At 32.0% G+C, this 72,089-nt stretch overlaps 3 protein-coding genes across 3 annotated transcripts; 2 read left to right on the top strand and 1 right to left on the bottom strand.

Moving 5' to 3' along the window:
* The first annotated feature begins 6,739 nt into the window (after window positions 1-6,739).
* Window positions 6,740-9,419, top strand: LOC132716714 (probable T4-type lysozyme 1). The gene is made up of 2 exons (XM_060700037.1): window positions 6,740-6,852; window positions 8,614-9,419. The coding sequence occupies exon 2, from the start codon at window positions 8,619-8,621 to the stop codon at window positions 9,081-9,083; it is 465 nt and encodes a 154-aa protein (XP_060556020.1). The 5' UTR covers window positions 6,740-6,852; window positions 8,614-8,618; the 3' UTR covers window positions 9,084-9,419.
* A 2,202-nt stretch (window positions 9,420-11,621) lies between these two features.
* On the bottom strand, window positions 11,622-36,134 carry LOC132716710 (extracellular signal-regulated kinase 2-like). Its single transcript, XM_060700034.1, is given in 12 exon segments — window positions 11,622-15,262; window positions 25,955-26,113; window positions 28,281-28,378; window positions 28,817-29,066; window positions 29,610-29,659; window positions 29,662-29,849; window positions 30,341-30,398; window positions 30,991-31,130; window positions 31,655-31,824; window positions 32,857-32,987; window positions 33,497-33,716; window positions 35,984-36,134. Coding segments are annotated over 12 exon segments (1,716 nt in total). The 5' UTR covers window positions 36,053-36,134; the 3' UTR covers window positions 11,622-15,079.
* A 9,338-nt stretch (window positions 36,135-45,472) lies between these two features.
* Window positions 45,473-49,506, top strand: LOC132716711 (uncharacterized). The gene is made up of 2 exons (XM_060700035.1): window positions 45,473-45,633; window positions 48,540-49,506. Exons 1-2 carry the CDS (start codon window positions 45,603-45,605, stop codon window positions 49,025-49,027), a joined length of 519 nt encoding a protein of 172 aa, XP_060556018.1. The 5' UTR covers window positions 45,473-45,602; the 3' UTR covers window positions 49,028-49,506.
* Window positions 49,507-72,089: the final 22,583 nt, after the last annotated feature.

A 72,089-nucleotide genomic window follows, 5' to 3' on the forward strand; every position in this document is an offset into this window, starting at 1 on the left:
CATTTACATGTTTCTTGAAAAAATCAATTATTGTTGCTGTTGATGGCTGGTATTCAACAGAAATAATAATTATCAGTAAAAGTACTTTGTAATTTGTATCATTTTGACATTTGTATCAGTGACATTATGTTATTTATTACAAAGAAAAAAAGGAAAATATACAATTTTATGATCATTTACATAACTTTAAATATAATATGAAAGAAATAGACTTGCATGAATAAAAAGTAATGCAATTAAACTACGTGTATTTAAACTGTATGTCTTATATATATAACATAGATGTTTGTTCATCCATATAGCGATAAAAATTAATAACCCTCTAGCTGTAAATTACCCTTGCCTTTGTCGGTTTGACAATATGAGTGTCGTCTCTAATTTCATCAATAGAATGATAACAATAGTTTAAAAAAATGGCACCGTTATCATCTGTATATACATGTATCTTTCAACGTTGTTATATTTCGTCACAGGTAGAGATTCTGTTTCTTTTCCACCTAGGTTTACTGCAAATAGGCCGTTCTATTCTACTAAAACGCTGTCTTTTAACTTTATATTTATCCTTTCTATACAAACGACTAAACTTTGCGCTACTTTTATTAATACTTACATCTACGGTGTCCAACATGTCATTAATCAAATTTCCATTTTCAGCATCTACTGTCCATCTCATGGAATATTTACCACTGTGCATTTGTTTAAAACATTGTTCTAATTCAAAAACTTCTTCGTTCATGTAAGGTCTAAATGTTTTGTTCCAACAGAAGACATTTTTACAGTTTGTTAAAGATTTTATCGCTCTTTTTGTGTCTGTTTCATGGTAATTAACATCGTATGCGATGATTATCAACCGGTCATTTCTACTCGCAAATTTCTCGATAAGCTTGGCGCATTCATGCTTTGAAATGGTGCAAGGAATAATATGGCTATAAAGCACCAAAACTGAGCAAGCTGACACCCCAAACTCGTCATCAAATTTGTTCTGAAGCTCTGCCAACAAGTCTTTTTGCAATTTTCTACAGGATCTTTCCGTCTTATATTGATTAGGAACATCTTCTACAAAAGTATCCCACAATTCTCCAGTAGGATCAAGCAATCGAGCCTCACCGTGCCAAAATGGTGTGTTCATCAATATAGCGATACGACCCGCTGTAAAATACCTTTGTCTCAAGACCAAATTTTCTCTTTCCAAAACTCTGTTAAAACAGTTGACAATATAAGTGTGTTTTTCGTCTCTAATTTCATCAACCGAGACGACACATGCTATAACAAACTGTCTGTTTTCTTTCTTTTTTTTCGTTTCTTTCTTTTTTTTCGCACACTCTTTGTTTATTGCTAATTTTATTTCCAAACCAAAATCTCTTAAAGAGGCGAGAAACCCTGCCAGTTCCCTTTTCCTAACTTTCAAATTAAACAAGATGTCCTTTCCAGCTTGATTCATCTTTACTGATCATTTGTTTTACTAAGATTTAATCCTTTGACATGTTGCGACTATTATTCAGAAAATGAAGAGTTCAATTCTCCCATACTATCATGTCATATTCCTAGAAGAAATGTGATTTAACAAATGATTTAAACACTATAAATAAAATAAATGATATTATCACATCAAATTCATGGCTTATTGCACTTTTTGTTACACTGATAATATTTGACTATATTTTATGTTCACTGATATAAAATGGAAGATATGTCCAGATAACGATAAAACGCATACATTAAGTGAGATCAAATTGCTTTGTTGAATAAAAAGCCGTTATATTGAGACAACATGATTATTGACCACGCTGTTTAACAAAATGTTTACATATTGAGTACATTCGTATTATTAAAAAGAATATAATTATTATGAACTCGGCATATTCGAAAGTCAGAAAATGATTTCACTTCCTGCTATCGATTTTTTAAAAAAATGTACGTTTTCTTGTTTTTTGTTTTGTTTTGGGTTTTACGTCACATCGTCACAGTATAGGTCATATTGCGACGTTCCAGCTTTACTGGTGGAGGAAGACCTCATGTGCCCTTCTGTGCATTATTTCAGGCACGAACGGGCACCTGAGTAGAACCACCGACGTTCCGTAAGCTAGCTGGATAGAAAAAAAATTGTATGTGATATGCCATACTAAATTGGAAAACACGCCCATAGTTTTGTAGTAATATATTATTTATATGACAAAACCGATAAGAAGTTTAATCTCATCAAGAAAGTTAAATAAAGGAGCAAATTCGAAGAATATCTTGGTGTTATACTTTAGAGAAAATATGCAAATGCTCTTTGTAATAGAGAATTTATTACGTTAACAAGATTTTTAATGGTAATATGAAATTGAAAAATATCGAGGAAATCTGTTAACATTGAATATGTATTCATTATTCGGCTTAAAGAACACATTTTGCACACATTAAATTGTTAGAGGGGGTGTTCGAACGTCATATTATTACTTTATTTGAGTCTTTTTTATATGCATTACAAATAAACATACATACAACATTATAAAATTAATAAATAATACATATAGCCATTCTTCAATAGAATTATAACAGACTTAATTTTGCATAGTGTTAAGTTAACGCATACATATAACAAAAATAAATTACATCAGAAAAAAAAAACTTAAAATACAAAATAATAATTGAGCCGTGTCATGACAAAACCAACATAGTGGGTTTGCGACCAGCATGGATCCAGACCAGCCTGCGCATCCGCGCAGTCTGATCAGGTTCCATGCAGTTTGCTATCAGTTCCTCTACTTGATATAGGGTTTGTAAGCGAACAGCATGGATCCTGATCAGACTGCGCGGATGCGCAGGCTGGTCTGGATCCATGCTGGTCGCAAACGCATTATGTTGGTTTTGTCATGACACGGCTCATATGAGTACCTATACAAATGTACGTAATATATGAATGACTAAATTTATTGTGTTAAAAGTAAGTGTATATCCTGTCTAAAATTAGGTTAATCTGTGAATAACTACTGATCATTTTCTAGTAAGAAACTGACATATTGAGTGATAGTAAGCTCAAGTGTACGAGGGACATTTATAAAGTCTTAATCAGTGTGAATTTTTACCGTTAATTTGAGCGTTATTGGTACATTATACATGTATGGAAAGGTAAGACTACGCAGTGAGCGAAAAGTTCACTTGAATCGACTACGGTCAGGTACACTGCAGTTGAAAATGGCAGAAAAGGAGAACAATTTTCAAGACGAGCAAAGCGTATATTGTAAAATTCGCGCATTGCTTGGTGTTGCTGCACCTGATATTAAATCAGACTAAGACAAGGATGATGTGGATAGTGTCCTATCGTATTCCAAAGTTAGAAGATGGGTTCGACATTTTACCTCCGGTAGAGATACTACAAAAGATGAGGACCGTCCTGGTCGTCCAGTCACAACAATGACTGACGAAAATATTGCTGCTGTTAAAAAAGTTGTTGAAGTTGATGCCCGCTGTACAGTGGAGGAGATTTAAGTGGCATTAATTCGTCATCGGGTTTTCAAATATTGACTCGTGTGTTAAAGTTACGCAAGGTTTGCGCCCGGTGGTGACCACACCTTCTCACTGAGGACCAAAAACGGGAGCGCGTGCGAATTGCGTCACAGCTGCTCGATAGGTATAAAATGCTGACCAAAACCGCGTTTGAATGAAACTGTGACTGGTGATGAAACATTGATCTATTTTTATGAGCCTGATGGTAAATACAAAATAAGGTGTGGGTCGGTGAAAATGACAAACGGCCCTAAATTGCCCGTAAAGCTCGCACCTCAAAATGCATTATGTATGCATTATTTTTTGATTGCCAGAAATGGTGTCTCGAGTTCCTATACCAGAAGGCAGGAGTGTTACCGGGATCTTTTATCGAGATTCAGTTCTTTCTGCTGTTGTTAGTCACTATACTACAGCCCGTCCCCGTACCGGTGTACGCGGAATCAAACTCCTGCATGACAACGCACCTGCCCACAAGTCAGTGGTGGTAAAGTTGTATCTTAGCGACAATAGCATCGAGACTTTACCACACCCTGCATGTAGCACAGATCTTGCTCCATGCGATGTTTGGTTACATCAAGAACTACATGAGAGGTCGCCGTTTTGAATCTCGGCACGCCGTCGGCAGCGCCCTTTTCCAGTGTCTAAACACTATACCGAAAGAGGCCTACCGAAAAGCATTTTCCGATTGGATTTGGCCCTTGGAAAAGTGCATCCAAGTTGAAGGGGGATACTTTGAAGGGTTGGTCTAACAATTTCCGTAGAATATTACGTCTACGACTAAAGCGCCACACTGATAAATACTTTATTAATGCCCCTCGTATTGTAAGAATTACGTGCAGAATGTCATATCAGATTCAAACGTTATTTATGTAGGATGTAATATAGATATGAAATTAATATTCAAGTACTATGTTATAAAATCGTACTGCTAGCTTCCCTACTAAAGTAAATGAAATATGAAGACCATTTAAAGCCATTATTAATAAAAAAGCAAAAAACAAAAAAACTCAAATTTGTTTGAATGTAACAATTTTTAACTAAGATGTCTCGATTCTAAAACCGTCATTTTTCCGATGTTACTAGTTACTAGTACTACAAACCTCTCAAAAACAAATGCCTATGGGTGTAATAATATAAGTGTACGTACATAGCTCACGCCTACTATAACAAAATTAAAATCGTTATTATAATCATTATTACATTCTGTCTAATTTAGTCTTCAAATTTTGTAAGATTTTGACCATCTGTATTCGATTGTAAGGTCAGTGGATCAATCGACAGTCAGTTTGATCTTAACAAAACATCATCACCAAGAAATAACTAAAGAAATATTCTGCCTACCGCTACCGGGCACTTTTAGTACCATCAGTAACGCTACAACTTCTACAATTACAGTCACTTTCACTTTAATGTATCATTAGCTAACACTGCCACTGCTACTTACACTTCCCCGTACAGGCTTTCCTACGTCTGCATTCTTTATTCTGATGCATAATCAATCTCTAATTAAAATATCATGTATTACGGTTTCCTTTTAACATGTCTTACATTCATGTAAGAGAATTAAGAAATGATATATCAGAAGCTAAACATGTATGACATGGTCCATAAATGTCATTCATTGAAATAATATCAATTTATCTAATTCAAAATGAACAGTTCAGAAATTAAAAAAATCATCACTCGTTGGTGGAATATTGATTCTAACAATTAACTTTTTAAGATATCAAAACAATTCTAGATTATATGAACTACAGTGAAACCCAATAACAGCGAAAATACTGATTTTAAAATTATCATTTTTTAAAGTTCTGATTATGCTATATCATCCTTTCAGTTTACACAAGAATACTTTACTTAAAAAGTTTATACTTGCTGAAAAAAATCATTTATTCTGCGTTAAAAACAATACGAGCCTTTATAATTCATTAACTGTTTTTTTAACTAACTGCATATAAGTTTCTCAAAAAATAAATTGTCATGCTATGATACATTATATAGGATAAGTATAGATAAAATGGAAGTATCACACAACGTCATAGAATTGAAAATGCCACATGTCCTTTTCATGGGTAGCAGGAATAAATGACATTCAAACATGGTGTGTTGACACATTAGTATATGTTTTCAAACGATGTGATCATGGAACCTTTCATGATCATTTCATTCCATGAATAACGACATATGGTTTCCGAGTGAAATAACTTACAAGTGTGCCCTTATCGACAATGAACAGAACAACAACTTTAAATCTTTAGAGGTGATCAGTTATTACGAATCATACGTTTCATCCACAGTTTGCCTGAGACAAATATAAAACGCAGACAACATTTCCTGAAAGTGACCATAGATATATCAGAACCATCCAAAGATAAATAATGATTAGAGTGATAGAACTTGAATACCACAAACAACAAATATATCTGATTTAAACATAACTAAATATTATATTTCTTAATCATGGTTATTTAATAAATGTTGCTTTTATTTAGATTTTAATTAAATAAATATTAATACGTTCTCGAGTCACTTTATTTGCATTAGGCACTACGTATATTACACTCATTTTCATCTTCTTTTAATTCTGGCAAGAATTTTAAGAACCACATGCGAGCGTATAAACTTTGGATATTTTATTTATTTATTTACTTTCAAATATCTTTATAATTATGTTTTAAATATTTAAGTTCTCACTCTGCCATTAGCTACATAAGCTCAACGTTTGACCAATGCATGTCAAGATCGATTGTCCACTGTTCGCTATTAAATCAGAACATAATTTAAAATTTCCTCTAAAATATGAAGAATAGTATTGTCCAGACTAAAAGATGGACGAGTCAATTTCAGATGTTTATTGTGGTAATGGTAAAATACAATCTTCCAATAATTGTGTGATTGTTTCTTTTTTTTATATTTTCTTATCTTGAAATTTCTCTAGTTTTGTTTTCTGTTCCCGAAACAATGCAGTTGATATAACTGTATTGCAATTTTAAAGGTACTGAAGTAGTTGACTTGTATAATGAAACTAAATCTTCTGATGTAAGAAATAAACATTATTTGAACATTTTCATTGGATTTGCTTGTATTAAGCATTGAAGTATTTAAAGTGTGATTTTAATTAACCAATTAACTCTTGTTTATATCAGGTAAAAAGTATGGAATTCCAAGACCTCGGCCTTTATGATATATTGACAACTTGTTTTGTGAAATTTCTATTTATAGTTTACATGTAATACATATAATATGTGTTTTTCAACTGCTAGTCACATGATCAAATTGAACAGTCCTCCGGTGTTCAACTTCGTCAAGGAAGTTAAAATACCCTTCTTCCATATCAGACGAGATATACTCTATCAACAGGTATGACGCTTTTAGTTTAATTTACATGCATTTAATAAAATTTAATTTATCATACTGATATCTTTTATCTGAAACGTTTAAATGTTATCATGTTTTCACAAATTTAAAAATCGCTAGTTGATAGTTTCATCCTAACAATAAGAAGATAGCAAAATCATTAATATCAAAACAATGAGGATTACAGTTAAAATACGCATATTTTGATCTTCCTTTGGAGTCAGGGTTCACATAACTGCTGATGATAAAAATATTTTACTTCTCTCCATAAGGAAAATTTTGTTATGAATGTGGTCTATGATTTTATTATTAAGATTCTGTTTATTTGGTGAATTGATCTTAACAATCTTTTGTTCTCAATTACTTATCTAACTACCGGGTATTTGAAATGTATTATAAAAATGTATTTCCTTTATATGTTTATTCTTTTCACGCACTTTTGTTCTCAACGTAATCTATATATTAAAATAATGCTAAAGTTAAAATCATACGAGTTTACAATGTTAAACTTTGTCTAACTGGCAATGAATCATTCGTTGATTGATTATGACTTCCTGAAAACATGAACCAATATTTACTCTGTTGAGTGAATTTAATGTTGATGTGTATTATTGTATACATTAATTTCAGTACATTTCTTCTTAATATTCTTACAAAAAAGTATTTGATTATATTGATATTCATTTACTTTTTATTGTTTTTCTCAACTCAAAATATGTGAATTTTCAAGCTAAATTTAACCAACATTGACACTTAAACGCAACGCCCACGACAAGGGATGCTTGAATAAACTCGATCAGTTTCGATACGTGTAATTTGAAATAAATTTTGATTTAATAAACAAAATATCTTCCTGTTATATTCAAGATGTATAATTTTGAAAATATTATTACTAATAGACGATCTTTAACTTTAAAGAATAAATTCTGGTAATAGGTAATTTACAACTGTGAATATATGTTCTCGAGTATTTCGTATTTCATTATTTGTCTGTATTTTATATTCGTATTTTGTGCTAGTTTCTGTTCTGAATGAGCAAAGAATTCATAACATTTAAGGGGCCCTATTTTTAGACCATAGTGAGTCACAGAAATGCTTTAAATTTAATAAGCATTATTTAATCCTTAAATTTTCTTTTAAAAAAATGTTATTGGCGAAAGAAACATGCAACATTTCTACAATATCCTGCGATTTTTACATTACATTACATTTTTTGAAAAGATCTGTGTTTAACACTAGCATGTAATGGTATACTATTTTATACCTATTAATTCAATATTAACTTTAGTAATAGCACAATAAGGATTTTTGAAGCAGTTTATAACAGAAAAAGTCCCCTTTGCTCAATTATTAAAAGGTACCGAGCGGTTACTTCTAGCTGCATAGTGCTGTCTGTTATGTGCAATTTAAGCAATTGTTATTACGGTACATAATGATATAACTTATAGAACGTTATACAGTTACCCTTATAGAGAATGATACCAACAAAGGAACGAGGCTAAATATGTGTATTGCAAGGTCTATACCGGTGCTAGGACACGTCAGTGATTTTATTATCCCTCATGTACAGAGTCATTCAAACCGAGTCTGCAATTTTCATGTAATAGTGTTGCGATTAATGCTTCCTATGGATCATTCTTTTTCCAGATTTTTAGGATCATGGAAAATAAATTATTGAAAGGAACTGCGTCAATCCCTTGATGACTTAAGAAAGGAATGAAATTTCACTGTTTTAATAAAATCATTGATTTTTACGTCTTGTAGAAAACATGGCTTGGCTGACAGCATCTGAAGTTGATAGAATCAAAGCCCAGCTGAAGGTAGATGAGGGGTTTGATGATAAGGTATATCTAGACAGTGTTGGATTACGGACATTTGGTATTGGTCACTTGATAAAGAAAGGCGACCCTGAGTATAAGTTAGAAGTTGGTACATCCATTGGTCAAGACAGAATTGACAGTGCCTTTGTCCAGGACTTCAATGAAGCAGCAGCACTAACAAAAGAAATCTACCCTGAATGCGAGACTTGGCCCAGTGAAGTAAAAGAAATCATGGTAAATATGGCGTTCAATCTTGGAGGAAGACTTAAAGGTTTCAAGAATTTGGCCAAAGCTCTTGAAGAAAGAAACTGGACTACGGCCGCTGATGAAATGAAAAACAGCAAATGGTACGGTCAAGTTAAATCAAGGGGAGAAAGATTAGTTGGCAGAATGAGAGCTGTTAAAGACAAATAATCAACGGACTATACACTTCGACACAATATACGCTCTTTAAAAGAAAATGATACAACAAGAATATACAATGCAAGTGATTTCTTGTATTCTAGTAAAAGATCATGAATATTGAAGCTAAAAGACCTGCTATGCATTCGTAATTACTTTATTAAAAGTATATGTTTAAAATTGTTATTCCTTATATAAAGAAAGGCATTATTTTTAACATTATTTCTGGTATGATATTATGTATACATTTTGTATTAATATTATTATGATTATGACACACATATTGTATGAGTATAAGTTTTATTTATCTGAAATAAATAACTTCTTAAAAGTTACATTGCAGCTTAATATTCTTCGAGTTTTTTTCCATTTCTTTAAGTAATGCACTTGGTATGTAAAAGGCGAAATGGGCGTCCGTGGTCGAGTAGTTAAGGTCGTTGACGTCAAACCATTTGCTACTCATCGCTGTGGGTTCGAATCCCGACAATGAATTTGAATTCTTTCATGTGATGAAGCTATCCAGCTAGCTTACAGAACGTCGGTGGTTCTACACGGGTGCCCGTTCGTGCCTGAAATAATGCACGGAAGGGCACCTGAGGTCTTCCTCCACCAGTAAATCTGGAACGTCTCCATGACCTATACTGTGTCGATGTGAGGTAAACCCAATCAAACAAACAAATGTAAAAAGCCAATGTTAAATGCACTTTGCACATTTTATATACAGATGCAATAATGATTTGCTGGGTAACTGCCTATATGTATGAGCAAGTCGATGCATACCTCAAGGTTAACAAGTTGTTCGTGAGCTTTTGAAAATTTTCTAGAGATATGTTTTTCTACGGTGACTTATTGGGAAGGACAATGTTGTAAGAATGATTATCTTAGACTAGAAAAGCTTTTTACATTATGGATCATGAAACGTGGTGATAATATTTTGAGAAGGTTTAAATCGTACCTAATGACATACAACTTGTTGAAGCACCAGGTACCCATTGTACAATACAGTACATATATAACATCTGAAGTCCTATTTGAGTGAAAAATCGGTAATCTATATGTTCTACCTGATAAAAGAAGCTTCTCTTCATGACTGGTATTCTTATCTACTGACTCAGTGGCTGTTAAGACAAGCATCGCTTCAGTTAGGTAATTCAAAGACTAATTTTCCTGTGTCATTTTTTTTCAGTTTTACAGAAAGGCGATACTGGGTTAAAATTCTATGCACGTAAAACAAGCGCGCCAAGAAACTGATTGCCATGCCTTTGATTCAAACTAATTATAATTATTTATGTTGTATTTGGTACCATGGTCTGACAAAGTTGTTATTAAACAAGATCCAAACAAAACAAATCAAGCTAGTAATGTTTGTTTTAGGTCTTCATGCAAGGTCTCAAATTTTCGTTTGCTCAACTGGTTACCAGTCGATACTGCCTCGTTTCCTTAAGTGAAATATGACTCATGATTTTCACATAATACTGTTGTTAATACACAACTAGGTTAGGGTATAAGGAAGACTGTCTGCTGTCGTTAAGGTAAAAAGCTTTGGATCAAAGTCTCTATGCTACATAAAGATGACTCATTAATGAATAAATTACCATGATCTTTACCTCAGATCCATAATTTTCAGTTTTTAAACAAGCTTCATAGATTTTTTGCTAGAAAATCTATCATTATCTTTAAAAAAATCTCCTATTTTCACTTCAATAATCAAGTATATTTCATCTAAAATAGACTTATTTATATTCAGTTCGCTGTGATGCAATAAAAACTATTAAACTAATTTTAATTTAAATGTGATTGTGTTTAAATCTTTTTTTTTAAATAAATTTTATGCCATAATTTCTGTCTCAAGCCAGTTCAGTTTCTAATTTAAGTGTATAATGGTGCCGCTAACACAAATGACTACGAATGAAATGCAAGCTTGCTCATTTAATGTTATCCTTGGTGTGGTTCTTAGTGTAATTTACAGTATACTTATCAACTTATATAATTTAATATTTTCATATGCTGTACATGTTGTTGTTAATGCCCACGCCCCAAAAATGTAAATTGTCTCTTCCGAAAGAATTCGTAAACATGAGAATGCTACTCCTTACATGGTTAACACCTTTTGGTTACACCTTCACAGAGAACTGATAATTAAAACAGATCACGATGGTCAACATAAAATTCAATTGTGCACGATCTATCGAAGTTATATCCGGTGCAGACACCCTGTCATTAACAATAACAATCTGAATGCAGTTAACTTTTTTAAAGTTATTTTATGAGGTGAGTGGAACGCCAGGCTGTAATAATCTAAGGAACAAAGCCAAAGAATGTTCTCTTTTATTACAATACCAATCACCGGCAAACTCATGTTGTAGATGTGTGCTTTGAGTTTTTTGGCTTTCGATTGTTGCTTATAATAATGATGTATCAATCACTTTCCAAATACGATAAAAACAATATGAGGATAAAATAAAGGTAAAAAGCAAATATCGATAAACTATTACATGTTCTTTTATAACGTTGACTTTGCTGAGATAGAAAAGAAAAGAACAAACACCATTATGTGATCACAATTTTTATTTCTTTTCTCATAAACATGGCTATGAATACATACAAAATGTTAATGTTTCTAGCAGATAGACATAAAACATTCAATGTACAACATCAAATGAGCTGTCACATCTTTCTAACTACAGTATGTTGTCCACACCATGATATCAAAAGAAAACATATTTTTAAATTAGATTGATGTAAAAACATTGATAGAAAAATATAGCATGCATGCAATATTGATCATGTTTTCACTATATAATGGTAAATGGAATGTTGAGTGAATAAAAAAATGAAATTCAATTGTAAAAATATATGAAAACTGGCAACATTTTTGTGGATAAAAATATTTTAAAAATCAATTATTAAAATAAAACATAAAACTCATGGTTAAAATTTTAAAGTTTCAGCTTTCACACTTTAAACAAATTAGTTTTATGATATATCATATACATGTATATATAATTGATCTGTGATAGATATTTTTAAGTATATCATACACAAAAAGAAATATGTCGAGTGTTGGTAGTTTTACCTACAACCTTGCTGGGTCACTCACTACAGTAAGCTTGTGTGTAGTTATTTTTCAAAAGAATAACACAACAATTATGATCAAAATGAAATGTAATATGTAATGAGAGGTGGCAACTAAGAATAATGTCTAACCATAAATGATAATAATCTCTTTGAATATTATTTCTATATTACCTACTTATTGTAAAAAAAACTAAAATATTTTTTGTAACCCTAGACCAATAGTGTTCCTACGCTACAACATCTAATGACATTCTTTGGTAACCATGGTGATACAACATGCAAGGAAATTAAAATTTGTATAGGGATGAGTTAATATGACGTCATCTGTACGGAAATTGAGACATTCCTTTATAGTCATGTTAATCTCTTAGCTTCTAGTCAAATAACAAGCTTAAAATATCTACAACTTAAAATAAATAACTTTATCTTAGCTAAAATAGCACTTAAGTTTTGAAATATCCTTTTTGTTTCAGAATGGAGCTCTACTGAATATGATAAAAACATACTTGATCTACAGAATAGTAACCAAAAGAAAATGACTTTGATTTTTAATAATAAATAATAAATTTCTAGGGGAGCTCTGAGTATCACAATGTCTTATTAATAATTATACCATTTGGTTTATTTTGTAATAGTATAAATGTAGAAGCATAGCAAGAAAGTTTAACTTTACAACTGAATGTATGTAAATGTATGTAGTTTGACTACAAAATAAGACCACCTTCCTATTGACAAACATTTGTTAAATATCTAAGGGAGGTAAACTGTCATTATATACAGATTGTAGATTTGAATAACCTCAAGAGTTAGCTCCCTATAAAGAATTTGGTGTCATATAAATTAGTTTATCTGGAAACTTAACTTTCAAAAAGACCTTTGTACATTTATGTAGGTATAAAATAATAAAACAGATTCTATAATGTGATGAATAATAAGATATAAGACAAGGTCATTGTGGAGACATTAATGTAAATCAAGAAAATGGAGCCAACAAAATGGACACTTTTATTGTGATATTTTGCCTAATGTTTGAATACACAACCATAAATTGACACAAGAGCTGAAGGTTAACAACAAGTGGCAAATGAAAAAAAAATACACTGATCACAGATATGGTTTTAAAACTCTAATACAGTTTAACAATAATAATCATGGTGTATAATATAATATTGTTGTTTAAACACCTATACAATGTACAAGAATCACTGTTAATGGTAACATAACACATCTTGCAGGACAACAAAAACTTTAAATAATCTGTATATTTACATCAAGGTCAAAAAACTAAATATGTACAATTGCATAAAACTTCAAGTCTATCACACTCCCATAATCAATATTTAAATTATTTACAATATAAGAAACATACTTGTATAGTAAACTCCACAAATATTAATATCCAGGAGACAGGTGAAACATTATCCCAACTTTTCAATATCCTTATAACCAAAATGTCTGTACTTAATGTATTTAACCGATGCCTCACATTGTTTAATGTTTATCAGATACATTTAAAATGCAATTATTGGTATATAAAAGAAGTTAAGTTAATTACAGAAATTACTGGATGCATTTTGGTGCAAATCAAGCTTATCATTATAAATGCTTATCAATAATGAAATTATCACTTATCAATAATGAAATTATCACTTTATGCTATGAACAATATATGCAGAACAGCTTACACAAGATTATGGTAGAAGCTGGCAGGGACCAAGGTAAATGAATGAAAGAATCATGACATAAGTGATATCAATACAGGTAGAGTTTACTATATCTCTATTATTCATCATTATGGTAATTACTAAAATATGATAAAATTTTGGAAAACTACATTTGATATGTTCTTTTAATCAAATTTCATCCCATGATACCAAAATGAAATCTTTTTTTTTACAACAATCTTAATTTTGTATGTTCTATTTTTAGATATTTAATTCAACATTTACTTAATTACCCTTTCATTAGAACAAAAGTTTGATCAATTTTAGTACAGGATCTTTATGAATGAAAAGAAACTTGAGGATATTGTAACTTGGCATATATAGCACATTAATTAATTAACAAAATAATAAAAATAATGGATGGAACACAATAAGTTCATGGACGGAAGTATGAAAAATAACTATTATCTAATAATCATTAAATGTCATGTATACCTAAAGCCAACAGTAAAAAGTCAGTTAGTATGTCTTTGTTCCCTGACCAGACTTAATACTGCTGACTTCTAATATGACTATTTTGATCCTGAAATAAATAGCACAAAATATGAAATTCAGTTTAGACTAGTCAAAATTAAACCACGTTCATTTGTAAGTAGTCCAGAAAAATCTGTTATTTCACTTATTACCCATAAATTGTCCTTACTTGCTAGTTAATGATTTAGCTTTTTTTTAATCAATCAATCAAACAAATGTTTTATGTACAGACAGTGTAATACTGATTAAGTTTGGCTTTTTTTCCTGTCTTCTCCACACTGGCCGGTGCAACATGGTTAAGCTTCATTTCAGCACTTCTATCTTCTTTAACATTACAATGTATTTTATTACATAATATTCATCACACACAATGTAATCATTATTGTAAAAAGGACCTTTTCAAACTGAAGTGAAGCAAAACCCTCCATGTCTTGGTTTGGAACATTGTGGCAATCTTTTAACATAGTCAAGATTTTATTTACAATTATTTCATTTTGTTCATGTTTAACAAAATCAGTTGGATTAAAAATGACATATAAAATGTGCACTCTTGTCTTGTAGACATTATTGTGTACATAGTATAACAGTGAAGTGTATGACACAAAGTAAACACCCTGTCATGAATATCAGGGCATGCAATGAACACGTCAGTTGCTGATTTACAATAAAATCTCCTTCAACGTAATTCTTTTCTGTGACACTGACTATACTGAATCCTTACAATTTTCTTTTTCAAGATTTCTTGATAGCAGCAAGGCCACTTGATGTAATGGTACCAAAATTCTGTGTATAACTACCAAATACAGCCTTTGGAGCACCAGAGGAAGGGTTGTTGATTGCATTGCTAAACTGCTTACGGCCGTACACAGGTTTCTGTCTTGGCTGTGATGCAGAGTTTGGTCTTGAACCCGGAACCTACAATATCATTTCAGGATTTCATTCATAATTTTCAAATTACAAATATATATTTATATGTTAATAATTAATAGAATAAAACATTACAATATTTATTTTTCTATAAGTTATTGAGGGTGTAACAAAAGACAATTGTAACATTTTTCTTCTTTTGTAACTTTTATACAATAATCATGACTCCATATTTGGGTTAACTATATAAATCCTACACTAGTATCTACATGAATTTTATTTGATAAAACCAAAATAAAAAGTACTTCCATATCAAACTATAAATGGTTATTAAAAACCACAAAAATTGAAATTAAGAAGTGAAGTGAAAATATACAACAGACCACAGTGTGCTATAATTTCATATGAATGTTAAATACAAGTAGAGGAAACAAAATGTTCACAATATCAATGCTTGACAGTAATATTAATATTTGTGCTTTTTTTTTTGGTGCTATGTTTACACATCATACTTAGAAACAAATTATAGTTATCATGTAGCAAAATCAAAAAGACTATACATTTAATGTTGTCATTTTTCATTTTTTTCTTGCACTACTGCACTTAATTTTGCATAAAAGTGTAACAAAATGAACACAAAAAAATATCACATGGGTTTAACAACAGTCTTTCTACATTGCTGCATGAAAAAAAGCTCTTGCCCAGGAAATTTATCAACTTGTTACAACAACATACAGCCATGGTTAGTCCTTTTTTGATTTCTTCCTACTTTCGCCTTTTTTAGATTGTAATTCAGCCTTTTTATGCTGTAATAATAGCATGATTTTAAATGCAACAATTGAAGAATATTGAAATATCAGTAAAAATATGTAAACTTATCAGATATACCATAAGTAATAAATAAAACATAGATTTTATAATACATTATTAATTGAAACAGGCTTTTATATCATGTATGAAATATTACTGTTACTATCATCCATTAATTATATCTCTTCAAAAGTACATTTTTTTTCAAAGGAAATATTACTATATACATATAAATTTTTTTAAGTAAGATATGACAATGTTCTTGAATAGATCGAAATGGCTTGTCTGCAAAATTTATCATTTTTTATGTTCTTGGTATAAAAAAGAACTTGACCAAAACATTATGTAAGCCTAATAATGATATTCTGTGCTATTATTATTATTATGGTATAACCAAGCATTAACGATTCATGTGTACTGACAATTTTTCTTTAAAGTCACCATCGGAATATAATTTGAAAGTTAACTTGATCCAATCAAACCAAACTAAACCTAGTCTTTGACCTTCAACCTTCAGTTATTGCTATGTTAATTTAGGACCGATATAATTATGTACATGTATGTATATATGTCAAAATTATCGTGGTGACAATTCTAATGAATTGAGCAATCATGATGTATATATGAAAGCTTTTGCTCCAGACAGATTGGTACCATAAATGAAAGCTACAGCAACTCTTCATTCAAAAGTAATGAACAATTCTCTATTCAGCATGCAAATTGCAAAGCACCTTTCCAATCTAACTTCAATGTCTTATTAAGACACAATATGGACAATATACATGAAACCTGATGTATGATTGATTCATTATGAAGCCCTCCTAGACAGACAATGTAACCACTAGAAATGATGCCAATTTACAAGAAAAGGCTTGAAAAATTACTGTATGGCCCCACAAACACTTTATGTCAAATGACCACACCACAAGTTGGACTGACATTAAAGACTTTTTATACATATCATTAAATATTGATCTGGATAAATATGCTTACAAGACAAAAAAATAAACTATGCTTACGAGACTATCATGCAGCAAATTAGTGGTACATGTATTTACAACTAGAACTATCACTAAATGTGATTAATACCCCCACAAGACTGCTTCTGAAATGAGGATGTTACTTGTAACAGAATACCTTGTAAAAGAATTGAAATATAGAGTTATGGTTGTGGGCAATTAAAGATAATTGTGGTTCTTATATGTTGCATTTCCTTTCAATGTGGTTGGCCATTGATGAAGTTTAATTGAATTACTCTGTAATAAGTCCAGAAAGACAAAGAAAAGGAACAAAGGGCAATAACTCTATAAATACTGAAGATAGAGTTATAGTTCTTGTGCACTGCACTTCCTCTTATTGTGCTTGACCATTGTATGAAGTTGTTTTGAATTCCAACCAGTATGTTTTAAGTTATGCTCCTGACAAGGAAAAGCATCAAAGGGCAGTAACTCTGTATTTTGTCAAAATGGAGTTATGGCTCTTGTGCACTGCCACTTCCTTTTAATGTCCTTGACAACTGTATGAAGTTGTATTGAATTCCAAACAGTAGTTTTCAAGTTATGCTCTGGACAAGGAAAAGTAACAAAGGGCAATAACTCTGTAATTAGTCAAGATGGAGTTATGGTTCTTGTGCACTGCACTTTCTCTCAATGTGCTTGACCATTGTATGAAGTTATATTGAATTCCAACCATTAGTCTTCAAGTTATGGTCCGGACAAAAAAGGCAATGGAAAAGCAACAAAGGGCAATAACTCTGTAATTACTTAGATAGAGTTATGGTTCTTTGTGCACTGCACTTCCCCTTATTGTGTTTGACAATTGTTATTAAGTTGTTTTGAATTCCAACCAGTAGTTTTCAAGTTATGCCCCGGACAAGGAAAAGTAACAAAGGGCAATAACTCTGTAATTAGTCAAGATAGAGTTATGGTTCTTACGCACTGCACTTTCTCTCAATGTGCTTGACCATTATATATAGTTATATTGAATTCAAACTATTAGTCTTAAAGTTATGGTCCGGACAAAAAAAAAAAGCAATGGAAAAGCAACAAAGGGCAATAACTCTGTAATTACTTTAGATAGAGTTATGGTTCTTGTGCACTGCACTTTCCCTTATTGTGTTTGGCAATTGTATGAAGTTGTTTTGAATTCCAACCAGTAGTTTTCAAGTTATGCCCCGGACAAGGAAAAGTAACAAAGGGCAATAACTCTGTAATTAGTCAAGATAGAGTTATGGTTCTTGTGCACTGCACTTCCTCTCAATGTGCTTGACCATTGTATGTAGTTATATTGAATTCAAACATTTAGTCTTCAAGTTATGGTCCGGACAAAAAAAAGCAATGGAAAAGCAACAAAGGGCAATAACTCTGTAATTACTTTAGGTAGAGTTATGGTTCTTGTGCACTGCACTTCCCCTTATTGTGTTTGACAATTGTATGAAGTTGTTTTGAATTCCAACCAGTAGTTTTCAAGTTATGCCCCGGACAAGGAAAAGTAACAAAGGGCAATAACTCTGTAATTAGTCAAGATAGAGTTATGGTTCTTGTGCACTGCACTTCCTCTCAATGTGCTTGACCATTGTATGTAGTTATATTGAATTCCAACCATTAGTCTTCAAGTTATGCTCCGGACAAGGAAAATGCAACGGACGTCTGGACCGACCGACCGACCGCCCGACCGACCGACCACCGGGTGACTCCTATATACCCCCCCAAACTTCGTTTTTGGGGGTATAATAAGCAAACAACAAGAAATAATTGAAAGTATTACTTTTATTCTAAACACTAATTATTATCAAATAATAAATTATCTTCATGCAGATTAACAACACTAGGGAGGTGTTCTAACCTACTCAAAATATCTTTGAGATGAAACAACATACAGTTCCAAAAATAGATATGTATGACAGAAAAGCAACTGAAGCGGGTCTACATGTACACCTCTACCACAGGAAAATGTAATTTAGATTTAAAACATTCATTAACGCTCCATTTTGATACATAAAATGACAGTTTCATCATGTATGAGTTAGCTTTCTGAACTAACCAGTACTGGTACGATACCACAAGGATATATGTAAGCATTTAAAAAGTGGGATATGATTTCAGGATCCTTGAATTCAAAGGACTGTTACATAAAAGGTGCCATTTATTGCATTGAAGCATATGTCTTTAGGCCAGTAAATGTAAAGATTAACCTAGAACTAATTGCAACAGAATTTTTATCAACACCTCACGAAAGAACTTAATCTTAAGTGCTTACCATAAAAAGTCCCAAAATTTTGCGTTTGCAATTAAAAAGATAAGAACGATTTTATTTAGCGATTTTTTCCTTTTTAAAACATGATCCGACTACGCTACTAATACCACTAGATTTCACGCGCATTGCTTGTGACGTCAATGAAAATAAGTATGGCGGCGCCCATATTGAATCTATGACGGCTTTCCAACAACCTGCGTTTTGGAATTTTTCTAAACCGTTTGAGGTAAAATACAAGGTTTTTACTCTAAATCTAGATAGGTTTAGATTAATACAATTTTTTCAGAATGTTTTATCGGCAAATCTTTCGATGATAACGGTTAATAATAAAGAAATCGGCCAATAATTCATGCTTGCGCCATTGTGAAAAAAAAAAAAATACTTATTGGAAAAAAGCTTGAAAATACATGAAAAAAATACACCTAGACGTAAATTTTTGTGACTATTCTTTCATTTGCAATTTTGTCATTTTCTTTATAATTTATACGAAACAAAAAGAATGAATTTTGATAATTTTAACTTCGCTTGTTGAGTGATTTTTGTTCTACGAAGCAAATACGGAACATAAATCTAACATTTGATTATTATTTTGCTACTCTTATTTTTGATTTAAATTTTTCGCTTTAAATAAAGTTTTTACCATTGGTTGGGCGACAAGTAAAAAAATTCAAAGTTACTTTTTTTTGGAATTTCTATGCGTCATTATCAATTTTAATAATGGCAAGATTATACCGTTTAGTTTTGAAACTTGTTTAAATGCGAGATAATTAATGTAAACAAACACATAGTCATCAAACTGTGTCGTTATTCTGAACAAATTTTTGGTCGTTTTTTTTTTTTTTTTTTTTTTTAAATTTAGTTTTAACTCAACAACATGAAAACTTTGAAATAAATAGCAATGCAATAATATAATTGATATATTTTTACTAATAATGGAAATCTTACTGTTTTAAATCTTTAATTATATTTTGATCAATATTTGCAAAATGATATATCTGTAATCTATTTGATCTTTATTTAAAAAACCAGTGATCTTTTGTTCCAGATAAACCAAGTTCCTGGCCTAAACTTCGGCAAAGAGTCAATCAATGACAACAAAATCTTCTGTCCGTATTCGAGTTGGGGAAAAGGGGATACCAAGGATATGTGCTGCTTGGAAAAACAATCACTTTGAATTTGAAATAAATCCAAAAATCCATGTCCCCAAAAATCTTTTGGACAAAACATTATATAGCAGATACATCTGCTGAAAGAAAGTTCTGTAGCTCCCAAAATTTCAAGCCTGGATGGTGTATTTCGTGGAAACCTCTTGCTAGATAAAGTATCTTAAATAAGAAAAAATCTTTTAATACTATTTTGTTTTCTAGATTAAAATTATAAAAGCACTACCATGAAAATATATAGATAGTGGTGATCAGTGGGCATAGAAATTCGTCTGCCTGGGTTACAAATTATGAAAGCTTTCGTCTAAAGGGAGGGACCTCGTGTTCTAATACAATCATTGAAAAATTGTAACAGAGAAGCATTTAATTTAAAAGGACGGCCCAAAAATAAACAAAACAGGAAAAGGCCCAAAATTCCGGAAAACAGGGACATATCAGACAGAAATCCGGATCCCCGCTGATCTTTTTCCGGGGGACTTTTAAAGTACTTTACCATTACTATTGCCTTAAATTTTTTGAAATAAAACTGTCCCAAATGTGCCCCCAAAAGGGTACATTTGCGAAAAAATAGATAAATTTAATAAAAAGGTGCCCTCCCTCAGCCCTGGAATAAAACCCAGGTCCCCATTCACATTCCAAACCCCTCAAACCTACTGAGTTTCCATCAAATTGAGTTTCTTCTTATGTTGTATTTGTATAAAAAAAAAGATCTGACGATGATCGACAAAAGAAGGTCACGGTCATGTAACCTTTTAATCAGCCAATCTAGTGGCCGCTTTCGCGTTCACGAAAATGGAAGCACTTCTATTTTCAAGCCGTTGGAAACCAGACACGTGTAATATCAATTTAACATGATTTCAAGACATTACATTTTGACAAATATGACGATGCCTTGTGACAATTTTAAGATAAATGGGCAATAACTAGATTTAAAAACGTTTTTGATACCGAAATTGATAGTCTAGAATATAATTTTTCGCAGCAATTATATTTCTAAATAATCTACTTCAATTTTTTTTCTAAGTCAAAAATCCAAATTCACGGACCGACATAAAAAAATTGTCCTGTAAGATTTGCTAAAATAAGCCTTATTAATAAAATCCAAATAGGCTAAAAGTCGAAAAAGAGTGACTGGAATTAGATCTAACATGTTGTACAACATAAGAAGGTAAGGATTTTCCGAAACTTAAATTTTCAGTCAATTGGGCAGTTGGGGCTAATGAACCGGGCGATTCCAAACAATGATACAGGATTGAATCATGAAATCTAGCGGTCATTTGCTTTGGTGCCACTGCTCTGGCATATAAAGAGGAAAGTAAGGGCATTTAGTACTGGTCAACTGGTTTGCATCCTGCACAGGTAATGGCGGCGGTGACTCAGCGTGTTCTGGTGAATTCAACTTTGACTTACATTAATTTTTGAAAATAAAGTTAGAGTGTCTGTGCATTGCCATTTGTTACTCAAGTCAATAAAAGGGAATAATGACATGTGTAAAATTTAAACTGGTACTTTTATATGAAATCAAATGTACGTTACATGTATAATAATCTTTATTTGCATTTTTTAAATAATTGTAAATGGGGAAAAATAAAGTTATTTTTTCTTTTTGAATTGACCAATGAATATACTTGTTTTTATTATAAGTGTAAATTTTTTTGAGATTGTTGAGCAAAGTATTAATCAATTGTTATATGTATAGAACTTTGGCAAGTTTGTTAGTATAGCAAGGAACAAAATATGGTAAAAACAAGATCAACAGGAAAAGGCGGGGTTCAATGAACGGCCTAGCAGCTTTGGTTTTACAATGTATATGCAAACAACCGCTCAATTAAAGGGGTATTACCTTTCGAACATCTTAAATTAATAACATTAAACTGGTCTCTTTACTGATTTATCATTTATATTGCTGGGTGGGGCGATAAGGTCCGTTGGCTTTACACCACAAAACCCTCTTACCCAATATAGGTTTTGAAATTGAGCCATTATAAAGGGGCCATATTTCTTTTTATGTGAGTCGGCTATTCAGCTTAGATTGTTTTAAAGCTCAGCTGGCATGAAATAATGCAACACGAAAGTGTCTGTGGTCAAATCCATTCCACTAGGTAAGCTTCTACACAAACAAAATATAATTATTTTTCAATTAATTTATTAATAACTTCAAGAAATTCAGCCAATGTTTAATTATCACTTCGTGATTGTAAAAGAGGACTAAATTAGTTTGAATTTCTTGAGTCTAAGCACATCGCTAAGCTCAAGCAGGTGTGGTGCCTTTGACACCTGGTGTTTTTTTAGTTTGTATACCCGCGGTGAGTCAAGTCATCTTTCATAGTTCTGGCCATGTGACCAAATTAGCGTTTGTAGCGCCTTAAAATCAACCAATCAAAGAAAAACTATTCTGCAACAATACCATGAGTATGTCAGTAACTCGAAACAGACGTTGGTATGATAGCAGTAGCTCATGAGGCTCTTACGTTATAATTGCATTTTTTCGTGTGTTATAAACGTTCCTTTGAAAACCTTAAAGTTGACTTGATGCGTTTTGTTGATGAAATGGACAGTTGAAATCGTATTAACATTAATGATGTTATCAGGAAACATTCCTGTAATATATAAGTTATACTTTTTTAAAATGCATTAGTGGGTGGGGTAAATATTTTTATGCAGTTTTAGTAAAAAAAAGTAGGTAATCGTATGCTTACTGCATTTTTATTGATTGTCATTTGACACTATAATTTTTAATTACGTTTTTTGATATTGTAATGATATATTTGATAAAATTTTACAATAAATATTGATATGTAAACTGACTTCCTGATTCTGTATATTTTTTCATGAAATCCAAGGTATCATGTAATAAAGGCATTATTTTCTAAGCAATGGCAAACAGCAAACGTTCGGGACTTTTTATGGATAAATGTACATACATACTAGTTTTAGAAAAAACCCAAAATTTTAAAAATGGCAATTAGTTCTAGGTTGACCCCCCTTTAGGGTATATTGACTGGGGTAAATTTTAAAATTGACTTTAGATATAGAAAATCAAATTTTCCCCAAAATTTTTAAATTTATTTATGTTGATCAAAGTTTAGTTAAATTCATCACCAAAATTTGTTTTTGGTTTTTAATTTGGAAACAATAAATTTAAGAAAAAAATAAACTAATCTTTTAAATGATTTAAAACTTTAAACTTTTCCCTCAAGTAAATACTAATAGTAACTTATTCTTTTTTCATATTTTGCCTTTCTTTATAGCCATTAAAAGCCTATATTTTGGGAAAAATATGTTTTAGACTTTTTCCCGTTTTTTAGATATTTCCTGGGTTTTTTAGACATTTCCGTTTTCTTAAAAACGCAAAATTATTAAATTAAACATTCTTAAACATTGGGACAATAAAATTTTATTTTTTCCACAACAAGATTTTACAGTAAATAAAAATAACTTTTTGTTTTCATCTTTTTACTATCAAAAAAAGGTTTAAAAAAGCAATAGTGAAAGAAGGGAAAATTTATTTTCACCAAAGTTTTGGTTTAAATTTAAAACTTACATTAAAAAAGGGGCCGATTGGGGGGAGAGGGCTCCCCGGGATTTAAGGGCCCCCCAGCCATGATTTTATCTAAAAGGTTTTAACATTTAATAAAAATTTTGTTAATTATTTCAACATTCAGTTTTAAACATGGGAAAAAAACATTTTAGACGTATTTGTTTTATTTCAACAGTGCTTATTTGGGCAAAACAGGACCTTTTTTGGCTATTTCCCCGGGGAAATTTGGGACAAAAAAACCAAAAGGGTTAAAAGTTTTTGCCAAGGGAAACCTAAAAAAAAGGGAAAAAAAAATGATTTTACAAAATCAGCAAAGTTTTTAAAAATTTAAAAATTTTTAAAAGTTTAAAAAATTAAAAAAAGTAAATTTTTAAGCATTTTAATAAAAAAACTACAAAAAATTTTACTAGCAACTATTCTTTTCAAAATAAAGGAATTCCCGGGTGGGTTTTCTTTCTGTTCGGAATTAAAAATTAAATCAAGTCACACCACAAGCATGGTTAGTCACATTGATGACCAAGAGAAAAAACAACAGAAAATAGCCGAAAAGAGCCCAAAGAAAATGATCTATTAATCCTAGAAGACGGAAAGCAGGGTTACTAAGTTATATTGGTATTCAAACTTTTCTCCAGTTAAAGTAGTTAAGAAAATTAATGTATTATGCATACAAGAATGCACTTAAATCTTTCAGTATAAATTTAAAAACTTTAATATCCGAATTTTTTAAATTACAGCTCTACCTTTATTGCAATAGAGATATATAGTGATACACACTTTTAACTAACACTGTTAGATGAATATTTTTCTTTTTTCAATCTTGCATGCTATTTTTTGTGATGTTTCTTATTTTGTCAAAATTTCTACGAGAAATAGAACTTTGATGCTCAATGTTGCAATAGCACTGAATAAATAATTTATTTCAAGTTAGTGTAGAAGAAAAAAGTTTATGAAACAATGGTGGTTTCAAAGTGTATATCAGTATTATTTACATAATTCAAAATTTACGGTCTGGCATTACAATGACTGTATTCACTATACTCTGACGATTAAAAATTACACATTAAAATGTGTTCCAAAACATGCCACATGCAAATCAATCAAACAAAACGTATGGACACATATCATACAACTATTTTATACTAGTTATTACCATTACTACAACAAAGATAATTGTTTGTCTTTTGTTACACCCATATTTATATTTCAGTAGCAGATATTTCATTTTTACCTTCTTTTTCAACAACATACAAAACACATATATTTGCTATTTTATCATTACAATCCAGAAAGTGCAACCAAAGAAACAGATTACTGTTACATCACAGGGACATATAATATGATATATTCAACACATAATATTATCATCTTGTTTTTGTAATTTCAATACTGTTACATGAAGCATGAAACATGATATGCTCTTTATGTACACATGAAGCTGTAAATAACACTTTAAAAAATGTTTGGCAATAATGAATTATGTAAAGCAGAAACATTTCAGCATAAACCTTTCATATATAACAAAAGAAGAAGCAACATATAGCTGTGTTTTTATGATAAGGATATAACTTGCTTTCATGGCAGACTTTTAAGTATATTGATTCAATTTTAAAAATTCAGCTAATGAAAAGAGCAGTTTAAACACTGAGAGAAAAAAAAATGACTAAAAAAATTGAGTAAAAACACTGACAAAAAGAAATTGATATTCAATGCTACAAAGTTCATGAAAGGAAGCGATTTGAATTATAATAGAACTTTTCTACTGAATTTTTCTTTGATCTGTTAGAAAAACAAGTTTAAGATTAACTATTAAACCATTCAGGAATATGTTGATTTTTTGCTCTAATTTAACTGAAAAACAGATCATATTGATTTTAACCAAACATTTTTTAAAGGCATATCAAAGTTTAATTAAATGACTGCAATGCCATTAACAATTTGTTTTTACCTTAAATTACAAGAAATCAGACTTACCATTCTTGTACTATTCACCATAAGACCGCCACTCTTCTCATCTCTTGTGATTATTGGATTGTTTTGTTGTCCGTATGCACCAGATATTGGACGCCCTGGTCCTCTTGTACCAGCTGGGGCAGAAGCTTGTCGACCTCTTGACCCTGGGGGATACATATCCTGCAAATAAAAAAAAACAACAGTAGAATTGTGAATACCTACAACCTCAGATATCATTACAAAAATTGCAAAAATATAGACAGATCCCATTTGAAAATGGAAATGACTTTATCCTTAACATCTTGAAAAGCTTGTTGACTAACACATTTTTAAGAACTTTAAGTTGTGGCAGTTCAAATACATTTAGTTCATCTATTCTCTTTAATTTATCTTTCTGAGCTTAAATATAATAGTTTAAATATGATTATAAACATTCATTAATGCGTATTTAAAAAAAGCTTGACAAAATATGACTTTGCCACTGCAAATGCTTTTCTGGTTAGTGCTAAACTACAGTACAGATCTAGTTGGTAAAAAACAAGGTATCAATGTTTAGTCAATTTAATCTTGAATACAATAATGAGTCTAATGAAAGATAAACAAAATTCAACTTAAAAGACAGTGCAATGGATTTTAATTCAAACATAAGGTATACACTGATATCTAATGTATACATTTAATAACACAAAATTTAGCTGTTTATTTCAATGATTCAGGCTTTCTTAACTGGAAAAGGAATTATTCATAAATAAACAAAAGTTCCTGAGCTAACATTAAGATTAAACTTAGGCAATTTAAATAAATAGTAAAGTTAGATAGATGTTAGGGTTCAAAATCTAAGTAATATAATAGTATACCAGTTTGATGTATTAATTGTAGTTATAAATTATCAAGATCACAAAGCTCTAGCCAAACTAAAGCTTGGGATATATAAAGCAGTGTCAATGTACAGTAGCATATATTAGCATATTAACTGTAAGCTACCTTCTTTTCTAAGCTACAGACAGCAAAGTAACAATAAGCCATCAGGATTTTCTGCTTTTATCAACAATTAGTAATTTAAAATAAAAAAGATATAATTTTGACCCATACTTAAGTTCAAGTAAAAAACTCTTATTTTATAGAATGATCACAATCTTGTTACATAAGCCTATGACATTTCAAAGATATGGGGATACTTTTTCTTCATTTAATTTTAATTTCCCTGTATTCATATTCTTAGCTCAAAATATTGCAAGTTACTGCAAATAAATAAATTTCAAAGGTATAAAATGGTCCCAAAAGGGGTGAATGTTATGCAGAAAAAAAGTTTTCAAAGTGTAGAAAATCCCTTGACCTAACTCACCTTTAGCATGTTGTTATATGACAAAATGTTGGGACTAGTCTTAAGGAGATAGGAAATTCTTTCTCTGTTCAGTAAAGTAGACACTCTCTGTTTGACAGATATTATATTTATGTTTATGATTAACATTTTTCAATGTTTTTTTCAGAAACAATAACCAAGATCTTACATAATTACATAATAACAATAGAATCAGAAAGTATCAAGCACAGAACATGTAATCTGTACAAGGAAGTTTTAAAAACCAACACAAAATTTAGGACATCTATGGAGTTAGCACAATTTCTTATAAAAGGAGATTCAGTGACAAAAATTAATTTAAAACTCAAATAATAGATTTTGACTGCTTTACTATTTTACTACATTAAACAGTCTCATATTAAAGTGATATCTAAATGTCAATTTCATCATTCATTCCAGCCAGAATTTAAATATGTAGTATATTAAATATTTACAATTAAAGCACTTTGCATGCATTTCTGAGAAAGTTAAAAGCACATTTAGGGCGTAAGTTTAAAGTGTAAGAGAAAGAATATTAAACAAATGTAGATGGACCTTGTGGTAGTGGTAAGGAATTTAAAGCAAGTCAGTATAATGACTTTGCTGAATATATGTATAGTAAGCGTGCACTAAAATAAAAATTCAAGTAAATGACCGTGGTACATGTAAATATGTGGAAAAACAGCCTGAAGATTTATTTGGCTATCAATCTATTATTTTTTCAAAAATCAAATGATTTTTACAGTGATAAATAAACTACTTTTGCAAGATTCATTTGGAAATCCTTGCTACTGTTTTGGGTTTTTTTTTATAAAGATTCTTTAAAAATTTCAAAAAATCTTCGAATCAATGAAAGGTCATTTACAAGATTTTATAGGTTAGTAGCCATTCTATAGTAAATCAAAGGTAAAAAAAAGTTTAGTAAGGTTAAAATGTATATAAAGAAACAATAGCAAAAATTTCCATCACAAGCTGCAGTTAAGTGATACAAGTATTCACACATACCCCTGAACTTTCATTAGTCTTTGGCCTCATGTATGTTCTCTGTTTGGTTACTGGTGCTGAAGGGGGTGGCTGCTCTTTGGTTGTTCTACCAAATGCAACTGTTGAGCAAAGAACACAATTAGTAATTGTTTAATGTAAGAAATATATACTTAAGCTGAACAAAGTTTTTAAAAAGTTTGAATTAAAGCTCACTCAATTGTTAAAAACACTTCATATATGCATTTGTGGTGCATTTCACTACTTAGGAGTATAAACATGTTGTATTTATAGAAGTCCTTTAAATGGAACAATATCTTTACTCATCTTATTACAAGGAGTAAAGCAGTCAATATCTTTATTTCTTGTTAATGTGATAGACAGAATATTAAAAACTTAGTCATTGCAATACTATTTGTACAAAATCTTCATAGAGGCTGCTTGCTTCTTATTGTTTCATACAGCTTTAATAAATTATGAAATGAGGTTTTTCCCAAAAGATAAACTAAATCACAGATAAGCACATAGTTATGACTAAATTCTATGATATGTTAGTTTACCATGACTTGCTGAGAATGAGGATTGATGATGAGCTCTGGGGGGAGGTGTGTCCGGATCCTGTCGGGCATACCGCTGCTGAACCTGCTGTTGCTGACTTGCATAATGAGAGTGAGAGTGAGGTTCTCCAGGGGGCGGTTCCTCATCATCATAGTCAGGAGGTGTGGCTTCCCTGGCTTGCTGGGCTATATGTTGAGCACTTCTAATCTCCTGACGTTTCCTTCGCCTGTCTGCCTTCTTTTGCATAATCATCTGAAGGAAAACAAGGATTTTCTTTTGTTTTACACAGAGTCTTTTGTTTAAATTATGTGTAAATCAATTTCAATTTACTACATTCACATACAAAATAAAATCATTAAAATAACATATATAAATTTTTATTTATATTAAACTTATGATGGTAAAATCCAACTAATCCTCTTAATGATGAACTACATAATAAATTAATATCAAATAGGGGAAAACTATCCAGAGAATGAAAAATTGCAATTAGTGTTTCTCAGTGCGGACTTGTATAGTTAGCCATAAAGGTTTTAACTTGTAAAATTTTATTATCTGTGCATGACCGAACTCTAGACTATAATGATGGCAGCTCAATTTTTACTTCAATATTGAAGGCCCTTCAACATAGAATGGACTATTCCCAAGTCAAAGCATGTTGACTCCTATATAAGTTGTCATTAAGTTGTCTGCAGAAGGATGAACAAAGAAGTAAAACCAATACTATTATTGACCGACTGATTAAGTAAACAACTGGTTTAAGCATACATTTAACCAGAATCATGAATATAATACCTCATATAACTTTGTTCTGTACTCATCAACCGTCAGCTGGACATCGTCGATAATGGTGGTACAACATCATAATTCAAACTGATTTCTTCCTTTGGATTATGGAACCTAGACACATATGGGTGTCTTAATGCCTCGTCTGCTGTTATTCTTTTATCAGGATTAAAGTGCAGTAATTTTTTACATAAATCTATTGCATCTTTTGGAGCATCCTCAATCATGTCTTCTAATGACTTCTTAGGTCTGAAATAACAAAAATATATTATATGGATGTATGTATGTTAATGATATACTGTAAACTACTTCTAATATCAATAAATAACAAGAAAATTTATATAAAATATCCATATATATAAAATAAATAAAGTAAATGTATGGAGTAAAATGTTAAAATTTATTTTCATCAACAAAACTGGTTAAATTCTGAAACGTTTTACGGTAAAATATTTAGACTGAAAAAAAAACAACAAAAAAACAATTGTTCTTTGATTTGTTCCACTGCACACTTGCATATATATCAATATTTATGTAATAAATCTAACTATTCCAACAGATAACATTTTTGTGTATGCGAAAACTTGATTATGAAAATAGAGCTATTATTTAAATATCAACCATCTTCTTTCATCCTGCTTTCAAACAAAGTCTAAAACTCATGAGACCTTTTTAATTACTATGAATAATAATAATGCCTGGATATTATCATTTTATTAAATTAGAAAGTATGTTCTCACCTGGTAGCAGCCTTGTCTAAAACTGATGAACCATAGGCTGATCTAATGCTGGCAATATCTGCAGAAAAAAAACAACAAAACCTTGAAGACACATGTTGTACTACATTTGATACATCAAAGCAATTGAATATGATGTGATATTCACTGGCAGATGGCATTTTGACAAAGGTGACAACCTGTTTTCAAAGTTTTCCTAAATTTTTAAAGAAGTATATTGGTTGATCTTGTAAAATATGAAATACTTTTACCGTCCAGTTTTGATTTTATTACACTTTGAAAATATCAGGTACCATATTTATTACTAGATTTAGCATTATTTAGCCAATAAATACCTATATAAATTAAAAAATCAAAATTAAACACTTATTTTCTTTCAAAATGGGACATGAGAGATACATGAATAATGTTGAAAGAAAAAAAGAAAGAAAAAAAAAGTTGACCCTTCTGGGGATTGAACCCTTCAATGTAGTTAACAGTAGTTCTAGCCTATTTGAATACTCTTCAAAGCAGAGGTAATGCATTAGGATGGTAATACCTTAAAATAAAATATCAAAATACATTTGCATTACTTAGCATAATGCTAAAATTTAATCTATTTTTGGTCTGGGAATTTACATTACATTTTCATATGGTGTTAGGACAAATCATACCTTCTTTTGATGGTCGAGCTATTGTTGCCATTATTTTCTCTATCTGATTAATGGTAGATGAACCAGGAAATAATGGTTTACCAATCAGCATTTCTGCCAATATACAACCTAAACTCCACATATCTACTCCTTTTGTATACCTTAAAACAAGCAAGTGAATCATTTTATGCAACATTTGATTTATTGTAACAGAAGTTAAAAAACCTCTCCCAAGGTTTAATTAGGGAATTATTTAAAATAAACAAACACTGAGCATTTAAAACTACTAACATATTAAATTACTGTAATGTTTAAAAAAGTATTAATCAATATTGGACAGTTATTGGTAGAAGAACAATTTGTTTGTATGTTCACCCTTACCATGCTTAAAATCTTTAATGGACGTGTCCATCTATCAATCTGGCCTTGATTTTAGTTATCTATTTTAGATTTTCATATTAATAACTTAACATAAGTTAATTGAGCTGATATACACAATGATGTTTCCTTTCAGAAAAGCTAAATGTTATACAGGATATTGTCTATCAATATTTCAAACTATTTAGCGCTATTTTGGTTCTTGATATGATGAACATGGGATGTAAGTCACCTCTCTTTGGCACAGACAGGGAAGACACAGTCTTATCGAAATTTCTTTGCAATTAACTATTAAAAAATAGCTCACCTATGAGATGCTAGTAATATTTCTGGGGCTCTGTACCACCGTGTAGCTACATATTCTGTGAGATTTGGATCCCCTGTTTCTGAGTCTATACTTATCTGTGAGAGAGATCTGGCCAATCCAAAATCACATACTTTTACCATACATTCACTATCTAACAGGATATTTGAAGGCTAAAAATAAAAATAAATGTAATTTATGTACAAGTATATGAAAGCAGGCTTATAACAAAGCAATTGCATACAGGTTATACTCAATACGTTCTCTATTTAACCAGTCATGATGTGGTGACATGAGCAATTTGCCAATGGGCATCTGACTAGTAACCAATGGACCTCTAGCTATGTTGGTTCAAACCTCCATCAGGTGCAAGCCATTATTTCCTTGGGCAAGAAACTTTACATTCACTGCTCAGTACTGTTTGTTTCCAGGAACAGATTCGAAATTGTGTCTATATATCTTGTCATAAATGTAAAGAGCAGAATGTTGGTCAAACAAAGCAACAAGTGTCTAAACACATGAATAGCCATAGGTTTGATATCAACATTTTTCCAAATCCAATTCTTTGTTTCCTTCCAAGGTCGCTACACACTTTGATAAAAGCAATATTGTATAAACTATTTCTGCTTATAATAAGGAATTCTTATTAAAAGAATCATACTCGATTCATAAGCTTATCACCTTATCTCCTAATTGTGTGAATGCAAAAGTTGTGTACAATCAGTGTTTTTTTTCAATTGTCAAAACAACCTGTGGCTTTCTGAAGGGGAAATTATAGCGCGATAAATCAGAAAAGGGGAAAATCAAATTCTAACAACTGAGAATGGTTTACCCACACATATTTTAGAATATTCAATTTCAATCATGGTAAATAGCAGAGGCTATCTGTAGAGACAGCGTTCTGTCTTAAGCTGATATAAGTCAGCTGCTGTTAAGTCATGGCTCTAGTGAAAAATTTGCAAAGGGCATTTTAGGGGGAAAATAGTAGCATTATACCTATTTAGGGCTAGGGGAAACAGCCTTTATTCGGCTGTAAAATACAGGGGAAAAAATCAATGACAATGCATAACTTTGTCATCTTTCAAGAATATTGTTTGGCCAGTATATGTTTGTCCTCATGTCAAGGTTTCTAATTACAATTCTAGCAAATTTTCATACAGATCACACTTTTTATTTTTAGACTTTTAAAAGAAAATGTTTCTTACCTTCTGATCTCTGTGTATGACATTCCCTGAGTGTAAATATTTTGTTGCTTTAAACAGCTGATACATAATGTAACGTTTGTGTACATCTTTTAATATATTTCCTCTCTTAATAACATTGTGTAAATCAGTTTCTGGAATAAAATCATGCAAGAAATTTATCAGACAAGGATAACAGGATATAGGGAGTAAAAGACCACATCAAAGTATGCTTTACTTTTTTTTCCAGTGGGGACACTGTCACATAAAAATGGTTCCTTAACTGCATAGAATAACACATAATAGCTAAATCAAGATAATGTTCAAAAGAAACACACTGTCATAGAATATTTTTAAGCCCTTTTTGGCATGTACTTTATCTTCAAAGGGACTTTTCTATTGTTATAATCTTGCAAATTACTTAGTTATCAGTACTTCTCTTTGAAATTATGCTTTTATGAATATATGTTGCTACATTTGACCATTGTTGGGGGAGTTATTACATTATTTTTCTGCATCATCCTAACAGTAACTATTGATTCATTACAATGTAAAGAGTTGGAAAGTGAAAAAATCAGGAGAACCACCTATGCAAATTCTTGACATAAATGCCATTATAATATTTTCTTTCTTATTATACAATAGAATTTAACAAAATACATACCCATAAATTCAAACACAAGGTAAATATCCTTATCATTTTCAGCTTTTATAACATTGTGTAACTTTATAATGCTAGGGTGATCTCCAAAGTCCTGTAAGAACATTATCTCCCTAAAAGTTCTTTGTGCATCTGTCTGATTTCTAAAAGCATCAAATATCTTCTTGACAGCCACCACCTCTCCCGTCCTTCTGTCAATTGCTTTCCAAACAATGCCATATGCCTGAAATTTAAGTAAAAAATATATTCAATTAGCCCAAGTAATTTATTTCAGGATTGGAAGAATCTTAAACAGGACATCCTAGAAAGCAAATGAAACCTTAGCAGTCTGTGAATTTAATGTATAGTCCAAGCCCAAGGCTATCAAAAACTTAAAAAAGGACACCAAAGACAGCAAACCAACCTTAGAATTCCAATACAGAACATAAAGCCTTAAAATTCTAAAGGTTAAATCCCAATCAGACCCCAGCTTGTATATGCGTTCCTAAGTATGGTCTCCCCACACCAAAACACAAATAGATCAAATTGAAAATGTCCAAAGGTGAGCAGCCCTATGAATCAAGATGTGACAGATGTGCTTTAGCTTCACAAGACCGGAACTCAGACATATAGATGCTAGGTTATCCCTTCCCTACAAGATTCACCATGATAAGGATGCTATCCCTATAGAAGAATATGTGACACCCCTCTCACGAACAACATGCCATGACCATCCCCTGTATTATAAGCTTCAGAATATAATAAATTCTCGTTCTTTCCAAGCAAGTTTTTTTGCAGGTTGTGGAAGCAGCGCCATCCTTAATAAAATTTACATGCAAAAGGGGAAGAAAAAACTTTATACAAATTCAATGTTTGAGGAAAACTGCATGATTTTAAAGAATATTTCATGGGGAAGCCGCCCTTTATTGGTCCCTGCTATAGCAATAAAAAAGTCCTGCCTAGACTGAATGCAATCACCCGCCTAGAGCAGGTCAGTCACAGTCAGTGCAGCAATAGCAAGTGCACTAAACATGTCTCACCATAGTTTTTCAGCCCCGTTATATTTAATAATAGGAAGTGGCTAGCCGTACGGGTCCGTACGGCTAGCCAAAAGTTCTAGCCGTACGTGAGTCACGTACGACTAGCCAGGACACACTGTATTGGCTAGCCGTACGGCACTTTTCAAAATTATATGGTAGTCAAAAATGCATATGTTTTTTATGACTTTAAGCCAGGATTTGTACAAGACACAGCAATTGTCTTCGTATGTTTACTTTTAAAAGATTAATCGCCTTGTCGGCTAGAGTAAAGAAAGTATACGAATACAGTATTTTTTGTCATCTCAATACGTCGAGAAAAATAGCGTTTGGTTGCAGTTAAATAACATCAATTGAAATAGTTAACAAAACGTTGATATTTTTTTGTTTCATTTAGTTTAATTTTCAAATAATAATAAAAAAAACGCCGAAGATAATTGCGTCAATTACCGACGGTATAGAAATTTGTCCATTATGAAAGAAAGTTTGCCTTAATTAAGGCTTTTAATTGATTGTGCTTTGATGTTCGATATTTAAAATTATCTATACTGTATTTGAAAATTATTAAATTATTTTTGCTTTTCACCGTTTTTTTTCAGTATTCTTTTTATTTACTTATTTATTTATTTATTTAATTATTAATTCCCCTCCGATCATTATTTATTCGATCCATGTGCTTAATTATCAAAAATGATTTAACAATTCATCTTTCATACAAATAAAACAACAAATCATAAGCATGAAAATCAAGGACGTTATAACTTAAAACATACAACTTAGACACTTTTATCAAAATACATTATACAACGCTTGTTCGTATTCATTTTTTTACAAAATGGCGGAGCATCTTTATTAAAGTGTACACACGAGGACAAATGCAGAGACTTGATTAAAATCCTCGTTTAAAGACACAAAATAACATATGCATTTTCGACTTCCATAAAATTTTGAAAAGTGCTGTATAGCTAGACAATACAGTGCCTCCCGGCTATTAGTACTGTACGTGACTCACGTACGGCTAGAACTTTTGGCTAGCCGTACGGGCTAATATTCTTCTATTTTAGACAACTTTTTTAACACTCTTCACATTTTGACGTGCAGACATGTCTATGTACTCTCGAGGAGTTTGACATTAACGGAATATAGCATACTCCAGTATAGTTAAAAAATAAAATAATTTGCATGACAAATCAATTTTGGAACAGGATAAGATCTACTTCACTTTTCAGAAAGGCGAAGAGTTCATGTCCTATAAAGTTGAAAACGGTTTCTTAAATAAATTTTAAGAATCATATCAAATAATTGCGCTCAGATGGACATATCGAATAAAAAATGTTGAATTTGACCCGGTAGGTAATTCGTGCTTGAACACATCGATTTTTTTTTCACTGAAAATATGTTGAAATAAACTGGGAATGAAAGCCAATAATCGGGGGGAAATCGTGTTATCTATTATTTCATGTGTCCAACTTACTCCTTTCCCCAATCTTTTCTTGATTTCATATTTCTTTGTGATGTGTGGTTCAACTTCCGATGTGCTCATTTTGACTAAATTTCATTCTACGACAACAGCCATTTGACCTGTTAACACATGAACAAGTTTAGCTACACGAATAAAGTAGTTCTAAGACGACGGCTGGATACGAATTACTGTATTCCTATATCGTCTGTCTATGTCATAAATAAAATAAATGTACATATATATTACTGACTTCAGGAATAAGTGTTCTTCTAAATTACATTTTGATTATTTGAAACGATTAGGTGTATGGATAAATTTGAAAAACTACTTTCTTCACTACAATAATTACGTCATCAAAACATGTGCATTTATGTGCTGTTACCTAGACAATCAACCGAAAGTTCAAAGTTCATTAAATGATTGAACACCACTAAAATGTCCATTCTATTTAACTAGCATATATAGTACATGTACAGATATCGTTTCTTCTCTTATTTTTTTTTATATTTTGTGTGCCAATACCACAGTCCAATCAAGAAATGCGCAGTGAAATCTCACCTGTTTATAAAACGACACTTGTGGCGTGTGGACCAAACATATAAAAATTACCGGAACAACATAATTATGCCCATATCACAGCATATATATTTTGAATAGTTATAAGATATCATTTTATAAATCTATGATACTGGTAAAAAAGCGAGAAAAGTTTGTAAAATGTATACACATGTAGATCTAAAACTGTATAATAATATACAAAATAATATTATTTTAATTGAGACAACAGCTGGCACATATAAATAGAGGATATTGAATGAGTGTAAGTTCAATACTGAATTTATTGCACGAGTTGCATAAAATTATGTTATGCGAGCCTCTGGCGAGCATAATATTATATCATTCAACGAGTGCAATAAGTTCAATAATGAAATTACACGAATTTAATATTCTATTTATCACATACCCAAAATAAAGACCATTTAAAGTGAAATAAGAGTCATTTTTCATTGTCACTCCTATAGTATAACGTTAACATTTAGCGCATCTTTACACTATTTTTGTATAACGCTAATGACGTCACGTCAAAATATATGCACGGTCGTGCAATACCATATTTACGGAGTCGTAAAATCAGCACGAGTGTGTGATAAATAGAGCTAGGATATATTGAATTAGTTTAAGTTCAATACTGAGCCAGAGGCTCGCATAATATAATTTTATTCAACTCGTGCAATAAATTCAGTAATGAACTTACACGAATTTAATATTCTCTTTATCACATACCCAAAATACAGACCGTTTAAACTGAAATAAGAGTCATTATTCATTGACGCGCCTAAAGTATAACGCTAACATTTAGTGCGTCTTTACACTATGTTTGTATAACGCTAATGACATTACGTCAAAATACATGCACGACCGTGCAATACCATATTTAAGGAGTCGCAAAATCGACACGGGTGTGTGATAAATGCATTTAGATATCTATTTCTCTGGGTTTCAACTCATATAGTGAAAAGAAAAACTAACTAAAAATTAAGGTACTCATTACCCGAGACAGAAAGTTACATTTAAGTCCCAGTCATATGTACCATATTTGGTTCTGTTACATTTTTTGTTAAACATTGTAAATTCAGTATTGAACTTACACTCATTCATTATTCTCTATTTCTGGGGCTTTTAAAAAAAAAAACATGGCAAAACAGCAAGTTTAACTGTTTAATTATGGAATGCGGGGATTTCGAATCATTTCGGCCCCAAGACGTATCGGCCTCAAATTACCCAAGACGTTTCAGACCTTTACCAAATCGGCCCCATATTTAGTTAAGAATAAGTCTTACCTTTACGTGTTTTATGCCAGAATTTTAACAGCATTTCAAAAAATGAATGAAATGAAGGCATGAGAGAATGAATTGAATAATTAAATTTATGAGCCACATTACTGTGACAGAGAAGGGTGTCCTCAAGCTTCTCCTTGGACTTAAACCACACAAAGCTGCAGGCCCAGATAAAGTTCCCACCAGGCTCCTCAAACTCTGTGCCAAGGAACTGGCCCCAGGCATGACCAGAATCTACCAGCTTTCTCTAGATAGTGGTACACTCCCAGCTGACTGGAAAACAGCTGATGTCTCCCCAATCTCCAAGAAAGGAAACAGATCTACACCATCCAACTACAGACCTATCTCTCTCACATCAATCTCTTGTAAGATCCTGGAACATATCATTTTTAGCAACATCATGGCTCTTTTCGACAACAACAACATACTGTCTGACTCCCAGCATGGCTTCCGACGCCGTCGCTCCTGTGAATCACAGCTACTCACCACTGTGAACAACCTTGTCAAAAGACTTGACAAAAATGAACAAAAAGATGCTATCCTGCTCGATTTCAGCAAAGCATTCGATAAGGTCTCACACACACGACTGCTGATGAAACTAGACAATTATGGGGTCAGAGGCAACACAATAAAATGGGTCCAAGGATTCCTCTTTGGCAGAACGCAGCGTGTGGTCCTGGAAGGCTCACACTCCCACACATCCCCTGTCACCTCCGGAGTGCCCCAGGGCAGCGTCTTAGGTCCTCTGCTCTTCCTCGCTTTCATCAACGACCTACCCTCTAGGGTAAAGTCGAGGACTGGCATGTTTGCTGATGACTGTCTCCTCGATAGGACGATCAAGAGCCAGGATGATGCCCGTGCCCTACAAGACGACCTTGACAGTCTCCAAGTCTGGGAGAAGGAATGGCAAATGGAGTTCAATGCTGCCAAATGGGAGGTCATCCGAATTACCACCAAGAGGAAACCCATTATCTTTCCATATCAGATACATCAGACAACCCTCAACGTAACCAACCAGGCCAAGTATCTTGGAGTCACCATCACACCAGACCTATCTTGGAAATGCCACATCGACAACATAACGAAAAAAGCCAACTCAACCCTAGCTTTCCTGCGCCGGAATATCCGGTCAAGCCCACCAGATGCCAAAGCCAAAGCCTACAACACCTACGTACGGCCAAGCGTTGAGTATGCCTCCTCTGTATGGTCACCTGCTGCTGACAGCCACATCAACCAACTAGAGATGGTACAAAGAAGAGCAGCACGGTTTGTCAAGAACGTCTACTCACGCCAGAGCAGTGTCACAGAGATGGTAAACTCACTACACTGGACCACTCTACAGAAGAGAAGGGACATGGCAAGAGTCACCATGCTCTACAAGATCAAGCATGACCTTGTAGATGTCACACCAGATCCCCCGCTACGTAATGCAAGAACATCAAGAGGCAACCAACAACAACTCAGCCAGCTCACTTGTAAGAAATCTGTGTACCAAAACAGCTTCTTTCCGGCCACCATCATCCTCTGGAATCGCCTACCCATACAAGTTGTTGAGAAACCAACCTTGGAGGGGTTCAAGTCGGCGCTGACAAAACACACAACCACCAACTAGACACATTGCCAGTTTTTACCAGATTTTAAAAGATGTAAATAGTCAATTTTTAACTGTAAAGAGGAAACCAATTGCTGCGCATGTACATAGTTTTAGTTTCATCGCGATTATGCTCTATGAAGAGTGAGGCGATTACTGAAGATGATGATGATGATTTTGTAATTGAATGAGGCTTTTGAAATAGTAGTGATCAAAACAAATAGAACAGAACATAAACTTTATTAAACAAAACATAGTATACACAAACACCACAAACACAGAAAAAGATTTTCATCTGCTTATTATCAACAAGCAAAAAAAAAAAAAAAAAAAAAACTTGAACATTTTAAAAGCAAATCAAAGAACAATACATATGAAACAAAGATTTATAATCAACAACTATTAAATAAGTAGTAATTACGAGTAAAGCCATAAATTTTTTATGATTAATTTGTTACACCTTGAAAAAAAAACACATACCTAAATATAAAATAAATATTGTTTGTGTGCCATCAATCAATCAATATAATACATTTTTAACGATTTTAAGTATAAAAATTCCTTTTTAAATGTAATTAAAAAAGGGCCGAAACGTCTCGCGGAAAATGGCCGAAACGTCTAGGGGTCGATATTTGCACAGGGGCCGATTTGGTTTGGGGCCGAAACGTCCTGTTTGCAATACGGGTAGGGACATGCTAATTTAACAAAAATATACTGCATTTAAATTTCTAAACAGATTATTTTTCGTCATCTTGAACCCTTTACAAATCTGCAAAGGGAGGTAATCACTGTGAGGAGTTTGGAGTGGATTTAGCTCAATACAGGATTGGAGCAGTACCTCTAGACGCTTGCAGAAATCATGATCACAAAATAGACAAATATCGTTTTTTTCGCCGATTTTTACATTTTTCCTTTATTATCGTACTTAATTCGGTGTGATAAGATGAATTAGACCTGTTAAAGTTCATTCCGTTGGGTAAAAAGACAAGATTTTAGCATATTATCATTCAAGCGCCTTGTCCGGTATATACCGGAATACGGTATATAGTGTGGTGCTCCAATCCTTTTTGGCTTGCAGCCACGGCTGCAAGCCATTTCATTTGGAAAACTTGTTCCGGTTAGGTGGTTTTCTGCTTACATTTGTAAGTGCATGATTGAACGGGAAACCAGCTGCAATCGTGCCAATCGCAACTTTTCGGCCTTTTCCGTCACTCTTCGGATTAATGATAATAGCCGATGTAGTTCCGATTGCAATCGTGACAATTCGGGCGATTCCGTCATACTGCGGAATCAGACGAAGTAATATTACGGAAATCTAAGCTATTTTAGTTACTTCGGTAATCCCAGTTTGTTTATATAAATAGGATTCGTATTTTTACTTGATTTATTGATTTAAACCGTAATAAATTATAAACGAAATTGTTCCGTTTCAATTCTTTTTCAAGACGCAAAAGTTAGTTTCTTTTATATTTAGATCTACTGAACTTGGTGAGGTAATCTAAAAATAGCCCATGCATATCATTAACCTTACCACGTGATGATCTATAGATAGCGCATCGTATCTGTGAACATGCTTATTAATTGGTACCACGTAACGAAGTATTTTAGCGCATTTACTTGTCTGTAAAGCTGCTATATACTGCCAAAACGAATGATTTCTCTGCGAAAAAAGTGGAAATGAAATGTGCACACTTGTTTCCTTTCAGTATGATAGATAGATCTCCACGTTAACTAGTATTTTTACGATCGATTATTTTCTTTATTAGTTTTATACAATAGAGAATAGATTTCAAATCGTTTTGACAAAAATATTCGTTTTTACAAAAATAAAAACAACTAAATATGTTGGGATGAAGGCACAACTGTGCAAGCCTTTCCTTTTAAAAGGAAACTTTATTTTAGTCACAGCCGTTTGGAGTTTGCCAAAGTCCCCCATAATTTAGTGGTGTATACCCTGTATACTAATCTGGTTCCCTAACCTGTTATGGTTCTCATCCAAGATTTTTTGAAGTGCGCAGGGGACCAGTCTACCTGTATACCGGAAATGCTAATTTTTTGATGTAATTAGTTTTCGCGACATATGGCCACTGCCCGTATTTTTATTAAATCAATGCAGTCATGTCCAAGCACAGGATCCTGTATTTCCAAGGTTAATTTAATGAAAATACTCACCACAATATAAATTATTTTAAATTGTTGTCATAAGCGACAGTTAAGGAATAATTCCCAAAATCGTGGAACTTTAGTACATTTTGCATTTACCACGATTGTGACTGTTTGATTTATTTCGGCTTTTCGGGTCACGGGTGGACTTTCCACAGGCACTTGAAATGTGGAGCTAAAAACGGATTTAAATTCCAAATAAAATCCTTAAAAGTGAACAGTTCCACAGACACTTGGGGTTTGGAGCTCAAAACGCCTTTAAAATCCAAATAAAATGCATATTTGTCAATCCCAGGACATGTACTGATCATATATATCAAAAAATCTTAATATATGCCGTTTTGAAAAAAAATCATATTTCAACAACTATAATAATATAAAAAAACCCAAGTGTCTGTGAACAGTTCTAAACCGTCACATATATTGAAATTCGTCTTCGAATTTCGCAGAGTTACACTGAGCATTGTGAATAAAACTCTGAGCCATATTCAGCCCAGCCCCAAGTTAAATGGGCGCCAAATGTCATAGGGGAGAAAATGTGCAGCCTGATCGGGACTCGAACCCGGGAAACTCGGAATAATTTACCATGGCTCTACTGACAGAGCTATCCGGCAGCGTACACAATTTCTCCCCTAAATATAGTCTCAATATTTCGACGACAAGACAGACCGATTTTATAATCTGATATTTCATAGATGTCTGCGAAGGGCGACCATCGTCTATATAAAAAAGCCCTAAAGCGCACAATTTGTTGGGCTACCGTAAATAGTGAACAGTTCTGAACCGTGACATACTTATAATATTAAATAAAAAAAGGTATGTGAAATTAGACAAGGTCTATGAGAGGAAAAGTCGGTTAAAATATCGTTCATTTTTCTGTTTTAAAGGTGTCATTTGGTATTTCAAGCACCCCTTCTGTGTTCAATCATATTCATGTTCAATCATCAGTGAATACCCTGGATATTATCATTGATTTACATTGAAAAACTATAACTGACACTGAAAATTTCATTGATAGATATAGAATTCTATATATTCTTTAATTGTTTTTTATTTGATTTCCTTTTAAATATACACATAAATTTCATTTATAGAAATGATAAATTTATATTTACCTCTAGGGTAAAGTCGAGGACTGGCATGTTTGCTGATGACTGTCTCCTCGATAGGACGATCAAGAGCCAGGATGATGCCCGTGCCCTACAAGACGACCTTGACAATCTCCAAGTCTGGGAGAAGGAATGGCAAATGGAGTTCAATGCTGCCAAATGTGAGGTCATCCGAATTACCACCAAGAGGAACCCCATTATCTTTCCATATCAGATACATCAGACAACCCTCAACGTAACCAACCAGGCCAAGTATCTTGGAGTCACCATCACACCAGACCTATCTTGGAAATGCCACATCGACAACATAACGAAAAAAGCCAACTCAACCCTAGCTTTCCTGCGCCGAAATATCCGGTCAAGCCCACCAGATGCCAAAGCCAAAGCCTACAACACCTACGTACGGCCAAGCGTTGAGTATGCCTCCTCTGTATCGTCACCTGCTGCTGACAGCCACATCAACCAACTAGAGATGGTACAAAGAAGAGCAGCACGGTTTGTCAAGAACGTCTACTCACGCCAGAGCAGTGTCACAGAGATGGTAAACTCACTACACTGGACCACTCTACAGAAGAGAAGGGACATGGCAAGAGTCACCATGCTCTACAAGATCAAACATGACCTTGTAGATGTCACACCAGATCCCCCGCTACGTAATGCAAGAACATCAAGAGGCAACCAACAACAACTCAGCCAGCTCACTTGTAAGAAATCTGTGTACCAAAACAGCTTCTTTCCGGCCACCATCATCCTCTGGAATCGCCTACCCATACAAGTTGTTGAGAAACCAACCTTGGAGGGGTTCAAGTCGGCGCTGACAAAACACACAACCACCAACTAGACACATTGCCAGTTTTTACCAGATTTTAAAAGATGTAAATAGTCAATTTTTAACTGTAAAGAGGAAACCAATTGCTGCGCATGTACATAGTTTTAGTTTCATCGCGATTATGCTCTATGAAGAGTGAGGCGATTACTGAAGATGATGATGATGATGATGATGATTTTGTAATTGAATGAGGCTTTTAAAATAGTAGTGATCAAAACAAATAGAACAGAACATAAACTTTATTAAACAAAACATAGTATACACAAACACAGAAAAAGATTTTCATCTGCTTATTATCAACACGCATTTTTTAAAAAAAAAAACTTGAACATTTAAAAAGCAAATCAAAGAACAATACATATGAAACAAAGATTTATAATCAACAACTATTAAATAAGTAGTAATTACGAGTAAAGCCATAATTTTTTTATGATTAATTTGTTACACCTTGAAAAAAAAAACACATACCTAAATATAAAATAAATATTGTTTGTGTGCCATCAATCAATCAATATAATACATCTTTAACGATTTTAAGTATAAAAATTCCTTTTTAAATGTAATTAAAAAAGGGCCGAAACGTCTCGCGGAAAATGGCCGAAACGTCTAGGGGTCGATTTTTGCACAGGGGCCGATTTGGTTTGGGCCGAAACGTCCTGTTTGCAATACGGGTAGGGACATGCTAATTTAACAAAAATATACTGCATTTAAATTTCTAAACAGTTTATTTTTCGTCATCTTGAACCCTTTACAAATCTGCAAAGGGAGGTAATCACTGTAAGGAGTTTGGAGTGGATTTAGCTCAATACAGGATTGGAGCAGTACCTCTAGACGCTTGCAGAAATCATGATCACAAAATAGACAAATATCGTTTTTTTCGCCGAATTTTACATTTTTCCTTGATTATCGTACTTGATTCGGTGTCAAAAGATGAATTAGACCTGTTAAAGTTCATTCCGTTGGGTAAAAAGACAAGATTTTAGCATTTTATCATTCAAGCGCCTTGTCCGGTATATACCGGAATACGGTATTTAGTGTGGTGCTCCAATCCTTTTTGGCTTGCAGCCACGGCTGCAAGCCATTTCATTTGGAAAACTTGTTCCGGTTAGGTGGTTTTCTGCTTACATTTGTAAGTGCATGATTGAACGGGAAACCAGCTGCAATCGTGCCAATCGCAACTTTTCGGCCTTTTCCGTCACTCTTCGGATTAATGATAATAGCCGATGTAGTTCCGATTGCAATCGTGACAATTCGGGCGATTCCGTCATACTGCGGAATCAGAAGAAGTAATATTACGGAAATCTAAGCTATTTTAGTTACTTCGGTAATCCCAGTTTGTTTATATAAATAGGATTCGTATTTTTACTTGATTTATTGATTTAAACCGTAATAAATTATAAACGAAATTGTTCCGTTTCAATTCTTTTTCAAGACGCAAAAGTTAGTTTCTTTTATATTTAGATCTACTGAACTTGGTGAGGTAATCTAAAAATAGCCCATGCATATCATTAACCTTACCACGTGATGATCTATAGATAGCGCATCGTATCTGTGAACATGCTTATTAATTGGTACCACGTAACGAAGTATTTTAGCGCATTTACTTGTCTATAAAGCTGCTATATACTGCCAAAACGAATGATTTCTCTGCGAAAAAAGTGGAAATGAAATGTGCACACTTGTTTCCTTTCAGTATGATAGATAGATCTCCACGTTAGTATTTTTACGATTGATTATTTTCTTTATTAGTTTTATACAATAGAGAATAGATTTCAAATCGTTTTGACAAAAATATTCGTTTTTACAAAAATAAAAACAACTAAATATGTTGGGATGAAGGCACAACTGTGCAAGCCTTTCCTTTTAAAAGGAAACTTTATTTTAGTCACAGCCGTTTGGAGTTTGCCAAAGTCCCCCATAATTTAGTGGTGTATACCCTGTATACTAATCTGGTTCCCTAACCTGTTATGGTTCTCATCCAAGATTTTTTGAAGTGCGCAGGGGACCAGTCTACCTGTATACCGGAAATGCTAATGTTTTGATGTAATTAGTTTTCGCGACATATGGCCACTGTCCGTATTTTTATTAAATCAATGCAGTCATGTCCAAGCACAGGATCCTGTATTTCCAAGGTTAATTTAATGAAAATACTCACCACAATATTAATTTTTTCAAATTGTTGTCATAAGCGACAGTTAAGGAATAATTCCCAAAATCGTGGTTAGTAGCATTTACCACGATTGTGACTGTTTGATTTATTTCGGGTCACGGGTGGACTTTCCACAGGCACTTGGAATGTGGAGCTAAAGACGGATTTAAATTCCAAATAAAATCCTTAATAGTGAACAGTTCCACAGACACTTGGGTTTGGAGCTCAAAACGCCTTTAAAATCCAAATAAAATGCATATTTGTCAATCCCAGGACATGTACTGATCATATATATCAAAAAATCTTAATATATGCCGTTTTGAAAAAAAATCATATTTCAACAACTATAATAATATAAAAAAACCCAAGTGTCTGTGAACAGTTCTGAACCGTCACATACTCCCTGCTATATTGAAATTCGTCTTCGAATTTCGCAGAGTTACACTGAGCATTGTGAATAAAACTCTGAGCCATATTCAGCCCAGCCCCAAGTTAATTGGGTGCCAAATGTCATAGGGGAGAAAATGTGCAGCCTGAACGGGACTCGAACCCGGGAAACTCGGGATAACTTACCATGGCTCTACTGACAGAGCTATCCGGCAGCGTACACATTTTCTCCCCTAAATATAGTCTCAATATTTCGACGACAAGACAGACCGATTTTATAATCTGATATTTCATAGATGTCTGCGAAGGGCGACCATCGTCTATATAAAAAAGCTCTAAAGCGCACAATTTGTTGGGCTACCATAAATAGTGAACAGTTCTGAACCGTGACATACTTATAATATTAAATAAAAAAAAGGTATGTGAAATTAGACAAGGTCTATGAGAGGAAAAGTTGGTTAAAATATCGTTCATTTTTCTGTTTTAAAGGTGTCATTTGGTATTTCAAGCACCCATTCTGTGTTCAATCATATTCATGTTCAGTCATCAGAATACCCTGGATATTATCATTGAGTTACATTGAAAAACTATAACTGACACTGAAAATTTCATTGATAGATATAGAATTCTATATATTCTTTAATTGTTTTTTATTTGATTTCCTTTTAAATATACACATAAATTTCATTGATAGATATAGAATTCTATATATTCTTTAATTGTTTTTTATTTGATTTCCTTTTAAATATACACATGTAGTTATAGCCAGGCAAGCCAAAGCCTGTAGCCAGGCAAGCTAAAGCCTGGGCCCGCTTTGTGGTTCCGGCCTTTGACTTCCACATATAAGCCATTTTGAAATGGATATTTACAAATTCAAACAAGATTTAACCAACTTTGTCATTAATGGATAATTATAAAATAATTTTGTATAAATGTGTAGCACATTAGGACAATGTGTCATGTGCAAGAATCAGTCCAGAGCTCAAAGGTCAAGGTCACACTTGTAGATAAAAATCATGATAAGAATTTTTATACAAGTACACTGATGTTCATGTTGGTCAACAATTCTATATTCCTGGATGATTAAAAAACAAATATTGTGCATAATTGTGTAAGATATAATGATATCATGATACATCCAAGAATTGGGTCCCTAGCTCAAAGGTCAAGGTCACATTTGTAGAACAAAAGTTATGATATGAATTTTGATAAAGGTGCAGTTATGTCTATGTGTCTTCAACAATTCTGTCATTTCTGAATGGATGTAAAAACTAATATTCATGAAGGTGTTGGGCTTAATAAAAATTTGTCACCCACAAGAATTGGGTCCCTAGTTTTAAGGTGAAGGTCAAACTTGTAGATCAAAAGTCATGGTATTAATTTTGATATGTAAAGTGCACTTATGTTTAGATATGTCCAGTAAAAAATTCTGTCATTTCTGAATGTATGTAAAAACTAATACACATGCATGATTATAAAGGTGTTAGACACTACTAACATGTGTCACCCACAATAATCAGGTCACTAACCCAAAGGTCACACTTGTAGATTAAAGGCCATGATATGAATTTTTATAAAGTTCACTGATGTTCATGTTGGTCACCATGCAATTCTGTCATTCCTGGATGGATTTAAAAACTATTGTGCACAAATGTGTAGGACTTAATGACAATGTGTTGCGCACACAAATCAGGTCCCTACATTAAAGGTCAAGGTCATGCTTGTATTCCATATTTTCATAAAAGTGCAATGATGGTTGTGTCTGGTAAGCAATTGTGTCATTCCTAAATGGATTTAAAAATAGTTTGGGATAAATGTGAAAGACATGATGATAATGTGTCTTGCATAGAGGACTGGTCTCTAGTTCACAGGGTCAAGGTCACACTAGTATTATTGTGAATAGACTGTTTTCTTTTACACATAGCTTTGTCATTCATGCAGTAATAGTGAGGATGAATTTTTAAAAATATTCTTTAATAGTGAATACCATGCTAGTGTCTGACATTACAAGATTTAACAGGCAAGACTTACAAAAAAAATAGGGCGGATTCCCTTTTTTCGTGCAAAGCCTAATAAGTTCTATGTATCAGACACTTGTTTGGTATTCTATTTATCATGTTTTCAATTTAATATAGATTTCTTTCTTTAAACTTCAAATGAAACAAAAGCATGTCAAGAACCTCTCGAGTTCATGTAGAGAGCAGTAATATGCTAAGGGTCATTTTAATAAGAAATAGTCCCAATTGCTTTTAGCTTAATGTAAGACAGATTTTAATGTTTAAATGTGTGATTCAAAGTTTATTAGTTTAATATTTTCAAACTAGTAAGAGGTAAAAATATTTCATTCTGTTCATTCTATTTCAAAATGTTTTGATGAGGTGCCTGACAAAGCTGAGGGTGACTGATAAAGCATATGATTTATTAGCAGAAATTAATGTATAAATTGACATGATACAACTAATAATAATGCTTTAGTAATGCTTGTATATTTTCATATTTCAGATAATATACAGATAACTCTAGAGGAAAGAAATAATAAAGTAAGAGGAAAATTTCGACATCTAGCCAGACAGGTGTCTCGAGAGGTCTTTGATGTGCCAGAGGAAAATCTCATTCTATTTGCCTATGAGAAACAGACACATGTTGGCCAAATGTCCTTTTCCTTACCAGACATGTCTCTGACAGATCCAGGTGTGACCTTTGACTCAGAGTATTATCCACAAATATCATTCATGTTTGTACTCAAAGACTTTCAAAGCATGGGCTTTGGTAGACTGATGTTAAATCAGGCTCTTAAAATGATAGCTGAAGTGTGTTCAATGCGCCCAGTGAGACTACAAAGTGCTATTGATGCTGTTCCTTTTTTTCAGAAATGTGGTTTTCAAATTGTAAGTCAGCCTATACAGTGTTTTCATAGTGGATCAAGACTATTTAAAACACTTGTTAATATGGAGTTAGAAATCCAGTCTACAAAGGGAGACAACACCTAGTAGATGTATGTGTTTCATGACATATGGAATTAAACTAATATTTAGGACATAGTAATATTATTTTACACAAGTATATTACATCTATGTTTTAAATTATGGTCTGAATTAACTGTGATTGACATATTTGTTAAATCTCATTAAAAAACAATGAAAATAAGGAAATTAGATAATGATCTCAAACAATACATTAGAAATGTATGAAATGTCAAAGTCAAGTATAATCTAACAAAGACAACAATTTTCGTATTTTTATGCATTCTTGGCAACTTCACCAAGGTAAAAAAAAAATGTGCAAATTACATTATTAAGTTCAGTATGGCTTGAATCATCATTGAAAAACATTATTATACTGATAGTATATGATATACTATTACCTAATGCCTTCTATAAATACTAATTCCTGATTTACAACTGTTTAATTGAACCACTGAAATCCAGTGCATGCGCAATGATAAAATAAACTGTTGACCAGTCAACATTTTTAACTGTTACACCCCTGTCAACGTCATCTGGTATTGCAGTTGATGCCGCCCACCACTATGCAGTTATCGAACGTCGCTCAGCTCAATGTACGGTATTGGTTGTCTGCACGATTCACAGTTGTAAACAATCAAAACAGTTGTAAAAATGTTATTTGTATGTTGTTGCAATATATATTGTAGTTTGATTACAAAGTATTAGGTAATAAAAACAGTTATTTCATAGGTGTTTGTCAAAAAAATAAACTGTTGTCCCTCGGTATCAAGGATGACATTTGGAACTGTTGCCTTCGGTCTCTGGCAACAGTTCCAAATGTCATCCCTGATACCTCGGGGCAACAGTTTTGACTGTTCCACAAACACCAATGAAATAACTGTATATTTTATAACATAGTGCAACTATTTGCTGGATTATGGGGCTGTCATATAATTGGCATGGGTGTTTGTGAAAGTTAAATGGCTGTCTTCTTGAAAAGTCTGTCTCCACATTCACTAAAGGTATTCAGATTTATTGTATAATTATGAAATCCTTAGTGATCATGATCATTTCTTAATATCCAGTGTCCATGACATTTACTGTATTAGACACCATTTTAACATAGAAGATTCCAGGTAAAGGTTTGCATTGAAGTTATTCACTTAAAAATTTGCACATTGACATGCATTTTGATGTATAATTGTAGGTTAAAGGTCAAGACCCTGTGATAACTGTAAAAATTCATCTTAATCTTAACAAATGCTTTAATATTCATGAGTGTAGGTCACTGACCAAGACCTTTAAAGTGGCATGCCTCCAGATTTTCATGCTAATTTTCATCAGGGTCTTTCAAATATTACTGTATTAGTCATGCTGTAGAAATATGGTGATAAATACAATTGTACTTCAAAATCAATCATTTATCACAGTAAAAATGCAAATTATTGCCTAAATTTTGAATCTTTTTGTTTTTTCTAAAAAGTAAGTTCATTTTTTTCAAATCTGATTTTCTTGATTTATTTTGGCTTGTCTCAGGAGGCATGCACCTTTAACTTATGTGAACTTCATGAGCCTAGTGTCCTGCTATCGAGCACTGAAATTTGTTAAGATGTCTGTATTGCAGCTGTAGTTTTTGAAAAATAATTTATATGAAGGGTATTGAATTAAATTACACTGACTAAAATTTGCTGAATATATATATTTTTGTACTGTGATAAAATCCATATCAATTTTAGTAACTGAATCAATAAAATGTAGATTGAAAATGATTTATGTATCGGTCAATCTATAAGCATATCAAATGTAGCAATGGAATATTTTAAGAATTGTTTTATTCTATTTACATATATTTTTTTTGTGTTATAAAAAACCAGCAATATTCTTTCTCTTTCTCTGAGAAATAACCATTAGGTTACAGAAACTGTGTAACAATATCAGATAGTACAGTTTATGAAATTTATTTGTAATATATTTTGCCAGTTTTGTATTTATCTGAAAAGTTTGCTCAGTTAAACCTGGTACATACTGAATGAACATTTTTAATAATTGTTATTAATTTGTAATGTATCATGATTATGATAGATATTGTTGTTGTTATTTTTTTTATTTATGTAAAAATAATTGTTATCATTTTTGTCAGACATCAAATAACATGTACAGATAACTCCTACATTTAAGATATGATTTTAAATTAAATGGTTATTTCCCCTATATTGTACAACTCATAGAATCTATTTATTGTTTACAAAACAAAATCAACATTAATTTGGTACTAGAATATTAAAAAAGTGCTACAAGCATTTATTCACCTTTTTTTTTTAAATATTAAATGATATGTTTTCCTTTTTAGCTCGACTTTTCTATGAAAAGGGGAGCTATCCTACTCGCCCCGGCGTCGGCGTCGGCGTCGGCGTTGGCGTCACACCTTGGTTAAGTTTTTCGTACCACCCCACTTTATTTCAGAAGTATTACAAGTATGGCTTTGAAACTTACCATACTTGTTCACCATCATAACCTCCATCTACAGACAAGAGTACATAACTCTGTCAAGGTTTTTGACAGAATTATGGCCCTTTTTTGACTTAGAAAGTGTATTGAGCTTGGTTAAGTTTTTTGTACCACCTCACTTTATTTCAAAACCATTGGAGGTATTGCTTTGAAACTGACCATACTTGTTTACCATCACGACCCTTCATCAACAGACAAGAGGACATAACTCTGTCAAGGTTTTTGACAGAATTATGCCCCTTTTTGACTTAGAAAATACATTGAATATGGGTAAAATCCACTTATTGCCTTAACCCTTTGAGATATTGCTTTGAAACTTTTAATGCTATTTCACATCATTACCCCATCTGTACGCAAGAGAAGGTAACTCTGTCAAGGATTTGTTTTTAAAAATTAAGGCCTTTTATCGACTTAGAATCTTGGTTAAGTTTTTAGTACCAGTCCACTTTTTGACTGAACTGTTTGAGATATTAATTTGAAAGTTGGAATACTTGTTTACAATCATGATTCCCAAACATGTCCAGGAGAAGGTAATTCTGTCAAAGATTTTATTTGAATTATGGCCCTTAACTGTCAATGTTTTGTATTATAGGCAAGCACTAAAAAACTTAAAAAATCTGAAAAAATTAATTCCTATCCACTTGTTCACTTTACCATAAATTATGTCATATAAACATTGCTGTAATATTCAAGGGTATCAAACAACTAGTTCACTTTAAAAATACAGAGATTCTTGTATTGCCTTTTACTGCAAAAACTTTTTTTATTGGCAAGCAATAAAAAAGTCGAGCGCGCTGTCTTACGGACAGCTCTTGTCTTTCTTGTTTTGACCTAGCATTTAAAAAAAACCCAAAAAACATTTTGTTCTTGAGTTCACAGAATTGTACATATTAATATACTATATGTAAATTAATGTCAAGATCATTGTGCAGATAAACTACAATGTATTGTTAATTTCTATTATGTAGAGAAAATATATCATGCTTTTAATATGTTTACATAGGAAACATTTTGACTGGTGCTGAATGTTTGGTTTATTGTTGTTAGTTGTAACTAAATTGTGTTATAAAACATTGAACAATTCTATACAGACTAATACGGTATTGTGTTCTATATAACTTATTGTGTTCAATATGATAACAATTGTGTTCAGAATTGTATTTTATCAGTATATTTTATTGATATATTTTTGTATATTTTTGATTAAATTTGTATATATTTAAAACAAAATTCAGTGACTTAAGATGTTTTTGCAAATAAATCTTATTAAAGCAGTGTGCTACTACTTTTCATGTTGTTCTTTTTTGACACAGAAATGGAATCATATGAATAATATGACTGTGTTTACATATTGCTTACCGCCTCCGTGGTCGAGGGGTTAGAGTCGATGACTTCTAATCCAGTTACCTCTCTGGTGTGGGTTCGATCCCCGGGAGATGCTTTGGTAGTTTAGCACGGAGGAAGGTAGTCTAGTACTGGTGTAACTCTCCAGGAACGATGGTTAGGAAACTACCCGCATATATGACTGAAATACTGTTGCAAAAGGCGTAAAATGAAACAAACAAACAAACATATGATATTGCTTACCTTGCTCTGCCCTTATATTTTGCTCATATGTGGTGGACAACCAAGATTGATCAAGACCACTTGATAGAAAACAAAATACCAGGATCATACTTCGAGTTTAAGTAATTCTACAATTTCAGTATGAGAGGGTGTACTATTTTGCTCACATTAGTATACCCTGTATGTCCAGTTTCAACATTTATTTCAATTTGATTACGGGGAAAACTTGGGGCTTACTTGATAGGTTGTAATGTGGTGATGATGGTAATGATAGTTTTCACTCCGGATCACGTCAGTAAGCCACATTTAATTTACCAGGGCACAATTCAGCCAGCGCATCTTTCCCGGGCAGGCTGTCGAGCACTTGACAATTACTACATGTAGCTGCCGAACTGATTACTTGTGTACATGCAAGAGCAGGGGTACAGCGCGACTGACCGTAGAAAGGATTTCATTATCACAGCGAAAGTGACCTGCGCTGTCCGTGAATCGAACCCGCGTCATCCGATTCACAGTCCAACGCTGTACCTATTGAACTAACTGGACGGCTTACACTACGTTGTAGTGTCTACTTTCTAGAACCATCCAGCAATGGTGCAATCAGGAACTTCAGCAGCAGGACTTAAACCCACATTCTCTTGTTGAGAACTGGACAACCTAACCATTAGGCCACCTCTTGCCTCCCTATATGTTTAGATTTAGTTTAGTATTGTTTATTTAGTCACACCGATGCTATAAATGTCTAAATGGCGACATCTTTGCTTAAGTGAAGAGAGATCTCAGTTGCTCCCATTCTGACACAAGCGAACACCGTATTAGAACCAGCTGACTTTCTGTAAGCTAGCTAGTCAGCTTCATATGATCTGTATGTCTGTAAATGAAGATACATAAGTTTCCGTTCCTTTGGCGATATCCTCGGGCGTACAGTCTTCATTGATTAAACTTCAAATATGACAGCCTGCCGTGAGTAGATAGTTGCCGAAATATTTGGACACAATAGATCAAAAGTCAAGGTCGCGGTTACCTGAAGACAAAAAATAGTTTCTCTGAAATAATATTAAAGAAGCACATACAGTTGCCAATTAAGGTCATTACATAGTATTAATAATTTAGCGGAATCGAATTTATGAGGCACAGTTGTTCTAATGTCAAAGTTATATTGACTTTACGGTAGATTCTAACACTCACGTGTTTTTGTCACTATAGACAAAGAAGGAAAAGAAACGGTATTAAACTGACATTCTAACACGACCAGCATTTTTCCCTATTGAACATAGAAGAACAGAAAGTGTGTGTTATTATGCAACAGATGCACAGTTTGACGTTCTATATTTAGACATGTGACGTAATCATTATACACGTGACGTAACCACTAAAAATCCGACGCGCTGAAAATAAGTTCGGAAACAAATTAGGCGCAATTTTGCTTAACTATCAAGTACCGCAACATTTATTTGTTATTGTCGTGTTAGAATCGAAAAAATATATCCAAATCAGTGATTTTATCGCTTGATAACATCACTGTTTGTCGTTCGGATGCGCATCATTATATCACTCCGGCTACGCCCTCGTGATATAATTCCTCGCATCCGAACTCCAAACAGTGATGTTATTGAGCGATAAAATCACTGTTTGGGATATATTATTTCTTAAATAAACACCGGTTAGGAACTACTTGTATATGCGCCTTTATGTTTTCACCCTAGATTGTATAGTTTACAAAACATTTTAAAGCAACAATAAAAAGCATTTTTATTTATATTTTCAGTTCGTATAATGTTTTCTTTTCATACAATACCGAAATGATACCTCACATGCACTAGTTAACGCCACATATTAGATCCATATCAGTTAATAAATATTTTGACAAAACGGCGCCAATATCCGTAAGCAGCGTAACGACGTCATCCTAAGTAAACAACTCATTCATAAACAAGCTGAAGTTATTTCATACATACAAGAATGATAAATGGGGGACTGATGTAAACACAATACGATGTAAGTTTTCATTGTTGAAAACTTGATAAAATATCGTTTTTTTCTTATTATATCTTAAATTGTTTAATAATTTCTATATCTTCGCAACAGTAGGGTGCGAAAATCGAACAGCGTTATACGAAAATCGGCACCGGAAGTTATTTCCGCTCGAAAAATTAAATTAGTGATTTTCCTTATTTTATCGTGTTAGAATCGAAATAACATCGGTCTGAGAGGTGTATATCGGCTATTTAACACCGGTTTTGTCGTTTTGATGCGACAAAATTAACCACTCAGGCCTACGGCCTTCGTGATCAATTTCTACGCATCAAAACTCCAAACCGGTGTTAAATAGCCGATATACACCTCTCAGGCCGATGTTATTTCTTAAACATAAAGTAATGGCACCGTATTGTGCTGACACCTACGTCATGTCATTACAGAGGCTAGGCAAACATTGTAGGAAGATTACATAATAATGATCAGTGGGAATTGTTTCAAAGAATTTTAAATTACAGACTAGAATAAAGTTAAAGGTCGTAACTTGACTTTCAAGTTGAAAACTTTTTCCATGTGATATATTCAGAAAAGCTTCGCGTTAAGTAACGTAATACTAAAATGATTGTCATTGTGATTGGTGAAAAAACACATACTATATTTTGGCAAATGTACAGTTGCTGAGTATATCATTGTTCGAAAGAAAACAACAACAAAACAAAGATATCTAATGTTTGTCCCTGTCTCATTGAAGAGGACTAGAATAAAAAACATGTTACTTACGGAGGTTGGATAACAGAATAATGCGTTACAAACCATTACTGTATATATTCAATATTTTATTTCGTCGTTGATATAGGTTTGATTATTTCTATGAGTTATTGTATGTTGATAATTTAACCCATAATATGTTTACTTTTGTGCTGTATTTTTATTACGAACAGTTTTAATTTCCTAATAACAATACTAGTCATATTTCTTCTTCTGAAAATATATTCAAAATTTCACTACAATGACTGTGTACTTCTGTACGTCACCAAAAGTACAGAATAATTCTCCGAAATCTTGATCAAAGTTCTGATATGTTACACATATTTAGATCTAATAATTGAAAGTTATTGTGTAACATTGCATGATGCGTTGAGGGTTAAGTTATACTTTCCGGTTTCGTAAGTTAAAATGGTTTAAAGATACTAGCCACGTTTGGAATGCATTTAGACTGGCAAATAATTTAACTTTTTTATATTGTGTATTAGATTCCGACCATCAGTCACAATTAATGTTATTACTATAAATAACAAGATACTGACAGTGTCAGCTTTTGACTTGTTACAATAACCAGCTCATAACCTTATACTAGGCCACATTACCTTTCAAATTTCAATCTTTATAATTGACGAAATTAATAACAGAATTACGAAATAACTGATAAGATTTTCCTGAAGCTATTTCATAGATTATTAAAGCATTTTATGGCGTAAAAATGGAGTTCAAAGTACATCAAGTTGTGTGTTTTATCTTATAAAACAATGGTAAGAGTACTGTGACGGTTTTCTTTCTATTAGGACTAGTTGATTACATAAATGTATAATTACATTGATAAGATGTGGAAATCAGATAAACATCTTTGTTATCGTCATTATTGTAAAAAGTGCGTGCATCAAAGATCATCAATCAATGATTTGAACCTTAAACTGGCTTGTGTTAGTCGACAGGCGCGTGAGTATATATCAATTAATCCTGATTGGTTTTTAAATTTGGAATGTTTCCTTTATTCAAGTTACACACATTTCGTGTTTACGATACGCAAAAAGGATTAAGTAAAACTATTGCCAGACTGTCACACAATTATTTTGCATGTAAGAGAAATTAATTGCTCGTAATGTTCAGTTTTTATAGTTTTATTGGCGCCAAATAAAGAGTTGAAGTAGACATTGTCCGTCGACTTAAGCTTTTTTTGCAAAATAGTCGAAAGAATATTCGCATTATTGTTAGTAATTGAATGTCAAAATGGAAAATCGAACTTCTATAGTAGAACATATAATTATTTTTTATTTCGTTGTGTTATTGCGAAGTGAGAATTTCCAGCAATATTCAGCTGAAAATGTATACTGTACCTAAAGAAAAAGTTAAATGATAGAATAAAATATGAACCAGAAATGAATTAATCTAAATGTTTCTCGCAAATGAAAATGTGTCTTACTTTATTATTCTAAGTGATTGAAAATCACTGTGTGTAATCTGTTTATACAAAGTTCAAGTCAAAGTTTGTACCTTTTTCCAAGCTTGAATTATTTCTAAATACATTTTCATTTTATGTTCGACCGAAAAGGTGTGATTTCCACTATATTTCTGCCGAAGGAACCAGAGGTCAGGTTCGAGTGTTCGAGCGATCCGAGGTAGAATAATATATATTATATAGGTATTTTGCCGGAACTGGGCGATGAGTTCGAGCTAAGGGAGGTATTCGAGCTTTCCGAGTTCGAGCGAACGAAGTTTAACTGTATGTTGTTTCAGGAAAGGCAAACGTTTAATTGACACCCTTTGCTTCATGACAACATATAAAATTTGCGTATTATATTTTATGCTTAACATTGAAGTAATTTAATCGATAATAAATTTAGCTGGGAAAAATGTGTCACACCCATCTATCTGTTTAAGAAAATGTTACAGTACCATTACATCATGCAAAGTTTAATTTGTTTGATTTTAGAAGGTGATAAATGAGGATTCTCGTCAATAATTCATACCAACAATAACTGACATAAATTATTATCGCTCGTTTTTCATGTTTTATGTTAGCACACAGTCTAGACACGGCCATAGCGTGCTTAACACATATAACTCACAATTCAACTACCTCAGATCTCTGTTTTCATCTTTTACAATTTACGGTGTAAAAATACTTGTCATGAGATTAGACTATAAATTACTTTTAACAAGGTTTTTATGCTAGAATATTTGTTACTGGTTCCTTTGAAGCGATTTTATTTTCTAAACATAACGATAATCAGAAGCACATTTGACTTTAACACGCTGTTCGAGGTGCAATATCTGATAGTGGTGGAAATGGTTTCGGTATGTATAACTATCTATTGACGATAGTTATTTATTAAAATTGATATAAATGACAGAGAAAAACTGTGTCGAAAGTACGAAACTCTAAAGTCAATGATCAAATTCTTTTTTTTTCTGTATAAAAATCTTCACATATTCTTTTATACAGTTATTTGGACATTGATCAAACACACGTGATATGTGTTGAAAGTGTTGATATGGCGACTTCAGAACTCCTGTTATCTAACATTATGACGTTTAACTGCAAGCCAAGTATTTCTCATGTTGGCCATCAACGATGTGATTATTTCTTTATATTCGTCATGTGGCAATATACATGTATATATACTATATATTATGAATATTATGAAATAAGTCAATAATACAATAAACATATTCGCAATGATATACATGCATGTTAAATCAGCTTGTCGAACATTCAAGAAATTTCATTGTGGTGGGTCCGTTAATAAATCATTTCTCTTCGTGTCTAATTGAACTATAAACATGCAAACGTGCAATAAAAGATCCCCAAAAAGGAAGCATTTATCTGATTTGTAGTCGCATTTGCTAGTACCACATAGATCGTCAATTAGTGGTGTTATGACAATAAATTCACACTCGCTATTTAATCCGCTGTTTGTCTTGAATGCTGCTAAAATTTCTGTCCTATATAAACAAAATGATTTGTACTAGATATACGCAAATTGTCATGATCTATAAAAGTTATATTGACTATAAGTTATATTTTAACTAAAGTGACGTGTATAAGTAAATATAGTATTTGGTAATACAATTTTATATCATTGTAGTAAATTACTTGCTTTATTGGCTTTAATGTGTACTATTACCAAAATGATAAATAAATATTTTAATTAAAAATAAGAAATTTGAAAGTATTTCGACATTTCTAAGAAATTATATCATCATCTTTAATATACTTCAATTTAATTCCAAGATACAAGCATTTTTTTTTGAAATATTTCAATATATACTTCAAAGTAATTATATGCGGCTCATTTGTTGATTTTAGTCATTAACAGTCTTGTATCTTTCAATTGTCTCCAATTCATTATTTGTTCAGTCATTCCAGGAAGATAATCATATTTTGAAAACTAAAGAGTTCTGAAACTAACATTGTCAGGTCTTTATAATTAATATATATTCATTTCAGGTTACATAAGAATATATGTATATTTATATTACAATATCATTTGTTACGGCGCATACATATTCTAAGTACAAGGAGGACGCACATAATGTTTTTTCATTGTTTCATATACTGGACTGTTCTTTTATAGACCTGTCTGCGAAACAGAGTAAATTTGTGAAATTAAGCAATTTCAAATGTTTAATTAATACTCATTTGCCAACATTAATACATTTTTATAACAATCATGAAGTGTTGAATTTTAAATATATATCACGAAGCTTTGCCTTGCCAAAAAGTGTATAAGTTTGACATTGTATTATTGAAACAGCTGAAGAGAAGAGTTAAAGCATCGGATTTATGTTTATTTGGTATAAGAGGTGCGTGCAACACGGGTCATCAATTACTGATGGTACCAATTAAAGTCTGTATGAGTGTGTCTGGAATATCAATAAACTCCGTTTGAATTTTAAATCAGGAATCAAACCTTTATTCACATTACAAGTATTTCGTGTTAATGTGGATAGTGTACTTGAGAATAATAAGGTTAACGTGTTAGAAATTTTCAATGCTATTTTGTAGTGCCATTACCATATTTGATATAAGCGACCATTAAGTTTAATATCTCTGAAAGTGTGTTAGCTCGACTATTACAATTATCTCTTCAATAACTGTCATGAGTAAAGAAGTTTTAGTTAACGATCTTTAAGTTTACAACACGATCAGTTGTGCAGATAATATTCACATTTTTATGTGTGTGTTTTGCCGTGTTGGGCTTTCTTTAGGGATTCTGTATTTATCTATTTTCCCATGAAAATCCCATGAAAAAAAAAATATGTTTGTCTGTTTTTTTTTGTTTGGTTGATGATTGGCTGGTTGGTTTCACGACCCACAAAAACAGTAAATGTCATACGGCGCCGAATCAGGGTTTTAAAATAACGGCCAAAACGGCAACACTTAAAATGTTACAAGCTCAGTATGAATGTACCTGCTCAATAACGCAATTTTCCCTTGTCCCCTGCACTGGCCTAGGCAGCATTCAACATTTATATATAAATGTTATATGTTTTCGTTAAAAAAATAAGATGTTCTTTTAGTCACTGTTACCATTTTTGTTCATGAATCCAATTCAGTGTTGTGTATGTACAAATTATTAGTTTATATACTTGTCATTTTTGTTTCTCCCAATCTGCATTAATACGTATATACTGTTGTGTACTTTGAAGAAACAAACCTAAACTGCAGAATTGATCAAGCCATCAATATTGGAATGTAAAAGATGCTATACATTTTACTGCCCCTCATGAACAAAGCGCAGATATATTTGTAGTGTCTACGATAGTTCATATAAAGTATAAAGTATGCACTGTCAGTCCATTTAAATTGTATGCTAAATTAAATGTATATGCATAATGAGAATGATAAATACAACAACTTTTCTTTAGATGGATCAGCAACGGTTATTTATATTAAACATGGCTATTATGTTTTATGAGTCCTTTTTAAGAAGTTCGCATACTAACGGAATATATCAAAGCGATTCTTTAAAATAACTGTCCTAAATAGATTTTATTATATTTTCTAGTATAATATACATATATTTTTCATCTCAAACTTAGTCGTCTAGCTGTTGAAGGCCCGAGTTATTTAAATAGCTGTTATTCCATAAGTCAATATTGCCAAGATGTACACACATGTAAAAGAACATTGGTTGTATATCAAATTGAATAATGGTACTTATAGTTCACCCTGCCCCCTCCTGTGATTTTTATCAAATCACCATCGAGATATTTTCAAATTTTTGCTCCACTTATCTGTATATTTTGACATTGTGCACAATCATTTCGTGAAACTATTAAGTACTCACTATGGCAGTTTCCAAATATGGAAAATTAAGCTCTGCCTACTGGAATGGTCGATTCAATTAGTCTAAGAATACCATAAATTTTGCGCAATTTCTTAAATATCTCAAATGTAAATTGAAAGGTAGAAAAACACATTTTGAAAAATATAACAATATAATAAAACTTACACTAAGCAAGCATGCATTCGTCGATAAAAACCTATAGTTTATTAGGTTTGAAATACTAAAGTAAACCATGGTAGTTAGTACACGGTGTCTAGACACGAACATAGCGTGTTAAAGCAGTTTTACTGACGACAACAGCCTTTGGTCTTTGTTTCAATACACGTCATGGAAAATATATCGTAATTAACTTAAAACAAGACTTAACAAAACATGTGCAAACCATTGTAGGCTTTTTAAACGTATTTTATATACATAATAGAATACCATTAACCAAATAAAAAAAAGATTAAAAAAATATTTATTATATCATTTTGCAAATATGCCCATTTTTGCTGCCATAAAGCAACAATTCTGATACTAAATATTCGTTTAAAATTACTCACAATGGTATGTGTGTGTGCGTGTGCGCGCGCGTGTTTGCGCGTTCGCGTATATGTGTATTAATTTATCTTACATAACAATTAAAAAAGAAAAAGATACTATGATCAATTATCTTTAATTCCTTTCTGCTTGAAGTCATCCAGAGAGCTTCTTCAAATAGAAATATCAGTAGATCCTTATTTGCTATAAATGATATTATCCATATATTATTTACGAGAATAACCTGTTTTTAAGACGTAATATTTGTCTTAATTTTTCTAATAAAGCAAGGAAATGGAACCTGGTATTTCCCTTGTGCGACCGACTCCTGGCATGTCTATAAACTTTAAATCATATAACAATTCAAAAAAGTCTGTATAAGAGTTTTTAATGGACCATTTGCTTAAAATAAACTACATTTGTAACCATTGTTTCAAGCAATTAGTTTAAAATGACATTATACAATAGAGGTATACAAATGTTAAAGTTGAGCAAAATTATCAATGATGAATTTAAAGTATATCGGTATGTCATACTCTTTGCAAGAACTTTGCTCAATGTGTTTTCAATATTAAATATTAGGAATTAACGATTTCAGGATATTTCTTTTTTTGTGATAAACAATTTGTTATTAATATATATTGAAAGACAGTAAAATATATCGAACCTTAACAGAAAGAATGATATAAAAATATGTTAAAGCAGCATGCTTCCTGATTCATGTTGATTTTCATGAAATATTTGAAAAGTGTATTTAAAAGTAAAATATTATAAAATGAACAAAGAAAATAATTTACTCGTTACAAACAGCACTTAAAATCCATGTAAATAACCAAGCACACATAAGCACACATTGCAGGGCTTCGGGTAATAATCTTAACATGCTAGATTTACTAGAAGAACTTAACCTTTTACTGTAAAGCGTTAGAATTTATGATGCAAATTTGGTTTGATATTTTTACACATTTCAACACATTGATATGTTTAATTTCATCAGTTAATAAATTAATGCATACGAAATAGTTTATAATTTAGGAAGCAACGTATGTTATGTCCTGCTTACAAAATATAGGAACAGTATAATCCGCGACATACGCCAAAAGCTGCAATGTGGAAATATTATCATTATTCGTGTGTCGATGATATTACAATAATTCCGAAGTAACATATGTCACAGTCGGCACTTATAAAGCGAAACATGCTATATATTTCTCTTTATGTTATGGATAAATTCAGAGAAGAGATCCTACGATAAGTTACGTTTGATATTGTTCCTACGTTCACTAATTGTGTATGTCCCTATTGCTATCTTGATATCGATGGGCAATCACTCATGTTTGTGTATGAAGTTTCACATATTTAAGACTAGTTTGGCTATTTCTCCTCTCGGTGTTTGTCTGATTATTCTGAATCTTGAATTAACAGCCCTAATAGAAAAACAAAACAATTATACCCCGGGTAAGGATATATCTCAAACGTTAATTAAGTTGATTTCCATCACTGTTAGAATGACACGACAAAGCTGCTTTACTTTCAATATTTAAGTGGCTGTTTTTCAAGATATAAGAGATATTAACACAATCAATTACTGACAATCTATACTGCACAAATTGAATTATTCATTTTATATGCAAAATGTGAAACGATAAAACGAGCATGTCATTCAACTCTGATCCCAATTAACGATTGTTTGCTTAATTATTCATTTCTTTTATGCATGCATTTGATAAAGGAATAAACATTTCGCAATGAAGTCATACCAGCATTTGAAGTTTTTTCTTTGTTTTGCTAAGATATATTTGTTTAATTTTATAAATAATTTGTATGGCGTGTTAAGAATTACACAGAGGTTGTTATAATGACTTTTTATCCAATATTCTGAACGACTGGCATTTTCATTATTCAGAAACGACATTAACACTAATACAGGCGAGAGGTTCTGTTTGATTAAGATAAAAACAACTTTAAATTGTATGGTACATGCATATTAAACTCGTTTTCTCAATGCCTAATTCAACAATATCAAATGCTAATACAAGTTTTTTTCTCATCTTTTTCAGTTACCTTTGTAAACGAAAATAACCACTTTGACTCATTAGTATGTAAGTTATAATATAATGTATGCGGCAATATATTTAATGCCGGGATGTGTGTCTGCTAACTTTATTACTATATTTAGTTTGAAATTCTTGAACAAACCTACAGATACATTGTATATAATTCGTAAAGACACCACAATAGCGTGACAATTACTTATAACTTATAGCAACGCAACTACCTATGTCCTTTGTTTTCTTTAATTATATCGACGACTTTAAACACGTCGTGTGGACATTTATAAATGATTTTGAGCAAAATTTTGTGATGGAGGTTAGTAACTCTATTGAATCCGTTTTTCTTTAAATGATGACGATGATCTTTTAGCGATCAAAATATAGCTAAATGCATTCTTCCCCTGAATGTACCGATAAAGCACCTATCTTAGCACCGGTAGTTGATTTTAAACTAGTCCTCGGTACCCACACTCCAAACCAACCCCAACAAAAAACGAAAAGCAAAAGAACATCTCTACACCAAATCGTCATAATCAAATGGAGAAAAGATGTTTAATGAAATAATTTATTTATGGAATAAATGAATTATTAGTATATAAGAATGTTTCGGTTTATACAGAATTTATTTTAGTTCGATTGTAAAGGAAGCACTAAGCTTTTAGACACACTTTCGAATCCGTTCCTGGAACCACCCAGTACTGAGCAATAAGTGTAAAGTTTCTTGCTCAAGGAAAAACCACTTGACGGGGTTTGAACCCATGCGTGCGGCTAGCGATCATTAGATTAGTAGTCACTCGGCCATGCCGCCACTCAAGAATGTTTTGAATGAGTTATTTATCTAAAGCCTATAGAGTAATAGATGTGTGTCAGTATTAACTTGTATGCAAACAAATAATGTAATGGCAAGTGCTGATACGCCAATTAAGAACTAAATGTGTATGCCGTTAATCAGTGCAAAAATATATATTACATGCCTTATCAATTATATCTGTTTCTTGCAATAAAACAATTTTGTAAGGAAAGAAAACATGTAATAATAAAACATTTTATAACATTGCTCACCGACCACGATTAATTATGCAACACAGCGGCGCAAGTTATTTTACAACTCTCTAGCTATGTGCTTAAAGAGTTTCGCCGTGGTAGGTCCGAAAATTAATTATTTCACTTGACGTTTTATTAGATAGTAAACATGCAATCGTTAATGAAAATTTCTGCAAAAGGAAATGTTAATCCGATATGTGGACTTATTTGTAATAATTATTCGTGCAACATAGATCGTCAATTAGCGCTGAGATCTATTAAACACGTTTCTTAAAGAGAAAATATCAATAAATCCTGACTGACTATTAAATACGGAATAAGTCCTTTATTCAGATTACATGAATCTCGTGTTTAGGAGAGCAAACCGATGCTCACTGCGTGTCTGCATCTAAACTCAAATTTTCGTAATCATTCTCATAAAATATATGGGAATGGAACATGTTAATTCATGTAGCACAAATTTTAAATGACGTATAAATTCGTTCTTTTACTCTCCTTTCTCAAGACAGCTAGCTAGTCAAAATATACATAAACAGCATGAGTTATCTATTGAACACGAAACCACGTTATTTATTATATCTTTAAATCTAATACTCAACGTAAAGCAACACATTTAAAAAGATGGCGATTTTAATTTTTTTTCAGTGCGATATTTATCATTAAACAAAAATGACACAATTAAAGCATTTTCAGTTATTAGTAAAGTATGAATATTTTTACAATGACACAGGGCTATATATTTAGATTTTGTATTTGAAAGGGTTTTTGTGTTTCTCGTACGGTTTATAACGGTTATAAAGTTGGTAAAAGTATCAATGCGATTTTCAGTTCTTTGAAAAATACATGTTAATCTTGTTATTTAAAGTGGAAAGATGTTAGATTTCAGTCAAAGGAACCATTACACTAATGGAACTTAAGCATGTACATACACAGATATCAAGATTTTGTAATGACTTTGATAATCTTTTGCACCTTTCAGAATAGTTAGTACACTTCATAATCAATCAATGGTTTAATTGCATGTTTTTAATTGAATGCTTTTACAAAAAGAATGAATATTTCCCTTTCTCTTTGCGAATCTTTTTCACTAGCTATTAAATGCTTCACAACACAATTAACTTTCTGTTGTTTAGACGCACAAGCAGACCAACCGTTACGATTTTCATGACATATTGTTTCTGTCGGCTTACAGAATCTTATTTATGTTAAGACATGTTCTCCGAACTTCAAATAAAATAATTACGCATTATTTAGCAAATAATTTAGTTAAGGCAATGAAACTGAATGGTTATATATGATGTAAATGATTCTTAATTTGATTATTAACAAGACGTTTGATATCATCAGAACACTGAAAAGATTAATATTTTAAATAATGATGATTCCGTAGAATAAGCTACATAACATACTACAATACATATATCATACCGACTGCTGAATATTATTTTTTGAAAAGAAAAGGAACAAAATCGTTTACTGGCAAACTTGACTAAAATTAATCATTTAAGGCTAACCCTATAACTGGTAGAAATCTAAAAACAATTATAATAATAATAATAATAATAATAATAATAATAATAATAATAATATCTTTATTTAAAGAAGGTGACACATTAAGAACATACAATAACAATCATATATATCTTATTTCCAATGTGGCCTTCTGAAATAGAAAACAACAACAACAACAACAACAGGATATGCATAGGTAGAAAAATGAATGTATAATATGTAATTTTTAAAATATTACAACTCATATATTTTCGACAGACACTCAACAATTTGTTTAAACATATACGTATATTGCATCATTCGTTCGTTCATATATTTATTCGTTCATTCACTCATTCATTCACTCATATGAACATCAAGATATGCTTTGTATTTTTCTTTAAAACATTTAAGGTTATTAGCATTACGAATATTTAAAGGTATATTGTTCCAAATGTTCATGCCATAATAAGAAAATGTGTCTTTAATATAATTTGTTTTAGATCTTGTCCATAATACAATATCTTTTCGTGACCTAGATCTTAAGTTATATATTTTGTTGTCGGATAAAGTCATCAGTTCTGTCATATAAGTCGGTGCCATGTTATTTAAAGTTTTAAAAACAAGCACCGCCGTGTGGTATTTACATCTGTCAAGGAACGGTAACCAATTAAGAGTTTCGAATAGATTTATTGACGGAGATCTTTGAGGTTCCTGTAAAATGATTTTAGCAATTCGTTTTTGTAACTTACAAACATTATTTATGTAGTTTGTGTTTCCTTTACCCCATATAATACAACAATAGTCCATAATGGGCAATATATATGCATTGTAAAACAATAATTTCATATCAAAGTGCAAAAAATACGATATTTTTTTCAATAAGGCAATTTTTCCGTTAAGTTTTCTACAAACATTGTCAATTTGCAAGTGCCATTTTAAGTTGTTATCTATGCAGATACCCAAGACTTTTTGATCAGTTACATTTTCAAGAGCTATTTCATTTATCTTAAGAATTAATTTTCTCATAATATTTACTTTTTGTCTTGTTCCTATTACCATACATTTTGATTTATCTGGATTTAAGGCCATATTATTTATTTTGCACCATTTGTCAATGCTATTTAAATGATCTTGAAGTTTTATTTCTACTTTTGATATATTTTCTCCGGACTCATAAAGAGTAGAATCATCTGCGTATAAATCAATTTTTATATCATTACCTATGAAAGCTATGTCATTTATGTATATTAGAAATAATAAAGGTCCTAATACTGAGCCTTGTGGAACACCGGAAATTATTTTCATTGACTGAGATTGAAGATTACCTATTTTAACCAGTTGTATTCTGTTAGAAAGATATAACTTAAAGAACTTAACGGCATTTTCAGAAAAATGATAAAGTTTAAGTTTATGCAAAAGTATTTCATGGTCAACCAAATCAAAGGCTTTCTTTAAGTCTAAGAATACAGTCCCGATAATTTTTCCACTGTCAACATCTTTTAACCAAGTATCTATTAAACTAATTAGTGCAGTATTACATGAATGATTTTTACGAAATCCTGATTGTTTATTATGAATTATGTTCGTTTTTTCAAAGAATGAGTGTATTTGTTTGGCAATATGGCGCTCAAATATTTTGGATATTAAGTTGACAAAATTGATATCGGTCGATAGTTATTTGCTTCATTCTTATCCCCCGATTTGAAAATAGGTATAACTCGAGCTCTTTTTAAATCATCTGGGAAAATATTAGATTTAATACTATTATTGATAATTGATGCAATTATTGGTGTAATATAATCTCCACAATATTTGATGATGTTTGGTCCAATTCCATCTAATCCTGTAGATTTTTTAATATTCAGTTTTTCAATAATAAGTTTTACTTCAAACGGTGTAATTAATTCAATATTAAATTCATGATATATTAGCTTTTGGTTTAAAGTTTCTTTTAATTTTGAAAAATTTGTATTTGAAAACTTTGTTTTATGTATGACATTCGAGATATTGACAAAATACTTGTTTAATTCATTTATAATATTTACAGTTCCGTAAATTTCTTTATTACCTGTCACAAGTCTGTCTGGCATTGTAATACAACCTTTTTTATTTAGATTTGAAACGTCCTTTAAATTTTTCCATAAAAATGCCGGGTCTTTGTTATTTTTAATAGCATTGTTAAAGAAATCTCTTTTACTTTTTTTAATCATTGATGTTATCTTATTTCTGAGCAATTTGTATTGTTCATGTTTCCCTACTTTATGATAGTAATCGCGTTCATGTATAAGATATTTTATCTCATCAGTAAACCATTCCGGGCGGTGTTCACGTTTGATACGTTTTTCTTTTATTGGTGCATGCTTTTTCAAGATAGTATTTAAAATGGAGTAAAATAAGCTAAGGGATTCATTCGGATTAATTATGTGCTCGACTAATTCAAGATCGGATAAAGCAAGGTCTGCCTGAAAATCAATTACATTGAAGTTTTTAAAACATCTATATTTAATCGAATTATGTTCATTATTCAATCGGGTACATGCTTTCGTTGATCTTGAAATACCTATCGGATAATGATCACTTAATGAGGTATCAGAAACAAACGATTCAATAATACATCTGCTGCTGTTTGTATAAACATGATCTATAATCTTTTGGGTACGTTTTGTTATCCTAGTAGGATCTGTGATAAGTTGTTGCAAACCATATTTCGTTATCAAATCTCCCCATTTTGTATTGTCATATTTTTTCCTTTTATTCATTGGATAAAAGTTTATATTGACATCTCCTAGAATATGATATTCTATATTTGATATATCTATTATACTTAGTTGTTTTTCATAATCGTCAATCCAAGATTGGTGTACATTTGGTGGGCGATATATAAAATTTAAAAGAAAAGGTTTGCAATTTGGGTAAATGATTTCCAACCAAACAGATTCTAATTCATCCGTTTCTATATCGTAACGGCGCCGATATGGCACCTTGTCAGCAATATATATTACAACTCCCCCGCCTTTGTGACAACTATTACGGTCCTTTCTTTCGTATGTGAAATTGTTAATATTTAATTCATCGTCTGTTGTATCATCACCAAGAAATGTCTCAGTAAACCCGAAAATATCTGGCAAATTTAATTTGTTTAATAGATTGTATTTTATTTCGTCTATTTTAGGCATTAAGTGATTAACGTTAAGGTGTGCAATATGTAAACCTCGTTTTTCAAACTTAAAATTGAACAATTTATTATCAGGAAAATTTGATTTACGGAGCGTATCATTATTAGTACTTTGCAATTATATTCATCATTTCCGTATTTATTGTATGGCACTGATTGTTCAAAAGTAACAATTTGATTACCAGATGCAATAGTGTCTATAAATTTTCGTTCTTTTACTATCAATTCGATAATTTTTCGCGTATTTAAACATATGTGTAAAATATCAATTGTGGAATACAACATAAAATCATAACATACATTATAAATTAATATATTAGTTTGAAAATCGCTATAAAGATCTTGTTTGAATATAGATTTATAAGTAGTTACCTTATTATAAGTACAATTGTATATTTCAAATTGCTGATTTTCAAAATTTGAGTGCCTGTCGGATATTTCCTAATTCCTATATATTCTAAAGCTATTCTGTCCATAATAATAATTTTCACTTCCGGGTCTTCTGTCGTTCCAAGTCTGTCTCCCCCAATAATGCATCGCAGCGTTTCTCGTCTGCACAGAACAGTCATCCGATATGTGATCACCAGTTATCCCACAATAACAGCAGAATATACCATTTTGTTGAATTCGTCTTTCCCTTCCCGCGGAACTTTGTGATACATGTGCATTTTCAACATGCCTTTTATGTTTTATTATTTGTATGCACTTATGTATTGTAGCCACTAATGTCCTGGAACCATGCATGTTTAGGTGTATTCCATCGCTGGAGAAATATTGCTCCACCGTATCTCCATTGCCGTATACAAATGCTTGATATGCTTCAATCAAATAAGCTCCAGTTTCCTGACATATCCGCCGAATATTCCGATTTAACTGGCTAATATCTACATCCTGTCTGGGACAAACAGTACATAGAAAAACTCTGCGTTGTTGTTCTTGCAGCTTTACAGTTATTTTCAACAGTTCCTGGTAGGACGTCTCGTGACGTTTGCCGCCACTAACGTCATTTCCGCCTACATGTATTATGACGTTAGAATATGGTCCCATATCCAAATTGTCAAGGCTGTTTGAAATGTCTTTTATTTTCGCTCCACTGCATTTCTTGATATCTATTTTATCATTCAATCCTTTTTGTTGAATCCCCTTTATCACAGAATCACCAATTATAAGAGTCTTTTCTCTCGGTGGTGTTTCTTTCTGCACTGTTGACGTAATTTCTGACGAACGCCTGTTTTCACCGGACTTCTGTTTTTGTGCATTTTTCACTGTATCTGTGATTTGTTGCAATTTTCTAGATAATGAATCGTTGTTTTTTTCTATATTTTGTTTCAATATATTTGTAGCTGTATTAATTTCTTCAAGCTCTGATTTTGTTTCATCTTTAATACAAGTCACATGGTTTTTAACACTTTGAATTTCATCTTTGATTTGACCAAATCTCCTTTCTGTGTTGATTATATGATTTTCAAGTGTATCGCGCAAAGAGTTCATACATTCGTTGATTGATTCTAACATGCACAGTACCAAGTCGCCTTTGTCACCATTAGCTCCAATTTCTTTAAAATTAATACCATTTTATCTTATTAATTACTTTAAGATTGATATACATTATTTCTATATGATAATAGTTCAGTTTGGGATAAAGAATAATATGAAAAATAAAATCAAATATTAATAATGTGTATTGAAATATGTATAAAAACAGTATTTGAACATTGTTTTTTTTTCTACGGTTATCTAATTTTGAATACCCTTATTACCACTGCTCAGAGGGCACACTGTATTAATTTTTAAAATAATGTGAAAATAAACTTAAAATAGGTTAATTATATTGCCTTTAATTTGTAGTCCTTACGTTCAGATGAAAAATTTGCATCTCTCCCCTGGGTTTTATGTTCAAGACAAAACACTCAAATTGTCTTGTTTGAGAAGATTTACAGCGCTTTCTCGTGACTTCGTCAACAAGTTATTTGTTATGCATATTTTGAGAAAAAAAATGACACACATATGCAAATTAGCAATTAAAAGTTTTTAGCAATTATAATAGAAAATATGCGATTTTTGCAGCACAAAGTCTGAAAAAAATACATTAACTAAAAGAAAGTTATTATCGTTTGTTGCAAAAGTTTATATTTCCATATTTAGCATTCATTAAACTATTTTCAAGAATGTTAAAATCTATACAGCTATATTTTATGTAATATATATATTTATAAAATATATCAACATTAAAGTTATATTGCTTTCATAAACTTATGGTCGATTCTCGAAAGAGTTGTAACATAGGATGTCACTGTTATTTAACACATATGAAAAGTGTACGTATTCAATAGAATAAAATATTCCGGAACAAAATATAATTGTTATTTTAGTTGGGATTTTGTCCGTTTGCAATGATTTCGCACATGAGCCATTCACTTTTGATGCAATTTACTTCCATTTTTATTTTATGCAAGCATTCGTTTTTAAAATTTCAATGATTATATATAGCTTAAATTCAATGCAAATATTAGAAAAAAGTATTTCCTGATTTGATAAAATTATTTTGATTTTGTTCTAGGTAATTTTATTATCGAGAAAATCAAGTGCAAAATATCGTTAAAAGTTAATATCTATTTGAATTTCAAGTACCTTATTTTCCCACAAACTGATGTTCGCTGCTTCATTTTATAATTCATTTTGATATGTGCTGTTTG

Source organism: Ruditapes philippinarum, unplaced genomic scaffold (assembly GCF_026571515.1).
Source record: "Ruditapes philippinarum isolate M1 unplaced genomic scaffold, ASM2657151v2 ctg515_1_1_1_1, whole genome shotgun sequence".
Lineage (NCBI taxonomy): Eukaryota > Metazoa > Mollusca > Bivalvia > Venerida > Veneridae > Ruditapes > Ruditapes philippinarum.

Bases quoted from the DNA above. Each gene is read 5' to 3' on its own strand.
- LOC132716714 (XM_060700037.1), top strand. From the start codon at position 8,619: ATGGCTTGGCTGACAGCATCTGAAGTTGATAGAATCAAAGCCCAGCTG.
- LOC132716711 (XM_060700035.1), top strand. From the start codon at position 45,603: ATGTCCAAGCACAGGATCCTGTATTTCCAAG. The intron at 45,634-48,539 runs GTTAATTTAATG...TTCATATTTCAG, and splicing joins CAGGATCCTGTATTTCCAAG to ATAATATACAGATAACTCTA.